We start from the raw sequence: 72,089 nt of genomic DNA, 5'->3' as shown, positions 1-72,089 counted from the left end.
GTAGAAGGCAATCTTTTCTTCTCATCTGCCTATGAGAAAAATGTTGCACGTTAGACAGTGAATAAAACTATGCCAGTTTTTAGCAGTCATGGCAAAAAGTGCAACGTTACATTATGGATAAGCAACAGGGACTAACAATACTGGTTTGTCAATTGTATGCGACACTCATGTGGCCTCAATGGTGTCTTTCTTACTGTGCAACAAGCTGCGAGGTAACATGGGCAAAGCAGTAGACACGGATCTAAAAATGGTTATATGGCTCAGTCTAACTTTCCAAAGACTAGAGTAGGAGTAGATTAGATGACCCTAGGGACCATCTAATAAATGAAAACTAAACTCTGTCTAATGTGACTGATGTACATTAGGACGCAATTTGAACTAGTTACACTGTCACAACGATTTATGTTGTACGTAACTGTTTTTTCAATATTCCTTCCTGGTTAAAAAAGTACAACCAGTAAAATAGGGGGAGGTGTGAAGGCATCTAAAAAGGTGTACTTGCTTTTATAGGTGCACAATCAATACGAACCACCAGTGCCGACGGGGCCAGCGGCGAAGAGATTGCCATCCAGGAGGGGACAGAGGATGCGGCACCTGCAGGAGCATCAGTTTAGGAGGAAAGTTCAGCTGTGGGCGGTGGTAAGTTATATTCATTACTTATTTGCATTACTAGGTGGATGGGGGACATTTTTTCCTCACTCTGCTATGAGACTTATTAAGAAAGTATGAATTTGAAGTTGTACTGGACAATATACAATGGTTGAAGAAGACACCCTTTGTAGCATTACCAGTTTTAGTTGAGTAAACAAGGCCTCTTCCATCAGACTCCAACTCAGTTGTGAAACTTATGGAGAAGACTAAAAGTCAGATCAGATGACCTTGAGGCATGTTTTGAACAAAAAGGGAAAGAAGTGAACTAGGGTGGAAGGAGGAAGGGAGGACTAAGAGATGTGATAATAAGACTAACTACCATAGAAGGATACTTTGGAAGGTTCATTCACATGGCTGATATGAATCGGATGCATGGGTTGTTAAAGGATGGGTAGAACTGTAAGGTCAAAGAAAATGCAGGCCTGGTTGGGCAAAAGAATATGGGTGCATGGATACAGTGGATAGCAAGAATCATGAGCGGAGTTTGTGTCAATGAAACCCAAGGCAAGGAAGGAGTGGACACATGGGTGGTTGGTTTGCCGGTGAAAGTGAAACCAGCTAAGCCGATAATAAAGAATGATAGACATTTACTTTTAATGGGTGGATGCCCCCTAAATGTATTTGCATTCATCATAGGTGAAGACTGTCACTGGAAGCAGAGTCTTACTTTGAAAAAATAAAAGGAGATACAAAAAAGACTTTTGTTCTTATGTGTACTCAAGCCCACCCAGTTCTAGGGCAAGTATAATGTCGGAAAAAACTTCAACAAATGCTACAGGCAGGGGAAGCAGGAGGACAGATTAGATAGATACTAAAAGTTGACACCAATTGTATGGACTGCGCTTGATAGTGCTACAATGCCACTATGTACTGTTGAATTCATTATGAAGAGTTTGCTACAATTCTGTTTCTTTTTTTATAGATACTCATACTCCTTCCTCAAAACTATCACGGAAGGAGTTGGCAGCCAGGGCCCGGCAAAGGAAACTGCAGGCCATTGTGGAGGATTACCGCAAGCTGGTGGCTGAGGCTGAGGAGGAGGAGGAAGAGGCGGCGGCAGCAGCTGCTGCCTCTTCCAATGCGTCTGGCCCCAGCAAGGCTCCACCTGCAGGAGTACGGCGCCACGGCCAGGCAGCCGCTCACCGCTGCCATTTAACATCTGCCACCCCCACAGACAATGGATGCAAATGTAGGTGCCGTGCAATTCGGCAAAAACTTCTCCTCCGGATGGCCAAGCTGGAGGACCAATTAGAGGAGCGGGTAAAGATCATTGTGGACAAACACCTAAAGCCCACCAACTGTAATGGACCCGGACCCTGTTGATTTGCCCTTTTTTAATACTTTTGTTGGTGGATGGGAATTGGGTGTTGGCGATATTTTTGTGGGACATTCTTTGGACTTGGACTATGGTTGGGGTTAGGGTGGGGATAGGGGTGGGATAGGAGGATATTTTTATACATGAATAAATGTTATTTATTTTCAACTTACACAAATATGATATGATGTTATTTTGTGGTGGGGTTACTGTTGTACGTCACAAGGTTTACTCTAGATGCAGGGCAGCGGCCAGTGTTTGATTGAAATACTTTATTAACTGACCACATGTGTAACATGCAAACAGATAGATGCTGTGCCCCTCACTCAAAGTAACATTTGTCCTATTAGTACTACCAGCCTCTCCTCCATTATACCTCCCAGCAAACTGCTCTTCTTACCTGTGATTGAAGATGATTACGTTTGGCACCGCAAGGACTGCATGGTTTCCCAAGACAACAGAGAATATGCCGTGGTTGTGTGATAGTAGTCGAGTAGACTCCTAGACACTGGCACTAGCATTGGAAAACAAAAACAAAGAGAGAGTCATTTGCCTGAGAAAGAATGTGAGAGAAGTAGAAAATTACAGTACATAATACGGACCAAAAATACAAACAATTTTGCTACTGCTAAACGAACTCAAAGAAATCAATGGTGTCGGGGACTGAAAAAGTAAAAGAAGATAACTGTAGTTGCGTTGGAGTCATTAAAACACTATACAAATCGTAAACGTACATGCTCTAAAATTAAATTCAAACAATGCCAGCAATGATTAACATTTATTCGTTGGGTCACTTTGGGAAATTAATTGCCTTGTACACTATTACATAAAGTGAGCTTGGGTGGGCAAGCAGAAGAAGATCCTCGCCCAGCCTCGTTGACATTTGATTTTATTATTGTTGGTTTCACCACATCTGCCCCAGCAAGCGTGTGATCAATTGTTGGTGTATAAATTTAATGTAGTAACATCACACCTCAATATAAAACCACACAGCCCGGGGGAAGAAGGTTAGGGTTTGATGAATGGATGGGAATGGGGGTTTGGGGAAAGGTTTGACAAAGAAAAACAGTACGCATGGAGACAACAAGTAAAACAATGAAGACGATGATTGCTGATCCACAATTCGCCAATAAATGTAAAGACTAAGCATGGGCGAATTTTGCGAATCTGGCGTTCGCGAATTTTGCGAATTTGCGAACTCAAAATCCACAAAATCCGCGAATTCTCGCGAATTAGCAGATTTTTTTGTGTGTTCGCGAGGATTTCTGCCAGTTCGCAAGGATTTCTGCCAGTTCGCGAGGGTTTTGTACCAGTTCGCAATTGCGAACTTACATGTCGGCTCGCAACGGTCACGATTATGTTGTTTCTACGTCTGGTTCATCATCACAGGTTCCCAGCACCCTCTGTTTCACCCCTGCCACCCTCTGTTTCACCCATGCCACCCTCTGGTACATCAATGCCACCCTCTGGTTCATCATCACTGTAGATTATGGGGGGAAAAAGCAAGCACACCTGCCTGCTTCAACTGACATGAATTAATTTGGGGTTGATTTATTAATGTGTCACTGTTTTAAAATTCCAGTCTGGCACCTGCTTCCTTATCTGTAATTTGCTTTCTGTTGCAGTGCAATTTTTTTTTCCAGGACCTTTGTGGCCTACTTGTAGCTATTCTATGAGCCTGCTGTGAGGGTCAGAGCAGGGTCATACAATTGTTGCAACTAGCAACTGATCTCTGGAGGGGCCCTTGTCAGGAAGCAGTACAGGGAATGGTTACTAATGATGAGTTTGAACTTTTGAACCTGCTGAATGCTTTCACTATTGCAAAACTCGTTTTTCTGCAGAACAGCATTACAGCAACTGTAATGCCCCAAACAAGCTTATATGAGAAAGTTGATTTCTAATCCAAAAGTTATCCAAAGAAAAGCAAAAGGCCTCAAATCCAAAAAAGTGCAGGCAAATGTCAACCTGAGGAGTTATTCTGATAAAAATCATCATTTTCAGAAGGTCTATGCTGCTTGCTAGTAGATTTCTTGTGCAGAATTGCAATTTTTGTAATTTCGGGAGTACGAGATTGTTTCTGCCCGCCGCACCTACATGCTCGCAATTGCGAACTTACACCGCATGCCGCAAAATTGTATCACCAAGAAAAAAAAATCCGCTGCGTGCGAATTTGCGGATTTTTGGTAAATTCGCGAGAGTTCGCACATTGCAAATTTACCGAAAATCCGCAAAATCAGCGAGCGGAACGGATTTTCCGCCCATGCTTAGTAAAGACAATTAAGAACAACGAAATTGATGCACGATGAAGGTTTTATTAACTTGATGGTTAATAAGAAGTGGTAATTACTTAACTACTACTACACAATTCAAAGGAAGTACTTCTTATGATATGAATGATATGACTTTTACCTAGGCTGTATGTCCTCTGAGAAACCGTAATACCTGTTGTAGCGGGCTGAAAGTTAGCAAACAAAATTGTGATACTTTAAGTGAACAATCAATTACCAAACACAAGCATAAAATAAATGAAGAGGAAAAAGGAATCAAAGAAAAATATGAAAATAATACTAAAGTTAATGTATTATCCAGGGCCAAATGTGTAGTTGTATCTCTTCATTCATTTTTTCCTCCCTTCCATGGACACTGTTGTGACTGATTGATTGATTATATCATTCTTGGGCGCCTCTGGCAGAATGATGATGATGAGGAGGATTGGTAAGGTAAGTGTGAGTTGTTGCTCCACGTGTAATATAGTAGCGCTGGGTGAATGGCCGGCCTGTAAGTGTTGATGAAAGAAGAAATGGGGTATAACAAAATAAGTTAACAGAATAAAAACATAGAAATCAATTACGGTGTAGTGCGAAAAAGACAAGACTCGTGAGCGAGAACATTTTCAGACTGAGGCTAATTGGATACATTGATTAACTCTACTCTTCTAGTTGCACAGCAGTCATCAGAAAGAACAACAAGATAGGAGCCAGCACAGAACAGTTACAGGGCCACACCACAACACCGGGACGTGAGTCTGTGGCCCAATCTCCATTTACCTACATTTTTTAGAGTTTCAGACAAAAGGCATATACATCAACCTAGTATTTCCAAAACAAGTGATTAATGTAAATGTAAATCAATGCGCCAATGTCAATCATACCACTATTCCATTCCACCACTGCACACACGATGCCTAGGTCTGCTGTGCTTCTTCTTGATTGGTTGTGTGTTTACCTTGTATTCCACTTCCTGAACATATTACATCATTCATCTCTGATCAAACTGACTGACAGCGTGCAAAGATGGTATGGTGGTCATCATCATCACCATCCGGTGTGGCACGTGTACGTGTTCTCCAACTGACCAAAAACAGCAACTAAGTATGTATTGAGTGACTACGATTAAGTCCAGACTGCACCTGCAGTAGTAGGAGTACAATTGGATACATATTATTAAACAACATGGAAACATTGACCATCACTCGAGACACAAGCACTTTGAAACTACTAGTATACTTCGACTTCATGCACATTTGCTCTGAGTCAGCAAGCAGCCAATGCAATGTATGGCATCATTTATTTCATATACCTGTCTTTCTCTTCTTTGTGACTGTCAGATCACAGATGCAGCAGAGCCTTCTGAAAGTGATGACGAGTTTACTTTAATTTTGGAGCCCTGTTCAAGTTCTGACATTGAAGAGTTATGTATGCCTGCAGACAGAGGTGTAGCCTTAAGACAGTGATGCATTTCAGATTGGAAACAAAACAGAAGATGGCTGTAGTCACGTACGTTTCAATTGTTATGGAGGGACTGTTAGAGGCTATATTATTGCACTATTGTCCATCGCCATCCAAAGTATGGCAAGATGGAAATGTATTTAGGGTGAGTCAGGAAGATGGAGCAGGACTCTGATGAGTGGAGTGCACAGTAAATACTCAGATGTGCAACTCCAATAGGTAATTAAAAGAGAAAGGAAGATGGAGTTGGTTTTCAAGTTTGAGTCAGAAAGACAGATACACAGAAATAACTAAGGAAGGGAGAAATAAAGGAAGGGAGAATGTAACAATTTCCAAGCCTAGTTGTCAGGGAAGAGGAGCTCGTCCTCAAACCCTGGGGTTCTTCTGACAGAAGTAGGTCCTGTATTCCAATACTTATTTCTTCGGACTCGCTCTCCTCTTCCAGCTCTGATTCACTGACTTTGTAGTCTGGCGGTATCAAGTGCTGGTTCATTTTTATCATGGTTAACCTCTACACGCTTTTGGGCGAGAGACTGGTCCTTCTCACAGTAACAATGGCACCAGCAGCACTGAACACACGCTCAGAAGAGACACTTGCAACAGGGCAAGCTAGATACTTTATCGCCAGCCTGCTGAACAGTGGCCATTGGCTTCTTGTCCTATACCAATACACCAATGAGCTTTGCTCCATGAACACCTCTGTTGTGTCATCCAGATAGGCCTGGACCATCCGCTCAATGTTCATTGGTGCTCTGGTTTGCTCGTCCTCTTTTTGCTTTGCGACAGCAACGGACTTCCCCAACCCTTTCTGTAGAAACCAAGCAGCTATTTTTTTGCTTGTGTCTGATGAATCAGATCCTGTTGGTGCGGTTGGTGTTATTGTTTGTGTTGATGACTGCTGGGAAGCAAACGCACTGCTCGCATGCTGTGAAGAGGAACTTGACTCAGTAGGATGCTCAGTAGTACTTGCACTGTCCTCGGATGGCACTGGAAGGCCTCTAATTGAGAGTTGTTCGTTTTCTAAATCAGTGGCTTCCTTGGCTAATACAGTTTTGTACTTGGAAGCATCCTCTTCTGAAAAAGGAACTACTGCATTACTGTTCACAAATAATTTGTACTGTGGCAGTAATGTAAAGTTCATGTGACAAAATCTTATTTTGAATCCTTGTATTCTGAGATAAGCGGCTTGCTAAGGACTTCGCAAAATTACATGCTTCACGTTTTCCTACCACACCTTTGTACGTTTCAGACACCTCCTTCATCTCTTGCTCAAGCATGTACAACAATGGGATTGCTTGGCTCATAGTACAGTCCTCCCTGCTGACTGCACGTGTGAAGACCTCAAAAGGAAGTAGCATCTCAGTCAGGCATTTAATGAGGTCCCATTGGCACATCTCAACGGTCATGGCTTTAACAGCATTAACCCCTGATCTTCTTGTCATGACATAAGCATTAAGTGGTATGTACTGCTCACACAGCTGTTCGAGCATGTAATGCGTAGAGTTCCAACGTGTTGGTACCTCTTGAATGAGTGCTTTGACTGGCATGTTACACTCACGTTGAATGACCCATAGCTGCTTCCGGGCTTTAAAAGAATGATTGAAATGCGTGCAGATTCTTCTGCAAATGGTCAGTAAGTTGCTGACTTTGCTTTCACTTTTCAGAAAGTCTTGAACCACAATGTTAATGCAGTGTGCCAAACACGGGACCCTGAAATAGCCGCCATCTTCCATGGCCTTAACTACATTACGGCCATTGTCGGTGGCAACAAAACCAATATTGAGGCCTCTTGGTTGCAGCCATTCAAAGACCTTGCTGTTGCACTCATCCAAAATGTTTGCAGCAGTATGCGATTCCTCCATAGCAAACATGGGCACAGTAGCATGTCTGCGAGTATCATTAAAAATCTCAGTAGTGTCAATGCCTGTAGATATCTTATCTCTAACACCTGAAAAAGACATCCAGTGTGCAGTGATGCACATGCAATCTGTGGCTTGGCTACTGCTCCACATGTCTGTTGTAGGGTGGATACTATGCACAGCACTCTGCTGCAAGGCTTTTCCAAGCAATTCCAGCACGTCGTGGTGTAGTGCTGGAACAACAACTCTGGCAAAATAGTAGCGGCTGGGAACATTCCATCTTGGGCAGAGGGTTGACACAAATTCCAGGAAACCCATCCCTTCAACAAAAGAAAAAGGGAGAAGGTACAGAGCTAACATTTTAGCAAGCTTAGCATTGTAAAAACGTGCTATTGGGTGGTTGCGCTCGTACTTTCCCTCTTGCCTAAAAATGCTAAGAATGGTACGCTGCTTGGTATTTCTTTCAGATATGCCCGATGCAGTACTTCGTGTCGCAGACTTCGCACCCGAACTCCTTGGTGTCTCCGGGTTACTCTTACTCTGGTGCCACAGAGATGTTGCTGATCCGGAGGAGTTGTGAGTTGTGATACCACTGCAGTGCTGGTGTGTGGGACAGGGGTACTTACTAGTGTACCACTACCAGATAGAATGTCTCCCTCTTCATCCTGTCCGGTTACCCATGGATCTTCTACTGATTCCCCACCAACATTAATGGTTCCAGCTTTTATGATATGTAGGTGGTCCTCCCACTGGATTGGGTGGTGTTTTTTCATATGGGTCATTTGGCCTCCGGTACCATAGTTTGTGCCAAGCTTACCACGACTAACAGAGGAATGACAAATGGAGCATATAGCAATGTTGTCCTCATTTGCGCTAACTGTAAAGAAGTCCCACACTGGGGAGCTTAACTTTTGTCTCCTGCTAGAAGTGCCACTTCCAATGCCGGATGAACTGGAGGTTGTGTGGTGAGCTGCACTATGTGGCTGCGCAGTAGAACCACTACCTCCTTCTGCTGAGGTGGAACTTGTGTTGGATGTAGGACGCTGCCGGCTTTGTGCAAATGTAAAAATGGAAGCTGGAGGTAGTTTTGGTGTGGCCTGTGTTGGTGGTATGCGTGCTACTACATCCCTAGTCGCAGCCATTCTTGATAGGGTTAAAATGTTGGTCTCCATGTCCTCAGGGCCAGGAGTAATGCTTGTGATGACTGGGTCTGACTCATCATCACCATCAGTATCATTATCCGGCTGCTGAACATCGCACTCCATAAGTGGTAGGCTTCCTGGAACCTTCCTTTTCCCTAGCCTGCTTTTCATGGGATGTCTCTCCCTCTCATGCTCAGATCGTTCTGGCTCCCAAGTTAAATCAAGATCATCAGAAGGGATGCTTGGCGAAGAACTCAATGGACTAACCCTCCTTTTCCTTGGTGGGGAATCTTCTTGCTCTGCATCAGGCTCAATTTCCTGAACTGCCCCGACTTCGGGAGGAACAACAACTACTATTGCCAGTGGTGGTTTATTTATTTATTTATTTATTTATTAATGCCATTTGTAGAGCGCGTACAATTACCCTTGGGCGTCTCGGCGCTGGTTCTTGAACAACTATTGCAGGCGGTGGTTGTGGTAGTTGTTTTTGTTGAACATCTACTATTGCGGGCGGTGGTTGTGGAACAACTACTATTACAGGTGGTGGTTGTGGTTGTTCTTTTCGTTGAGCATCTACTATTGCGGGCGGTGGTTGTTGAACATCTACTATTGCGGGCGCTGGTTGTTGTTCACCACTTTTCTGCTGTGTTCCCTCTTGCGTGGGATGTGTACTACTTTGAGATTGAGATAAATTCAGGTCATGCTCAGTATCACTGCTTTCCACCATTAGGCTGGCTACCTCTTCCCCACTCATCTGCTTGGGTCTGGGGTGGTGGCTTGGGCCCACTGATGCGGAGGTGCCGGCCCCAGCTTGGACCCCGGTCACTGCTGCTGCAGGCGTACTTATTTTTCTCCCAAAAAAGGTTTTCGGGTCAACACCAGACTTAAGTGTCACTTCCTTCTTCTGCTCTTCCTTCTTCTCAGCAACTTTCTTGGTCTTGGAGGACCTGGTACCTGCTTTCTTTGGGCCCATCTTCTTCAGATGTCAGCAGCAGCACTCAGTTGCACAAGTTGCTGAGAACGATGTCTGGTCAGGTTAGTCACTCACACCACACGTGACGTAGTACAGAAGGACGTCCGTCTGCAGTTGAACAGGCGATGAATGATGACAGACACCTCCTCTTCAGTCTTTTGTGTGCACCTACAAGCAAAGAAGGCAGAACAACATCAGTCGAATATGGATTTATTTTAGCTTTAATTACTACTAGAAGTATTAGTACATCCAGTAAGAGTAAGAATAGCAAAGAATTAAAATGCAAATGTAGTGGAAGTGGAACTTGTTTATCCATAATTTGTGCATCATGGATGCAGCATCAGTGGCCTGCAGTAGATAGCAATGGGGATGTGAACAGTATTAAGCCAACAGGAACAATGGCAAGACACAGGCCAATTTGTCAAAAACAAAACGGCACACTACTACTACCCCCACAGCTCCACATGGGCACTCATCACAGGTACATTGGTAAAGGGCAAAGGCCAGAAAAAATAAACTCAACCAGGCCTATATCCCTCCCTATATGGCTAGAAAAAGGAGGATGCATACATCACAGCTTAATGCAAAAAAGAAAATCCCCATGGCTACAAGGTTTGAAAGTTACACAACAACACAAACAACAAAGGCATTTGGAGTTTTCCCCCAAACAGTTAACTACACCCCAAACACCACATTTGAAAATTCAATGCATTGCCACCCATGCCCTAAATGATGTTAAATTCAACAGACAAAATGGAAACCGCTACATCAAGCATCCCCGCTGACTATCTCTGGGACTCTAGGCCTACTGGCAGAAAAAAATCACACAACTTTGTAGGCCTGCGGCAACCAGGATGGAAGGTTACACAAAATGGCCGCCCCCACATGGCCTGGCCAGTGCCACCCCCAAAAACATGAAAAGACAGACAATACATTCCTATGGCAAAAGGACAACGCTTGGCTTGACAAAATGGCCGCCACCAAGCCGCCCACATGGTCAGGCCATCGTCTAACAACAAGGTACATAGAGGACAGAAACAGTAAGTGGTCCATGCTCCAAAAACTACAAGCAAATGACAAACTGAGGAGTTTCTATTAGCAAAATGAACAGCATCTACATTTTCGGGAACGTTTTAGGCAACTCGAGAGATATTGCTTGCGAGAATGCAAATTGGGCGTGTTCGGCGGCGCGAACTGAACAAAACGTCGTGATCGCGTGCCCGAGCACGCACATTGAGCGCGCGAAGACGACAAAAACTGTTAGGTCTCGTTGTAGCACTGTGCAAACTTACCAAAACTACGCGAGCTGAATTCTAGGGTTACCTAGTGCGCAAGAAAAAGCCATATTATTCAACACACACCCAAAACCTGCAATTCAACACCAAAAACACATTTTTCTAATAAATCCAAAGCCATCCATGACCCACATGATGTTACACTTACAACTTAAACACCCCTATAACAGTTAAACAACTTTCATGCACCCATGATGAGGAGGACTCTAGTAGTACCCTTGGGCCTACATACCTGCACAGTAGGCCACAAGCTTGGAGGCCTATGGCAAAAACACAGAGGCTGCTACTAGTACCAGGAATTAAAATGGCCGCCCCCACATGGCTTGGCCAGTGCCACCCCCAAAAACATAAAAAGAAAGAAAAGACAGACAATTCATTCCTATGGCAAAAGGACAATGCTTGGCTTGCCAAAATGATTGCCACCAAGTCGCCCACATGGTCAGGCCACCGTCTAACAACAAGGTACATAGAGGACAGAAGCAGTAAGTGGTCCATGCTCCAAAAACTACAAGCAAATGACAACCTGAGGAGTTTCTTTTAGCAAAATGAACAGCATCTACATTTTCGGCAACGTTTTAGGCAACTCGAGAGATATTGCTCGCGAGAATGCAAATTCGGCGTGTTCGGCGGCGCGAACTGAACAAAACGTCGTGATCGCGGACCCGAGCACACACATTGAGCGCGGGAAGACGACAAAAACTGTAAGGTCGGGTTGCAGCTCTGTGCAAACTTACCAAAACTACGCGAGCTGAATTCTAGGGTTACCTAGTGAGCAGGAAAAAACCATATTATTCAACACAACCAAAACCTGCAATTCAACACCAAAGACACATTTTGCTAATTAATCCAAAGCCATCCATGACCTACATGCTGATACGCTTACAACTTAAACACCCCTATAACAATTGAACAACTTTCATGCACCCATGATGAGGAGGACTCTAGTAGCTTGGAGGCCTATGGCAAAAACACAGAGGCTGCTACTAGTACCAGGAATTAAAATGGCCGCCCTCCACATGGAAAATGGCCGCCCCCACATGGCCTGGCCACCCCCAAAAACATGAAAAGAAAGAGAAGACAGACAAATAGACAATACATTCCTATGGGAAAAGGACAATGCTTGGCTTGACAAAATGGCTGCCACCAAGCCGCCCACATGGTCAGGCCACCCTCAAACAACAAGGTACATAGAGGACAGAAACAGTAAATGGTCCATGCTCCAAAAACTACAAGCAAATGACAACCTGAGGAGTTTCTTTTAGCCAAAAAAACAGCATCTACATTTTTGGCAACGTTTTAGGCAACTCAAGAGATATTGCTCGCGAGAATGCAAATTCGGCGTATTCGGCGGTGCGAACTGTACAAAACGTCGTGATCGCGCGCCCGAGCACGCACATTGAGCGTGCGAAGAAGACAAAAACTGTAAGGTCGCGTTGTAGCACTGTGCAAACATACCAAAACAGTACAGGCCTCCCCCAATAATAATATTTAGAAAAGATTAAGTTGTAGTTAAAAAAAAAAAAAACATTTATACAGCACACCAATTCTCAATTCTCAAACTTACTTGTGAAAGAAAAGTTCAAATCCAAAATTCCTCAATAAATCCAATAAAATGCTATGATGCAGCAGACAAACACAAAGAGTGATCCTTCCAGCTCCAATTCCAAATGAAAGTGAACACCACATGGACAAAGCACTGGGAGGAGCATGGTGGACAGGAACAGGAAGTTGGAGACTCAGGGGCACTTCCTTTCTCTTGAAAAAAAGAGTAGAAACAAAAAGAGGACTCCTGGCCCAAAAAAATACAGCCAAATCACAATCTGAGGGGTTAAATGAACATTTTAGAGGAAATGTTAACATGCTCGAGAGATATTCTGTGCCAGATTGCAGTTTCTGCGTGTTCGGAAACGCGATCTTACCTACATAGCGCTGTAAGGAAGATTGCGCATCCTAATGACGTGTTTGCGCATCCGAATGACGTTATCGCATTCTCACAGTCGGGTTGGATTGTGAGGCCGGATTCCAAACATTGTAGCGAACGCGACCGGGAGAGAAAAGCGAGAAAGCAAAAGCAGAACCATGGTAAGTCATTACCGCGCAAGCGAGAATGCTATTGAGCGCGCGAGAAAGAAAAACTACTACGCTACGCTGTAGATTGCCAAGTAGGCGACAGCTTCGCGCTCTCCTCGAAGTGCGAAAATGCCGAAACTTCGCAAACTCTGCGAACGGAGCGTAGTTTGCCGCCCAGGCTTAGAGTAGTCTTTGGAGGTTACCCCGGCTGGGAAGACTCTACAATTGTGATGCTAAAGAGATACTATTTTACAAAGCTTTTGAAACTTTACCATTAATAAACACTGTATGGTCTTTTTTATAGCTTTGGCATTATATTTAGTGTGTTCCATTCTAGTTACTGTATCTGAGTCTCTACCCCACATCACCTCTAATTCTAATGGGGTCATTCATACCCTGCCAGGTGGTCCACTGGCCCAGAAGGTCAGTGGAGTTTATGGCTTCTTCTCTGTAATGGCTGACCTTTTCTGGCTCCTTTAAGAGGGAGAATGATGGAGAGTGACTCCAGTCTATCACCCTTATAGCATAGGGATTAGGACTATAGATAGGATCTCTGTCTTTTATATAGTAGAGTATTTTCGTGTCCCTTTCTTTAGAGTAGGGCTTATGAATTCAAGCTAGGGGATAGATATATAAGTATTAATCATGATTTGCCCTTTTGCTAACGTGTTAGGATATTTTCCACGGAGTTATGCATATTGTGGGTCCTGTAGGCCTTAAACGAGACAGACTCCATCTTGCCCTCTGCCTGGTAGCTCGAGAGGCCTTCTAGGTCAAGTGTAATGTTTTAGTTTCAAGCTGCTGTTCGCTTGGAGAGAACCGGCTCAGGCTGGCCCTTATCGAAGGAATGTATTTTTCTCCACTCTGAAGACACAACTTCAGGCCGGCCGGCTGGGAACGTGTCCTTGGTACGGGGAGGTACAAGAATTTGATGGGCGGCAGGTTACTGGCCGTAGCTTTCCATGGAGGAACAGGTTTTGGTATTAGCGAAGGTGTTAGTCAGTCGAGAGTTAGTTCGTAGGCGGCATCTAGCCGTTAGCATCTCTGCCATTAATTATCTCATGGCGGACAGTCGCCATCTTTGAAGTCCGAGAAAGATTTAAGACCGAGACTCTCTGAGAAAAACTGAAGGAGAATTAGCACGGAGCGCACTGAAACAGAGAGAGAGAGAGATACGGTAGCTAATAACCATCAAGGTTCCAGTGGCCTGGAGGGAAGCAGACGAGGTTGAGCCTAGCGGTGCAGACGTGTACTTGTAACGGCTGGGGTGTGACTGCGAGACAAGCCAGGACACAGAGACGAGAAGGGAACCTAGATGACTGCCGAGTCCCGACTTCACATTAATAAGGTGACATCCGCCCTTTCCATAATAAGCGCGCATTCTAATCTGTGCCTTTTCTTTGCATAATCTGTGTTGCATAGTATTGTGTTATATGTTTAATGACAATAAATACCCTAGTTCTTAGTGAACTAATATGTGCCGTGTATTCTTGTTCAATCTTGGTAAACGTGGTTCCTAGGTGGTTGTTGTTTATATGAATGGATGAGTAACCCCAATCAGGTAAGTGGTGATCACATAAATAGGGAGCGAAGTGGACCTTTGATGCCAAGGATAAGAGGCACATTATACTATTTGGAAATCGTACTAAATTCTATTATTATAGTTTTATCCCAAGTAGACAAAGGAGAAATTGTTCCAATAGGTGCTCATAGGAATGTGGTTGTCGTTGATATACAGCGTTAGTGAGAGCGCTGGGGTGGATTACCAGCGTGTATACCCACAGGATTGTGGCTTGTGTAAGTGAGAGCGTTGGGGGGATTACCAGCGTTTAGGTTTGCCGGATTGTAAACCGTTTGGAAAAGAGAGCATTGGGTTCTGCAGGCCCATGTGTAGACACACCGGATTGTGTGTCATATCTGCCCTGGGGTAGATCAGTCTGGGTCGGAGTGGCCGCGAGACTAACTGATGTGAATAAGATATGGTAGAAAACCTATGCATGTTTATTGCTATTCCCCATCCTTAGGTATATATATATATATCTATATCCCTTGTGAATACGTTCTAAGGAGGGGGGTGAGTACGTTCTGGCTGGGTTAGAGGGGCCCCTAGGGGCTGATCCCATCTAAACGGAAAATCCGGCCATTACATCTGGCGTCAAGAACTGTTTACGAAGCCTGTGTGCGCTGTATAGTTTTGATCTTGTTGGTTTGCGCTCGGCTTGTACGTATAATATTTTGTGTATATTTGTGTATATAATTTTTGTGTGTCAATATGTTTGCGAAAAAATCACCGTCGGTTTTTAAGTTACCTATTCAGATTCCCGGCTGGGAGTCTACGCCTAACGAGGCTTTGGCCCGTGAGTGGGCAGATTCTACTGGTTTGAGTGAAAATTGGTCTTCTTGTTTGGAGCAGGCGGAGCCTGCTGATGTGGTATTATGCTTACAGAAAGCGCCAGTGGTGAAAGGTGATGAGCTTCCTATTTTAGGACGCAGAGGTTGGATTGTTCTTAATGCATACAGAATTCTTCATGAGAAGTTTGTTCAGCTGCAGAAGCAATTTAAGGACATGGAAGGACAGTGTGTTGAGTTGCAAAATGCGCATACTCTTTTGCGCTGTCAAAATAAATTGCTTGCTGATAAACTTGAAACATATCAGACCATAGCCGAAAGAGCTGCGGTCCGCATTGCTCGATATAAGTACAAACATCGTCGTGGTCGTGTGTCTACACGGAAAGTGCGTCTGGTCGTAGCAAAGGCCGGAATGGATTGGAACCCTGATGAGTGGGATTGTAATATCTGGGATTCAAATGCTTCAGACTCCTCGGCTGAGGAGGGTGATAAGCGCGAATCTTCTCGCTCCGGACGTGATTGTAAATCTGCTTCTTATACTGATACTGTCGCTCACAGCGACCGTGCTCGCTCTTCCCATTCAGGTGACGTATCTTGCCCCGATTGTTCTGCTAAATCTAAGATGCGGGCTTCCTCGGAGGCCCTTCCTGAGGTTTCTGCTCATCCCGTGTTTCGTCGCAAATTACAACAAGCTCCTGGTAATCCGGGTGGTGTTGCTCTGGATAGTATTGAAGATTTTACTCAACAGGAGGTTAGTGACATTTTACAACGATTTCGTCAACGGCCTGGTGAGGCCTTGCTTACATGGATGGTGCGCCTTTATGAGCTCGGTGCTGCCGGTATTATGCTTGATGCTGTTGATTGCTTGCGGTTTTGCTCTTTGAGTTCTGATTCCACTATTCAAGATCATTTTCGGAACTATAATGGTGCTGGTCAAATTACTTTGCTCCAGCTTGCGTCTGACGGCTGTAACCATAAATATCCTACTGAATCTGATTGGCCTGTTAATGACAAGCCATGGTACACTTTGCGCGACGCGTCGCAACGTTTGAAGGAGGAAGTTATGAAAACTGCTATCTTTCTCAGTACTTCTGACAGATTGCTGGATGGTCTTTTAACATCTTCTGTGCGTAATCGCATTATCCGTTCTTCGCCTGTTGCTTACAAGCAGGTTATGATGACTTTGTTGATTAATCAAACTGGCAATCCTTTGTCTATTGTGCTTGAATCTGTTCGTCAGCTTGGTGAGCTGGGTGAGTGGTTTAAACCTGAAAGACAGTCTCGACCTGAGGGTCGTACTGCTGGGGACTATAAGTTCTCTAGACGTGACATGTTTCTTGCTCTTATTGCTGATGGTGTCAAAAGGGAGGACATTGACGGTGAGCCTAATAATCGCTTATGGGATATGTTTCGTAAGCGTGGTTTAGATCGGAAAGAGGGTGCCCGTCGTGTGCGGAAGAATGAGTATGACCGTGGTTCTGACGACAGTGGTGATGAGAGACGACGTGTGGATTCTGATCGCCGTGATGATCGGCGTTATGAACGTGATGTGTCCCCTCATCGTGATTACGAGAGAGGGAGAGAGGGGGAAAAGAAAGGGGGAGAGAGGATCGTGCTTCCAACCGACATAGAGAGGAGAGGAGTTATTCCCCTGAAATGAAAAGAAGGGAGGATCGTAACAGACTTTCTGACCGTAATTGACAGTATTTTGAAAATGATAAAAATCCGTTTCGTAATGGAGATGGATATGAACAAGACATTTTGATACCAAAGAAAACAGAGAGCATTTACCCTGATTTGTCCTGGTTGACAAAACGCAGGAAAAATGACTAGGAAATAGGTCAAGCTCCAGTACACAAGTGGGCTCACAGAGACAACAGACCCTATGTAGATATTGAGATTTTTTGGAAACATCGAAATATCCAAAGGGCCCGAGCACTAGTTGATACAGGAGCGGAGGCCACTTTAATTCACGGAAAGTCAAAGAAATGTAAAGGTCAGTTTTTCACAATTACTGGTTTAGGTGGAAAAGAAACCCCTGCAGTACAAACTACACTTGAAATTAAAATTGGTAGGATTCCTCATAGAGAATACTCTGTGTTAGTTGTACTACTTTTGGAGTATATAATTGGAATTGATATTTTGAAAGGAATGACTTTGCATCTGGATGATGGTTGTTATCAATTTGGAACTAGACAATACATTTCGACCAGACCCGTACGGGTTGGCCGTTTACGGATGCCCCCTATTAAAATTCCTTTAGCCACGAAAGTGGTTTCTCAGAAGCAGTATCGTATCCCAGGTGGTCATGAAGAAATTAATGCTACAATTCAGGATTTGGTTGACGCGGGAGTTATTACTCCGGTCACGTCTGCTTGGAATAACCCTGTTTGGCCTGTGCGCAAAAGTGATAATTCTTGGCGCATGACTGTTGATTATCGAGAATTGAATAAACACACACCTAAATTGGCTGTTGCAGTACCAGACACTGTCACTTTGATTCAGAGAATTCAAAAGCATCCAGGTACATGGTATGCGTCTATTGATATTGCTAATGCTTTCTTTTCAATTCCGATTGCCCCCGAGTGTCAGGAACAATTCAGTTTTACATGGAATGGACGTCAAATGACGTTCCGGAGTCTTCCTCAAGGTTATGTACACAGTCCCACAATCTGTCACCGGCTGGTGGCAGAGCATTTGTCTGAAGTGTCCGCTACTCCACAGATACAGGTGTGTCATTATATTGATGACATTTTGATTCAAGGTGAGACGCAAGATCAGGTACAGTCCCATTTAGATCAGATCCTTGATTGTTTGCGAGCAAAAGGTTGGGAAATTAATCCTGATAAATTACAAGGTCCATCCCAAAATGTAAAATTTTTAGGAATTAATTGGCATGAAGGTCACAGAGAAGTGATCCCACAGGTGAAGCGAAAAATCCTAGATTTTGCAGTTCCAAAGAATAGGAAAGAGGCTCAGAGTTTCATTGGTTTGTTTGGCTTTTGGCGTCAGCATATTCCCCATTTGGGTCAGATTTTAGCCCCGTTATATCGAGTCACTTGTAAGAAGAATGCGTTTGAATGGGGTGAATCACAACAGAATGCTTTTAATTTGGCGAAAGAAGCAATTCAGTATGCTTTGGATTTGTGGCCGGTGGGTGAAGGTGATGTGGACTTGAATGTGTCCGTGGAAGGTCTGTATGCCAATTGGAGTCTGTGGCAAAAGCAGGGCAGACAAAAAGTGCCATTAGGTTTTTGGACTAAAAAGTTACCTGAGGCTGGTGAGCGTTATTCACCTTTTGAAAAACAATTACTTGCATGTTACTGGGCTCTGGTGGATACCGAGCAATTGACCCTAGGCCATGCTGTGGTTTTGAGACCCGAAATTCCTATTATGCAGTGGGTTTTGAGTTCGCCGAAATCTGCCTGGGACCGTCATGAACCATATGGAAGTTCAGGACAGGAAAATCTAGTGGCGATCACCGTACCCTAAACCCCACCCTGATTTGAATCAATAATAAAAGGGTCATCAGTGGGGTCATGCCCATGCTTCAGAATAGAGTCAAGGAATTTCAAGTTTGGCAGGAATGGGGCACTACTGATTTGGGGCATTGCTCTTGCTCTGCTAAACTCTACATTAGGTCTTAATTGCTTTTCTTCAGTGCTCCCTGAGAGGTGATGCACGAAAATGAGAATCTTCTTTCTTAATAATTAGTTTTCTTGTCATTTCATAGAAGCTAATGACTCATTTAAAATACAAAAGCAATGACAGCACCGAAAATACATTCTGCCTTTTGGCATCAAAAGAAACCCAGGTGCTAATGTACCATCCCTCCCCAACTAAGCTTTTCAAAAGATTTGACTGTTTACTAATCTTCACCAGAATTTCCCTTGGATATGATCTTCAGTAAAATGGAATACTGAAATGTCTCTTTGAAGGACCACACATTTCTATATGCTTCCAGGGGCAAACCCTGTTCAGATACATAGCTACCTCTAGCAGCATTCATCTGTCCATACTACTAATCCACTCCCCATCTACCAATACCCATGTACTCCTCTAATTATTAGAGATGTTGCTTTTCGTCAGTAGAAAGACTTATTGCCTCTGATTACCATCAAAGCCTCTGCAAGAACAAGGAGTGTATCCTGCACAATACATATGGTAAGCCCTTAAGGACTTCCATTAAATAGCCCCGGATCATTTCACACCCACCCCAGACCGTACAAAAAACTGCTCCTTGCTTGAGTCTGCAGTCTAGTAAGTATCCCAGTTTTATCTACCAGAGTTATTCACATTTGATTAGGGTAATTACATTGGATCAGATGTAGTCCGGCCAATTTGACAAACGTTCTCTGTACCATTCAGTGTCTCTCTACTCATCTTCTGTAAACTACTGTAGAACCATGATCAAGTGGACAAAGAGGTATTGTTGCTTAAGCATTACAGTATTCTTGACCTGGGGCACTCTGTTATTAAGTAACCTGTACTCTGTGCGTTTTGCCCTCCAAGTGCTCAATTTAGATATGCTTTAGGGGCCTCTGTGAACTGAACCAATGCATCGCAGAGCATGAATGCTTGTAAATTGTGACTCAATCTCAGCACTGACCTCATCAAACAAATGATGTATTCACCCTTCCCACCCAGCACTTCACCCAATTTTGAGATTCCAGTAAGTTCTCATCATCCAAAACCAAATACAGCTGCTACCCAATGCCCCACTTACTCTTCAAAAGGGTGTCTCTCAGTGCAATATTCCTTCCAAACTTTCATCTTTAGGTCATTGCTCGCACTAAAAATCATCACTCAAGTTGTGGGGGGAATGCCTGCTGGGACCCACCCAAGTTACAGAACATTCATTCTCATTCGCGATGAAGAGGTGTGCCCTCTTGCTGCTCAAACAGCTAGTCATTCACAAATTAAGGGCGCAGCCCAGAAGAACAATTGAATATTAGTAATCCTCTGTCTCCCTAATATACTAAATAGTAGCATTTGTCAAAAGCAACCTTAAGAACACTGTAAGAACACTGAAAAGTGTGCATTATTTCCATGACCCAGTACCAGATCAGGAGCCCAAACATCTCTTTGCCCTGAAGTAACTATAACTTACCCTCTTGTAACGCACTGCTAATTATTCCATATATTACATCACTCATGACATCTTGTAGGACATCGTTAATAATATCACATCAACATTTGCAATGAATTTATTGAGGAGAAAACTGTGCATGGTGGGGGCGCTGATCACACAGTTAGAGCACAAGTTATAGTTACTTGAGATAACTTTAACTGGTGAATATCAGGGTTTTGTACATTTTAAACATTAGATTGTCACTGAAATTCTACTTAACTATGACATTACTTAAACCTTTGATTTTTCCAATGAATTCCAAGTTTTTTTTAATGTAAAGTAATATTTTATCAAAATATGTAAAACCAGCGCCTGCTGCACACAGCCTTCAGTTTTGTGCGGTGGTGGTTGGCTGCAGAGCCCGTGATCAACCCCCTACAGGCAGCCAACTCCATACAACCTTCTCCCATGAATGCCTTGGGGTTGGCAGCAAGGCTAGGCCAACGTCCAGGTCTTGAACCCAACCCATTGTCGCACCAACTACCCAAGCAACTTCAGGCTCTAGAGACCCCATCCCCTGGGGTCCTTTTTTAATGGGAGGGGGAACAAACACACGCTCCCCAAGACACAACTATCTATTTGTTATATTCAGATTCCTTCTCCAATGGTCCAATCTAACACCTTGAATTGAGCTTATGAGGGAGTCCATATGTTATAAATGGGGTTTCCGGTTGGCTCGGGTATGCACCTAAGCCAGGCGGATCCCCCCACTCTAGTCAGGGTAAGGGAGTTGCACACCGAAGATAACTCCTGCTCACCCCTTTGGTAGCTTGGCAGAACAGTCAGGCATATCCGCGTTTGTGCAACACAAACCCAACTAGTGACACACTAGGCACACCAGAATAAGAGATTCCACACAAGGGTATATAAACATATCACTGTATTATATATATGACACATCGACAATAAATCAATTGGTAGTATGAAAAGCAAATTATACCACAATCACAAAAATCACTTTGCCTACTAGGCAATTGTAAGGACATTACAAAAATCATAAATCACTCTTCCATAAGGCCATGGTCATAGCATCAAATTTAGTGCACTGAGGTAAATACCCACAACTTGCACATGGCATAATATCATGAAAACCACCATCATTGTGCAGTCTCTGATAACAGTACGTGGTAGTAAAACCAGTAGGGCCAAAGTGACATGTATAAACCAATCAGGTTCTAAGATCACTCCCATGAATCAGGACAATGTGCCAAAAAATCATGCCAGGAGCGTAGGCTGCAGGAACACCTGCACGTCTTCTACTAGTGGTGGGGCACTTTTCATTAATGCCTCCAAGGAAAAGCAATGCTGGGTTATATCAAACAAAGCTGCCCCCGTTAGCGGGAAGACCTTCCTTGGTCCCCCCCCCCCCCCCGAATACATAAATTGAGCAGAAATGCTGCTGCCCACGAACGCGCAGTGCAGCAGCTGTTGATCCTAGTCGATCCTATGATCAGCCCAGCTCTCCTACGCTGTGGTCCCCCGCACCAGAGAAACCAAATCGGGAGGCCACTCCTTCTCCTTCCTCGCGATCAAAGCCTGGAATGCCCTTCAGCTCCACCTCAGACAGACAACGTCGCTTCCCATCTTTGCTAGAAACCTCAAAACTTGGCTCTTCGACACACCTACTCCTTAATGGACTAGAACCTGCCCCCCCCCAACCCCAGCGCCTTGAGACTCCTACGGGTGAGTAGTTGCGCTTAAAAAAACGCTTGATTGATTAATTGATCAGGGATATTTGATGATCCCAAAGAAGGGCCCCCAAGGTATGGGTCAGAGCGGGGTGGACATGCCCTGCTGCCGCCACCATCCTAGGTCCCCCAAACATGAAACACACACCAAGCAGCTGCCCGCGACTGCACAGTGCAGCTGCAACTTATGCTGTGAATCTCAGCCCCCTTTCACAAGCACCGGGTGCTGAGAGGGAGCCCACGTACCTTTTCTCCTCTCCCCGGGTCACCAAATTTAGCGAGCTACAGGGTTCATCCCCGGGAGCCTGTGCCACCTCCCTTGGCCTCTCACCGGTAAGGCCACACGCAGATTTCTTCCCGCGGCCTCTGGGGCTGGAGGCACTGGTCCTCTATGTGTGCACGCCCCATCTACTTCCAGGCTGTGACATCAGAAACTCTGGGCAGCTGAGTTGGCTGCCTGCCAACACTGTTGACTTTTCTTGCTTCCGGACAGTGCGGCCTCGCACTCCAGGAATTTAGTGGGCTGCCCTCTGCTTAGGCCAGTTGTTAGGCAGTGCCTGGCTTCCCCAGGGTCCTGGCTTCATGTAGGAGCAGCCTCTCCCTGCTTTCTCGGGCACAGCCCAGAACTCGGTCCTGGGGGTGCAATCACTGAAACACCCACAGAGCTCCCAGTAGAACACAGGGCTCTCAGCAATGAACAGCCCATGGGAACAGCAGTCGAAAGCCTCCAGGGAGAACGCAAAGCCTAAGGGAGATCCAACATGCACAAGGAACTCCCAGTAAGGCAAAAGCCCAGAAGTTTCAATAAAGTGAAGTACCAGGAAGTTTCAAGTAAGCACAGCATAAGGAAACTTGCCACACCTAATTTACCAAGAAGACGTTTATGTCCCTTTGTTCTTCCATCACAGACAGAAGCAGCCACTGGAGGCCAACCCACCCCTCACTCAGAAAAGGCAGCACTCCCACACAGTCCTTCCACTCTTCTTATTGGCAGGGTCCTCTTGTTCCTAGAAGTAATCTAAAGTCCTGGGGTTTTAAGTGTAATACTTATACCCCAAAATGTAATTGTTCTCTTTGTGGCAGGGTCGCTGAACAGAGTCCAAACCTGTTCTGTCTTCCCTAGTGCAGCATATCCACAGGGGACAGAGACAGCATTGTGAACAAGCATTTGCAATGCAATAGGTCTCGCATTAGGAAAGTTTGAGCTATTGGTCTTGTAAATGACAATTTTTTTTATTTATGTGTTGGTTTTGAAAATAGCTAAATTAATAGTTTTGTCATTTACAATGCCAATCAGCGACGGCTCGTGGAGGGAGTTACGGTGGGGCAGGAGGGTGGGGAGGGGGAGGGGCAGGGTGGAGGTTGCTAAAAACCGGCATATGGATAATTGCAGGTAAGTAAACAATTTAATTAATAAAACGAATTTCGTAGCTCGCACTGCATTGCATTTTGCGATGCAAGGCGCACTACGAAATTTGTTTTATTAATTAAATTGTTTACTTACCTGCAATTATCCATATGCCGGTTTTTAGCAACCTCCACCCTGCCCCTCCCCCTCCCCACCCTCCTGCCCCACCGTAACTCCCTCCACGAGCCGTCGCTGATGCCAATAGTTATAACTTTCGCAAATGTGACACCTATAGCATTTGTAATGCAACATGTTTTGTATTTACGTGACTTAGATGTATGCTGCGCTTTATACATTTTTTAAATAAATAAATAAATGTATTGATATTACAAATTACAATGGCTTTTAATTTTTTTAAATAATTAATACTTAAATAGAAGTGATTTTAATTTATAATGGCAATAGCTTAAACTTTTGTAAATAACTTTTGTGAAGATTATGTTCAGTGTATTTTATTGTGACGAAAATCCAAAAACAGAAATGAAATATTACATCTTTTTGTGACATTTGTAATAAAGCTTGAAATATTGAGAGAACATATTCGAACCAGTTGTTGTTGAATGGTTGCGCAGATTGATGCTAGGGTGGCGCTGAGTGGTGCTGTGGTGGTGCTAAGTGGTGCTGTGGTGATGGTGAGTGGTGCTGTGGTGGTGCTGAGTGATACTGGGATGGTGCTGAGTGATGCTGGGGTGGTGTTGAGTGGTGCTGTGGTGGTGCTGAGTGATGCTGTAGTGGTGCTGAGTGATGCTGTGGTGGTGCTGAGGGGTGCTGTGGTGGTGCTGAGTGATAATGTGGTGGTGCAGAGTGATGCTGTGGTGGTGCTGAGTGATGCTGTGGTGGTGCTGAGTGATGCTGTGGTGGTGCTGAGTGGTGCTGTGGTGGTGCTGAGTGATAATGTGGTGGTGCTGACTGATGCTGTGGTGGCGCTGAGTGATGCTGTAGTGGTGCTGAGTGATGCTGTGGTGGCACTGAGTGGTGCTGTGGTGGTGCTCAGTGGTGCTGAGGGATGCTGTGGTGGTGCTGAGTGATGCTGTGGTGGTGCTGAGTGGTGCTGTGGTGGTGCTGAGTGATAATGTGGTGATGCTAAGTGATGCTGTGGTGGCGCTGAGTGATGCTGTGGTGGCGCTGAGTGATGCTGTGGTGGCGCTGAGTGGTGCTGTGGTGGCGCTCAGTGGTGCTGAGTGATGCTGTGGTGGTGCTGAGTGATGCTGTGGTGGTGCTGAGTGGTGCTGTGGTGGTGCTGAGTGATAATGTGGTGGTGCTGAGTGATGCTGTGGTAGCAGTGAGTGGTGTTGAGTGGTGCTGGGATAGCGCTGAGTGATGATGTGATGATGCAGAGGGCAGAAAGGCACAAAAAGCAGTGTCACAAAGGGCAGAAGGGCAGAAAAACAAGGGAAAAACGAGTCTAACAGAGGGCAGAAGGCCACAAAAAATGAGTCTAACAGGGGGCAGAAAGGCACAACAAGAACAATTGGTCCTAATAATATTGAGTGAAGGGGCGGCTCGGGGCAGGATGTGGCAGTTGCTCACCTGGTCGGCCCTGAAAGTCCCCACCTCCTTGCCTGGTTCTTCAGCCTGGCCTCGCCTTTTACATTGCGCTGCAACATGTTATTCCAGCAATGCAGTAGCGTGGGAGACTGTTCTATAGTCGTTCCGCCCACTCTAGGTCACAACAATAACCATTACACATATACAGCTTGCACAAGGATTCTTCTTTTTCCCTGGTCTGGCTCCTTCTGGTTTGTGTTTAAAATGTCACACGCTCCATGGAAAATATGCAAAAATAAATGTAGCCCACAAAGTACAGTTACAAAGTTACAAGCATGTGTGTTGCACGACCATGTCTGAACTGATGGATATTTGTATAACGGACCTAAATTATAAATATAATTTTAATAATAATAATAATGTGCGCATGTGTTGGGAAAACCTGCCTGTTGAATGCTGCTTCATCCGGTATTACTCTGTTAATCATTTTAGCAGTGTAAATGGTTTTATTTCCACGTTTACCACTATACTACAGAAGCAATAGGTCTACCACCATTTGACCCAGGGTACTGAAGTGATATATCAAGAAGAAAATGTAAAAAAAAACACGTACTGAAAGGTAGAATGTCTGTATTTAAATACGATGCATGGCAATTACACCAATTACTCTGGCTTGATGAACTATTTTAACATCACTATAAAACGGTATTAACTTAACTATAAAAAGTTAAGCGTTCCCGTTTACGGCCAAGACACCTCTGTCAAATCTGCACGAGATGCAAATTCGACGGTTTCAGAATTGTGGGCAGGGCTATAGTGCTCAGCCTGCATCATGCTTACGTTGTTCAAAAGCATGGGTAACAGAGATGTACAGAGAATACAATTGCCCTGTGCATTCAAGGAAAACAAGTTTATATCCCGATGTAAAAAAATTAACTGAGCAAACAAGTTACTGCCACCTGTGGTGAAAAACGAATAACAGATAGACAGCTAAAACTGAAAAAGATACCACCCACTTCAAAGGGAGAGAAAGGATGCTGATGCCCAGGGGGTGAATAGGGTAAGAAGTGAGACAGTGTAACGTGTACTCAAGAGAGCATTTGAAATACCAACTTACTACTGCACACAACCCGAATCTTGCCCAGAAACCCCCATTCAGAACGTGAGTGAACCTGCGGATGAATAAAATTTCCGGGGTCCAAATATAAACAATGTATGTAATAAGAAAAGATAGTAGAGAGCAGAATACCCAAGCTTAAAGATGTGCATGTGAATGTTACCTGGCTCGGTCCAAAATACGGGACGAATCAAAACAAGCTTATAAAACGACTCTCCGTATCTGAAAGCACAATTTAACAAGGGACGCCCAGCACGGGTTTAGCCAAAGCGAAAGCGCACGACCTCACAGGAACACACACGCAGTCCTTACGCACTTCGCATGCGTGCGGCCAACTTTGCCTGGGGCGTGGAGCGCTCTGCAGTGTCCGGGACTCCCGTGAGCTGAGGGAGCTGTGCGTTTTCAGAACCTGTAGCAGTGTCCGGGGCTCCTGTGAGCTGAGGGAGCCCTGCATTTTCGGAGCTTGTACCAGAAAGAGCCTGGTGAGTGGTGAAGGGAGGGGTGCATGTTTGTGTGTGTGCGCGTGTGTCTGCATATGTCTGTGCGTGTGTGTGTGTGCGCGTGTGTCTGCGTGTATTTGTGCGCGTGTCTGTAAACTCAACTTTTCTTTCTTGTCCCCACTGCGAATTACACATGCAAAATTGTTACAGTCAAACCCCAATAATAAGCCTACGGGACAGATAGCCTTTCAATAGTGAGAAATGAAATACACAGTATTTCACCATCAGGACATGTCACACACACCGGTAGATGTCCTACCTTTCACAAACACTGCACCCTGCGCATGGGGGTACCTTGGGCCTTCACTAGGGGTGTTTTACATGTAAGGAAAAGAATGGTTTGGGCCTGTCCAAGTGGGTGCACTTGCCAGAACAACAAGGCAGTTTACATCTGCGCGTGCAGACACTACAGTGGTAGGTCTGAGACATTTAAAGGCCTACTCATGTGGGTGGCACAACCAGTACTGCATGCCGACTAGTAGCATTTGAATTACAGGCCCTGGTACGCAACATACACTTTACTAAGGACTTATCAGTAAATGTGCCAATCATGGATAACCAATCATTGTCATAATTTATTCAGAGAGCATATGCTTTTTAGCACCGATCAGCAGTGGTAAAGTGCCTAGAATCCTATAGCCAACAAAAACAGGGTCAGAGAAATAGGAGGCACAATGCAGAAAGTTTGTGGATGACCCTGATGAAAGGACCAATTCCAACACCATAGTTCTCAGAGTCCTAGGTTGAACATTTCCTGTTTTTGAATTTGGTGATTAATTTGCAGTAAGAAAGATTTTTCAGTGCTTTCACTTTTAATATAACTTCAAATGACCTCCACTATGTCAGTGCTCCCTTTCATATATTAAGATGAATTTCAGATATTTGAGGGCAATCTTCACTTCCAGTGTGTGTCAATAGTTTTGCCTAGTTGAGTATATAACTAATTCATCTTATCTAGTTTCTTTTCAGAATGCAACTTTCTGAGAATACATATTCTGAAAAACAATTTAACATTAAACATGTGAAGGAAATGAAAAGCACATGTTACACACACTTCTTTTAACATTTTCACTGAGCAGCAGTCTATCCTAAAGAGATTCCTCAAGCAGAAGAGGGCATCCAAAATACTCACATTTCTGGTAGTCACTCTATGTGGTGGAGCATCCTATACAACAAACTCTAAATAAGGTCTTTAGAAATCATTGGAAAAGGACACCTACAGCTTTTACTTAGCATTAAATGTACTTTCTTGTAACTATGTGTAAAATACATCAGTTTAGGATAGTGAGGGAGTGTTTTATGAAGTCTAGAAAAATAGGACAACAGTTTGCAGAATTAACATGTAGATTTAATTAAAATAAATGTATTTAAATGCAAAAATTGTAGTAGGCAACCATATTTATTCTCTGAGCCTTAAAAGACAACATAGCCTTGCTTGACCAAAAGCTGACATGACTAAACAATGCTGAAATAACCTAAAATGTATATTTTTCTGGCCTTCCCATAGACTTATTTTCATAATAAATAACAGTTGAATAAATCTTTTTAGCTAACACTGAAAACGTTTCTAGGTATACAACAATCACTGAATAGGGATTCATGATTTAGGGGCTAATGGTGATTTCGGGGACAATGTATCATTTTGGAACATCAGAATTAGGATGCAACTGTCCTATGGACAGTCGGAAGCATCCATTTTATAATGGCAGCTTGTGCATAGGGTGGAAAAGTCCCGCAGCACAAGCTGCCACTGTAAAATTGATGTTTTTAAACATCAGTGCACTGTGTGGCAGGCTACTTATAGTGCCTGCCACATGGTTCAGGGATGTTTAGAACCCTAGAGAAGAGCCAGGGGGAAGGAGGCCCTGATAAGGACCCCTCAAGTCATTTTCCGTCATCCTTTCCATGTCAGAAAGGTCAACATGGAAGGCTGTCAAAAATTTAACATCATAATCCTGACAGCAGAGCGGAGTCTGGCTCTGCCGTCATTAAGGGATCATGAGCATTTCTGATGCTCTGACAGGCACAAGGAACCCATTGGAAGAACAGCGGGTGGTCCCTCTGCCTGATGCCTCGGCCCGCCACATCATATTGCACATAATGGACCGCACGGGCACATGTCGGGCGGACCGCATCGATGGCTGGTCGGTTGCAGTCCCCCGACATAATAATCAGCCCCTTAGTGAGGTAATTAAGAAGTTAACATTTGTAGATTTATCATTTAAACTTGATCTTGATCTTTTTAACTGACTTGAATTTTCTTTTCAATGAATGGTTGTTGCTTAAAATGTTTGTTTTTTTGTTACACAGATGTTTCAACATCTACAAGAAGAGTGGCTCAGGGGTTAGAGGCGGCAGACCCAGAAGCTGAGATCGGCCATGGACCAGGGTTCAATTCCCCGCCTCAGCGGGTCTTGGGCTCAAAAATTCCACGGACTCGACAATTCTTGCTCCGGTGCCTACTCGACTCACGGGTTCACACTCTGCGACTCTGGGCAATAGCTTGCTTAATCTCCACAGTGGCTCCTCGCGGTGGGATGCCTGGCTTTCACCTTGTGGATACCCTGCCGGGGCTATCTCACAGGGGAATACCAGGACGGGTTCCCTAAGCAAGCGCTTCGATACCGGGTCAGTGATTTGCGCTATATAAATACATGTACATTTACATTTACATTTACAAAGAAAAATGTTAGCGAATGGAGAATTTGCAATTTGAAAGGTTAGAAAGTAGTCTTGAATGGGAGAATGATTCATAGAAATGTTTAGAAGTAATAAAACATAGTTGCCAACTTCGAAATTGCTGTCTGACGAGTATTGTATTCTTGGTGAGAAGACGAGGAGTGATCCTGTTCCCATGAAAGCTGATTGGCTGACGGGAGACGGAAAAAGCAACATGTGGCAGAAGCTTCAGACTGTGATGTCTATAATAGTGCATGTTCCTAGAGCAGGCCCTGCCTTATGCTGCTTCTTCATTTTCATCCTTAGTCCACTATCTTTAGGGAAGTTCTGCTTTGGATGATTACTGAACTATTCATATGACTTTAATGCTGAAGCTTTATGCTTTTTGATTTATCTTGAACTTAGAACTCTTTATGGGTACTACTGACTGACACCCTTTCTCTCCCCCATTTCTTAGAAAAGGGATTCTTTCTTTTATGTAAAGCCCTAATGTATTTTTATTGTCATTTATTGATTGTTTATTGATTACTGATTTAGAATTAGATTCTCTAACAACTGAGATTGATGAAAGTAACAAGTGACTCTAATAAAGATAAATTACTAAAATAATTGATTAATACAATCCTTTAACTCATACGAAATTCTCATTAATGACTGAAAATATAGAGTATCAAATTGTGTTATAATGAATATGATACACGGATCCTAGTTAATCTCAGCCTATATTGAAGATTCATTGGCCTATTGAGAAGTAGAGATACAGAGGGGATTTCTCTTTGATGAGTCGTAAATTCTTCTCTTGGTAAACGAATGTATTTAAATGAGATCCATGCTCCACCAATAGTTAATTACAAACATTTTCAAATTAATTTTCGAAATCTTTTCTTCTCTCAGTTAAAGTTATTTTTACTACTTTGTTCTTTTTTTGTGATACCGGAAGTGAATACTCAGGTAATTAGTGCTCCAAAAACACACTGTTGCTAACATTTACCGCCTTGACGCATTCACATTTTCACTTGTGTTACACTAAAATTAATTGTGTTAACTTTGGTCAACCAATCTCAGAGCACCTGTCCTGAATCCAGATTCATTGTCCAGAATAATTTGTCAATGCCTTTTAGAAACGCCTTTAGTTGCTGTTATGTCAATTATTTTTCCAAATTCATTTTTTCAATGCAAAATACTTGCCTTAATTCTTCACCTTCTCAACATCTATAGTATATTACTCCTTTAGTTCATTTCTTCATATTTTATGGTCCATGAGGCACAGTTTTTCTGACATTTCTCTTTATTGTGACTTTCTCGTCTATGGAAAGGCAGAGAGGAAGTGAAGAACCAACAAATGTAACTATAAAGTCTTATGAGCTGAGAACAATCCTAGTGTCTGAAAAAAGAAATAGAAGAACTTAGATTAATCACAGTCAAATGAGTTTCAAAGGAATTAACAAACGGATGATTGCATGTAGTCAAGTCAAGTCAAAAAATGTATATAGCGCGCTACATACCCAGAGGGTCTCAAGGCGCTTGAAGGAGGGTGGGGAATTACTTGTCAAATATCCACGTTTTAAGTTGCTTTCTGAATGCTAGGTGGTTCTGAGTAAGGCGAAGGTGAGTGGGAAGTGAGTTCCAGGTTTTAGCTGCCAGGTAGGAGAAGGATCTACCTCCCATGGTGGTTTTGTTGATGCGAGGTACAGTGGCAAGGGCTTGGTTGGAGGATCGTAGCTGGCGGGAGGGGGTGTAGAAGGACAGTCGTGTGTTGAGGCATTCGGGTCCGATTTCGTAGAGTGCTTTGTGTGCGTGGGTTAGGAGTCGGAAAGTAATCCTCTTATTGACGGGGAGCCAGTGGAGGTTTTTCAGGTGACCAGAGATGTGTTCTTTACGCGGGATGTCTAATATGTGTGTGTAATTGATTTTATATAGCGCACAAATCACCCGAAGGTCTCAGGGCGCTTGCTTAGGGAACCCGTCCTGGTATTCCCCTGTGAGATACCCCGGCAGGGTATCCACAAGGTGAAAGCCAGGCATCCCGCCGCGAGGGGGCGTAGTGGAGATTAAGCAAGCTATTGCCCAGAGTCGCAGAGTGTGACCCCGTGAGTTGAGTAGGCACCGGCGCGAGAATTATCGAGTCCATGGAATTTTTGAGCCCAAGACCCTGCCGCGTCGGGAATCGAACCCTGGTCCACGGCCGCGGCTGGCTGAAGCGTTCTGGATGCGTTGGAGTTTTTTCTGGAGTTTTGCGGTGGTACCGGCGTAGAGAGTGTTTCCGTAGTCCAGTCGGCTCGTGACCAGAGCGTGGGTGACCGTTTTTCTAGTTTCGGTGGGGATCCGACTAAATGTTTTTTTGAGCATGCGAAGAATGCTGAAGCAAGATGAAGAAACGGCGTTGACTTGTCTATTCATCGAGAGTGAGGAATCCAGGATGACGCCTAGGTTCCGTGCGTGGTCCGTCGGGATGGGTGCTTTTCCAAGGGCCTCTGGCCACCAAGAGTCATCCCAGGCGGAGGGGGAAGTGCCTAGGATGAGGACTTCTGTTTTGTCTGAGTTCAGTTTTAGACAGCTGTGCTTCATCCAGTCGGCTACTTCTTTCATTCCTTCATGCAGGTTGGCTTTGGCAGTGTTGGGGTCTCTGGTGAGAGAAAGGATCAGTTTATTAATTTATTTATTTATTTATTGACATTTGTAGAGCGCGGCGAATACCCGTGGGCGTCTCGGCGCTAGTTAAGGGATGGATCAGCAACTGGGGTAAGTGTCATCGGCGTAGGAGATGATGTTGAGGTTGTGTTGGCGTGCGATGACCGCGAGGGGGCTCATGTATACGTTGAAGAGGGTGGGGCTAAGTGAAGATCCTTGTGGTACGCCGCAGATTACTTCAGTGGCCTCAGACTTGAATGGTGGGAGGCGGACTCTCTGGGTTCTTCCGGTGAGGAACGAGGTGATCCATTCCAGTGCTTTTCCTTGGATTCCGACGTTTCTGAGGCGTTGTAAAAGGGTGCTATGACAGACCGTGTCGAAGGCTGCGGAGAGGTCGAGGAGGATGAGGGCGACTGAGTCTCCATTGCCCAGTAGAGTTCGAATGTCGTCTGTTGCTGCTATGAGGGCGGTTTCAGTGCTGTGCTTGGCTCGGAAGCCGGATTGTGAGGAGTCGAGGGATTTGTTGGTTTCGAGGAATGCGGCGAGCTGGTTGTTAACCGCTTTCTCGATGACTTTGGCCGGGAATGGAAGGAGTGAGATAGGGCGGTAGTTTTTGAGTTCGGTGGGGTCAGCTGTAGGTTTCTTCAGGAGGGCGCTGAGTTCTGCGTGTTTCCAGCTTTCCGGGAAGGTTGCGGAGTTGAGGGAGCAGTTGATGACGTCTCGGAGGTGCGGTGCTATAATGGAGTCTGCTTTGTTGAAGATGTGGTGAGGGCATGGGTCTGTGGGGGATCCTGAGTGGATAGAGTTCATCAGACGGATGGTGTCCTCAGTGAAGATTGGCTTCCAGTCATTGAGGATGTTCAAGGGGGGTGGGGGTCCTGCAGGGGGTTGGGTGGGTTGGTCTTCGGGTCGGTTGTCGAAGCTGTTGTGGATGTCTGCGATTTTGTTGTGGAAGAATGAGGCTAGGGAGTCGCAGAGGGCTTGAGAGGGGGTGATGTCGTTGGAGTTGGCTGAGGGGTTGGTAAATTCCTTGACGATGTTGAATAATTCCTTGCTGTTGTGGGCGTTGTTATCTAGTCGGTCCTTGAAAGCGGCTTTCTTGGCATTCCGGATCAGTTGGTGGTGTATGCGGGTGGCGTTTTTGAAGGCGTCCTTGGTGCTGGTGGTTGGGTCTTTTTTCCAGACCTTCTCAAGAGAGCGACAGAGTTTCTTGGATTTCTTAAGATCATCGTTGAACCAGGAGTCCTTCTTGCTGCTTAGTTTGATTTGTCGTTTTTTCAGTGGTGCTAGGATGTCGGCGCTGTTGGATAACCATTGGGTGAGGTTGGTGGCTGCTTGGTCGGAGTTTGAGGAGTGGGCTGGGGGGTTTAGAAGAAGCGATGAGGAGATCTGGTCGATGGTGATTTTGTTCCAGTTTCTTTGCAGAGTGGGTTGGGGGTGGTTGTTGGATGTGGGCTTGTTGTAGGTAAAGTGAACGCAGCTGTGGTCAGTCCAAAGGAGAGCTGTGGTGTGGCTGAAGGAGACATGTTTGCTGGAGATGAAGATAGGGTCGAGTGTGTGACCTGCGATGTGGGTGGGGGTAGTGACAAGTTGTTTAAGTCCGAGGTTGGCGAGGTTGTCCAAAAGGGTGGTGGTGTTGCGGTCGTTGTTCTTTTCAAGGTGAAAGTTGAGGTCTCCCAAAAGGATGTAATCCTCGGAGGGGAGCGCGTGTGGAGTGATGAAGTCCATGATGTCTTCACTAAATTGTGCGCGGGGTCCTGGTGGCCTGTAAAGGAAGGTGCCTCTGAGTGTGGTCTTGGGGTCGGTGTGGATCTGGAAGTGAAGGTGTTCAGTGTTGGCGAGATTGACCTCTGAGCTGGTTGAGATGCGGAGGGATTTCTTATGGACGATAGCAATGCCTCCTCCTGTGTGGCCGGTACGGTCCTTGCAAATGATTTTATAGCCTTCCGGGATGGCAATGGTGATGTCTGGGGCTGATGTGGCGTTCATCCATGTTTCTGTTAGGAAGGCGACGTCTGGAGAGATGGTGTCTAGTAGATTCCAGAGGTCGATGGCGTGCCTGTGGACTGAGCGGGTGTTGAGCAGGATGCATTGTAGGTGGTTGGGGTCGGATATCTGTTGTGTGTTCGTAGATGAGGAGTTGATCTTGGTGCCGTCGAACTTGCAGGAGTTGCAGGAGAAGGGTCCATGGGTGTGTCCAGGAGCGGCTTGGACGCAGTTGGGGGAACGGCCGGGGTTAAGGGCTAGGAGGGTGGTGGCATCGTAAGTAATGCGGGAGGGGTGGGCATTAAGAGGACCAGGGGGTATGGCGCTGGGCGCGGTCCAGGCGCGGACGGGCGTAGACGGGCTTACCTTTGGCGCCCCTTCGGCGCGGCCGTAGCGCGTGGACGCTGCGCGTGGGACCATCAGACATAAATGGACAGTGGAGGGGGCCATACTTGCACCCAGGAATCAAGAATCAAGAAAGAGTCGCTGACAAGTAATTTGGTGACTGGTGCCCTTCAAATACTCTCTGTAATATTTATGTCGAGATCTTTCAGATGTATGTTCAGATAAGTGTACAAATAGTACTTACATGGTTTGAAAATCGTAAAAAAGTTTCTTCTGATTGGGTGTGCATCTCATTTTGCATATGATTTCCTTAACTACTCCCCTGACACAGCCCTGGGCAACAATCACTTAACCTGAAACTTTTTAAGGTTTGTATACATGTGTATCACTTTGTTAATTCACTGACTTTCCAGTTTGTTTAACTTTTGTAAATACAATTTAATTTACACAAACACATATTGGTTCCATTTGCATCGTAATCTTGTTGTAAATCTGCAGCTTTTCTTTGTAAATCAGGCCCTATGTAACTGCGTAGCAGGTTAAAGTACGCCTAACTTTTTAGATAACCAATAGTTTTGTATGAAATACATTCTATAAACATTTATGCTGCTAGAAGTATATCACCTATAGGGTGATGAATGTACCGTGACAATATGTCTCTGTAATTCGTAAAACAGAATTTCAGCAACAAGCATTTCTCACTTACACATACACAACACTAGACCCTTTTAATTTACAGTCAAGGCAGCTTCTATTACGGTCCTCAAAGTGCTAAACGAATTCACACCTCCATGTCTGGCATCTCTCCTCAGCACAACTACTGTGCGACAATGTACTCCTGCAAACTGAGCGGGCAAGTGGGTTAGGCGAAAATAGCAAAGATGGGTTACTGATTCAATAAATGCGAAGAAATGAAGGCAGCTAGCAAGGGGTGTTATTCTCAAGCGCCCAGTATCCTGAAAATAACCTGGCAGGTAAATTTCAGACCGTGCTATTTCCATACGAAGGCGGTTCTTAACACATTAAATTGATTTCGAAACGTGTGTGCAAATGCTTCACTGTCAGCTCTTCTCCAAAAAGATGTGCTCCTGGGGGGAAATGAGAGGGGATGAGGAGTAGCTAGGAATAATAATGAAAAATGAAACTGGAAGCAATCGTGCACACCCGGGAGGCTGAGAGGAAATCATGTGAAAATTCTCGGGGCAATGTCTGATAAATCCAGCTGAGCTACTTCGGTCGCCAGCATCACATTTTCCTACTGATTCAGTGAAGGGGGTGGGGGGGGGGGGGGGGGGGCTTAGGTGAAAGCGCCTCTCGGTGCATTAGGCGTTTTCGGAGTAAATTGCCTTTGACGCAGCTGCTTTGTGTTGGTGCAGGCCTGTTTCAAAGCCAGGCCGCCATATCTCATCAAAGGCGGTGCAGATGCACCCAGAGCGATTCCGACGTGTGCTGCGCGTTACCAGCAGTCAACAAAGCCACACAGAGGCGGCCAGATGTGCAGGTATTAATTATTCAAACAGCATGTCTAAATGCTGTGCGCCTGTTCTTCACGTCTGGCACCGTAAAAAGCAACTCGGTGCTCGGTGTAATATATGTGACAAAAAAAGGGGCGCACGTTTTTTTTCTTTCTTTTGGTGATTAATATGGCACTGAAGGCACCTTTCTTTAACTAATATTAAAACAGCATTATTGTCGAGCCAGTGTGCTTTTACAATTTTGAGACTATATTTTGGAAGAATCGGAATGCCGCCAAAATTCTTACACGCTTACTGCAGCGCGTGGACAATGCTGGATTGCTTCAGACATATGGCGACTCTTACACCACAGGCTATCGCTGCATCTGCTTTCTACCGGAGACAGAAACATTGTGAAGGATCCCATGAGGAAATACCTCCTCCGCGTCTCGAGGAAGGCTTTCCTTCTAGGAGCATCTAATGAAGGAGGGCTGAAGGCCTTCCTGCATCTGGAAGGGTTCGTTTTAATAATGGCCCCTCTGGGAAATGTTTTTCTTTAAAGGTAGGCCCTGTTGGAGAGGAATTTAAAAGTTTCAGTTGGCCCTTGGATTTATCTGCAACTGTTCAATTTGAGTTACAATTCTACTGATCATAGGACGTCACTTCATCAAAATATGCGTGAGTCCAAACTCGGCAGATTTATGCCTATGACTTATGTTGGTTTACTCAAAAACATAAAGAATATGCAGAAACATCTTTTAAAATACACATTTACACACGCACTCATAGTCCCTGATGACTCTCCTTGGGATGCGAATGTGGCATGCGTTCCACATAAATATGTCAGAGGAAACTGTTCAAAAGCAAATTTATTTCTTGAAACTTTTTCTCCATATTAGGAAATCATGTTTCTTCACGGAGAAATCACTTCCCTTATAAACCAATACATTAGTGGACGTATCTTTTCATTTCAGTATCTGAAAGCCCACTTACACCTGCCTGCAGGACAGTTTTTCATGTGCATTTCTTGGGTGGCAGCTGACCTGTGAATCGTTTAGCACGCACTTGAAGATATGGCTTTATGTGAAGACCCCACTGTCAGGACCCTTAAGCACCTGCCGCACCCTGCTCCTAGTCGTCAACTGCATTCTTCATGTGCTCCAGCGTTGATATTCAAGTTTCTTCCATTTGGCAAGGCAACCGTCTGCAAAAGGAAACAGTGTGACCACAAATACTTCTACACCTCTTATTCTGGGGTCAAGTGTTGTCCTACCCATCAAGAAAAAGCCATCTTGGGTTGGTCTTGTCTCTAAAGGGAAGACACCCGTTCCCAACTTCCAAAGGGAGGCACCTCCCATTCCCAAAATTGAGCAGCAGCAAGCTCAGATGAGGCCTGTCTAGGTAGAGAGTCCCCTCTGTTCCCAACTTCCACTTATTGAGACTCCCAGCCAGCGGTGGGATCTCTGTTTTGATGCTCTAGTGTTTTCTGGATTTTCACACATCTACAGAGAAAGTCTTCAGTCCGCCACACACATTAAGGGACATGTTCTAGACCAAGTGTGGACCTCCAACTTGGAAATTACCCAACCCCGGATTTCCCCATGCCCCTTGTCAGACCACCATATTATTACATTCTCACTGGTCTGCGTCTCCCACACAAAATTGTCCCTCACAGGGAACCATATGGCGAGGAACTGGAGCTGGGCCAATATCAACGAGTTCTGTACCCTACTCAATGCTTCATCTCCCAGCGAACAGGACTGCTTAGATAATCAGGCTACCAGCATTAAGCGTTGGCTTGAATCAACTAGCAACATCGTTGCACCTTTTAGGAGAACCATACTTAAGCGTCCCCATGATGCCCAGCGTTGGTTCTCTGACGAGCTGAAAAATAAGAAACTAACACTCAGGAAAGCTGAGCGTAGCTGGAGACGAGACTACGCCACAGGAAAAAAAGATTCTCATATCACTTTGTTAAAAGACTACAAAAAATCAATTCTCAAGGCTAAGACAACATACTTTTTCCCTGAAAATCACCAACTCTGCTACTAAGACCAAAGACATATCCTCCATAGTTGAGGTCCTGTCACACCCGGACAGAGTAATAGTCAAACCGGTCCCCTCACAAACATTATGTGGTTCCCTTAACCTATATTTAACGCAGAAGGTTTCTTCAACTAAAAGCAGTATTCCTTCTCCCACACCCTCAACAACCTCTCCTATTACTTAAAAAAACTCCCAGGTGGTGGATCAAATACCCCTGATATCTTGGGATGAGTTTTTCGCCCTACTAAAAAAGGTTGGATCAGGTTCCCCTACAGATTACTGCCCATCCCACATCCTACAAGAAGCTTTTGCCATCTGCCCTGACCCCCCGCTCATGCTCCTTCACAGCTCTCTTAGACTAGGCTCCCTCCCCGACACCTTCAAGATAGCCGAAGTCGTTCCCATTTTGAAAAAAAACAACACAGCACAGGTCACGCATCAAAAAGAAGGGCGATGGATAAGAAATATACCCAAACACTAACATAGAATTGCATTCTCTCTCTTTTTTTTACATATATCTGACATAGAAATAAAAGAGACAGAGCCCTGATGAGAACCCATAAAGGGGCAGGAATGGGTTTGAAACGCGTCGGCTTTTGAATCAGGAATGCATTAATTTGCAGTACATTGATTGATTTCGAATGACTTTGACAAATAATAATGCATTAATTTGCTGCTTGCTGAGTAATAGTATTTAAATGTTTTCTTTGTCCTTTGTTCAGTAAATGATCATTTATGTGAGTTTATTTGTTGATCAAAATTAATATGGAGTCTATATATGTAATGTCAATTCATGTGGTGTTTATATATACAATGTGGAATGTAATTTGATTTTGAATATTTAAATTGTTGAATGTATTGAAAAGTGTCTTTTTTGTACCTTAACTATTTGAACATAATGAAATAAAAAAAGTATAAAGGTATTAAGTAAATATACCAAAAAGACCATATAGTAATTTTGGTTTGTTTTTCCTCAATTGAGAGGAGCTGAGTAAGGTGAAGTCGGCAATTACTTTTGTATACAACTCGCTTTATGTTGGCATCCCTGCCTACCAGTTCCGTCGCCTGCAATTGGTACAAAACCAGGAAGCTAGGCTCATCTTTCACCAACCTAGACACCACCATGTTTGTCCCCTGATGAAGAGCCTCCACTGGCTTCCGGTGGCCAAACGTGCGTATTCAAATTGGGCTGGAAGAGCCTCCACTGGCTTCCGGTGGCCAAACGTGCGTATTCAAATTGGGCTGTACCATCTTTAAAGCCTTGGCCAGTCTTGGTCCAGCTTTCATCTCCTCTTTGATCCATCGCTATCTCCCCTCTCGTGATCTTCACTCCTCCCATTTGTCCTTGCTTACTACCCCCACCTTCAAACAAAAGAAACACAGTGGTCTCAGATTCTCTTTTCTTGCACCTTACTTCTGGAACTCGCTCCCCTAGGAATTCAGATGAGTAACATCTTATACCCACTTCAGATCCCTTCTGAAACCCCTGTTCTCTCAGGCATATGAGTAAGGCTCTGCACACCATTCATCTGCTGCCCCCCGTTCACAGCGCCATGAAACCGCCTGGTGAAAGTGCGCTCTATAAATCATTTTAACATAACATAACATAACATAACAAGAGACCGTACAAAGATTTGTTTCACTCACATAAGGAGAGTGGTATAGTTCATCCTTTAGTTTGTTATTGAGGTCAAATTAAGCAAAACTACTGGCAGGCAGGCCATTCCCTGTAATCAGACAATTGTGCACAATTTGAAGTTATGTTTTTGGGGATATCATCAGGATTTTGGACCAAGTAACTTTTATCAGAAATTGGTGTTAGAGACCATTTTTAACTGCCTGAAGTTGAAACCTCATTTGAGATATCCTCTGGAATTTGAGACTGAACAGCCCTTGTCAGCATTTAGTATTTACGCTATCTTCAGTAGTTGGCCATGGATAAACAATAACTGTATACCCAGCTGTGCTTCAGTGAAGGAAGTGTTAATTCCAAGCTGTAGTTACAGTTTTATGACTGTAATCAAAAGTGTGTATTCCAAAGTCACCAGGATACACACTAACCCTCTTTGAGGTGGACCCTTTTGATTACAGTTACTTTCGCAAGAGGAGGACGTGCCCACCTCGGTGCCACGCAGCACTACCTCTTCCTCCCCCCTCTTGATTTCCCTACAGTTTTATGACAACATTCCGCTAAATTGAACTTTTCAGAGACAAACATAGTCTTGTTACTTGTTACGTGCTCTAAGGTGGAACAAACATTTGTTTACAGAATTGAGATATTTTTTTTAAATTACATATCTGAACATTGAGGCACTAACTCTGCCCTTCCTTAACAAAGTCTCAGCCCAGAACACTTTTTTCCTATTCCACCTCTTTACCCTGAACCTTGCTCTAAGGACAAAGCATACCCAATCTCATTGATAGGCTTAGAAATCTCAAAATCTGAGGAAGGAGATTTTTCTTACCTTATTCCAAGTACTATTCGTATATTCTGTAACCATGTTTTAAAATTTACAGGTTCTACTTACTGGAGTTCCATTCCTAACCCCATCCCCCTTCACATTGTCGTGGTTTGCCACTGTTCTTGTTCAAGGCTACTGCATTAAGATAAGGGTGGTGTAGGCTACGATTCCGTTCCTGCATAAGTATCCCAGGTGACTGACAGGTTATAGACGTTCACCTCATTTTTTTTCGAAGACATTTTATTGATTTTTAAGTTCAGATAGCTCGTACCTTAGTCCTGTTCACCTCATCTTGAATGACTAACCTTTACTTCACACTTGCCTATGAACACTGATAGACTTTACTCCGTCATGTTGAGGGTACCCAGCCCACCACATTTAGAGATGTGTGCTGGCCCTGTGAATATCTCTTGTATTTACAGGAATCACCGTCATGACAGTTCCTGTAAATAGATTGAAAGTTTGGTGGACGGTTCTGACAACATGACCGAGCCATATATTAAACTTTCAATTTGTTTTTATTTTCAAAAAGAAAATTCAAAAGCTGAATTTGATATTTTGTTATATGGCAATTTCATGTTACTCCTAATATCTGGTTTTTCCCTTTCACACCTTTCCTCTTGCTTCCCCTCCTGAAATGCAATGGGACAGTTTATTTTATCAGGCTATATTTCTTTCCATTGTTTTTATTGCAAATATGTTCAGTTTACAGAGTGGAGCTTGAAAATGTTATGGATCACAAAGACCATACAATAGATTTGACCTGTATTATAAATAAAGTAAGGGTTTTATACTGGCCTATTCAACCATTTGGATCATCTGTTTGGTTTACATTAAATTAATACATGCTTTTTCCCTCTTGAGGTTGATTTTCGCTAGTATAGTTTTGCTCAATCAGTGACAAATATGGATTGTAAATTTGAACTTTAGCATAATTAGAAATGTATGATTTGCATTTTAGGAGAATTGAAAATTAAACCTGACATGGACTGTGGCATCGATCTATTGTTCAATCAATCAATCAAAGACATTTATAGAGCGCACTACTTACCCGTAGGGTCTCAAGGCGCTAAGTGGGGGGGGGTGCCGTTACTGCTCGAACAGCCAGGTCTTGAGCTTCTTCCTGAAGGAGAGGTGGTCTTGGGTCAGGCGCAGGTCGGTCGGGAGGGAGTTCCAGGTCTTGGCGGCCAGGTAGGAGAAGGACCTTCCTCCTGTTGTCGCTCTACGGATGCGTGGGACGGCGGCGAGGGCGTGGCTGGCTGATCGGAGGTGGCGTTTGGGAGCGTAGAAGTTGATTCGGTTGTTGAGGTAGCTCGGGCCTTGATCGTGAAGGGCTTTGTGTGCGTGGGTGAGGAGACGAAAGGTGATTCTTTTGTTGACGGGGAGCCAGTGCAGGTCTCTCAGGTGTCCGGAGATGTGGCTGTTGCGTGGGATGTCGAGGATGAGTCTGGCTGAGGCATTCTGGATCCGTTGAAGTCTCTTCTGGAGCTTGGCGGTGGTTCCGGCGTAGAGGGCGTTGCCGTAGTCCAGTCGGCTGGTGACGGTGGCCTGGGTGACGGTCTTCCTGGTCTCCGTGGGGATCCACCAGAAGATCTTCCGTAGCATGCGCAGGATGTTGAAGCACGCCGAGGAGACGGCGTTGACTTGCTTCGTCATGGAGAGGGAGGAGTCCAGGATGAAGCCCAGGTTGCGTGCGTGGTTAGTCAGTTTGGGTGCAGTGCCCAGGGCGGGGGGCCACCAGGAGTCGTCCCAGGCGGTGGGCGTGGAGCCCAGGATGAGGACCTCCGTCTTGTCTGAGTTCAGTTTCAGGCGGCTGGTCGTCATCCACTCGGCTACCTCCTTCATCCCTTCGTGCAGGTTGGCTCTGGCGCCGGCGGGGTTGTTGGTCAGGGAGAGGATCAGCTGGGTGTTGTCGGCGTAGGAGATTATGTTGAGGTTGTGTTGGCGTGCGATGGCCGCGAGGGGGCTCATGTAGACGTTGAAGAGGGTAGGGCTCAGCGAGGATCCTTGAGGGACGCCGCAGATGACTTCGGTGGCTTCTGACTTGTACGGTGGTAGGCGGACTCTCTGTTTCTTCCGTCGAGGAAGGAGACGATCCATTCCAGCGCCTTCTCCTGGATATGCTGACAGGTTTATTTTCATTATACCCATAATTTCAATGTGATATTACAAAGTTGTGAAGAAATAAAGAAATCTGTTGGACCTGGCCTTCTCTACGGGGTCACCCCAATTCACTTTGCCTTTTTCCCTCGATTTGTTTTGCTTAATTAGTTTTTGTTGGCTTTAGAACTCTGCACATTACCACTGCTAACACATGCTAAAGTGCTTGTGCTCTCTCCTTTAAACATGGTAATTTTGGCTTACACCTGATTGGCATGTTATATTTGTTTATTAGTCCCTTGGAAAATGGTATACCATATATCCAAGGCTGGTAAATTAAATGATACTAGTGGGCCTGCAACACTTATTGTGCCATACTCTTAAGTTGCCCCTAAAACATGTCCTAGGCATGCCATTGAAGCTAAATGCAGTTTTAAACTGCCAGTTCGACTTGGTACTATAACCCACTTGCCAAGCCTTAAACACCCCTTTTATTATGTATAGGTTGCCCTTAAGGTAAGCCATAAGTAACACATAGCGTAGGGTGCATTGTGATTAAAAGGTTGGACATGTACGTTGAAGTTTTATATGTGCTGATAGTGAAAAACTCCTAAATTAGTTTTTTACTACTTTGAGGCCTACCTCTATCATAGGATAACATTGGGTTGCTTTATGACATTTAGTAAGTGCTAACTTTTGATTGGATATAGATAAGCCTTTCACGTCTAGTATATATGAAATTGTAATTGATAGAGCAGATGCTACAACATAATCAAAAATTCTCTTTATTGGTAAATGTGAATTTTAAATTACAATTTTGAAAACGCCACTTTTAGAAAGTTAAACCAAAGGGGATGATGGACGGAGTGTTGAACATTGCAAGCACTCACCCCCAGTCAACTGATCTGTGTTTAACATATTATCATTCTTTAGCTCACTCCGCCACCCCAGTTCAGACATGGCCATATGCAAATCAGTCTGATCATGTGCCTCATGGGAACAGTCCAGCCCGAACTGCCAAGCCATGTCTTCCCTGGACCGGAAACAAGCATCCTGGGACCAGTTTCTGGCTAATCAGCCGTCATCAGCCAGGCCAGCTTGAATCCAGTGGCAAAGTGAGCAAGGGACCCACATATGGGCATACCCTGCCAACTTAGGGTGAACAAAGCAAAACCAAAGGGGATGATGGACGGAGTGTTGAATATTGCAAGCACTCACCCCCATGTTAAAAGGGGTTCAAAGACAACCAGTAACCAAAGACCCCTTTATGTTGCCCGGCGGTGTCGCCTCTATGACCCACCAATATTAATCAATGAAGAAGCAGGCGCTGGAGACTGGAAGGCAGGAAACGAGGATTTTATTTTCTCCGGAGGAGAACACATCAATTCAGACAGCAAGTATCGTCACGAGGTGCTCTAACCACATCTCTGAGGCCTGGCCTCTTATACTAGGGTTTATGACCTTTATTGCACGTAACACATTCTCGCAACACTTTGATATTTGAAAGAACATCCTCGGAATCTCCCCTTCAGACCCGTTCCCACATACATTTACAGTTGAATTCCCCACCCCGGTCACAACAGGTGATGATTGTCGCGCAGCAGGGCATTCCGCCGATTCACGGAATGCGTGGAGTTGATCGGATCTCATAGGGTGGGGGCTTTGATCGGCTCGAGGGTCTTTTGATGGGGAGGGGAAGCTTCCTACTGTACGGGGTAATAAACAGTATCCGTAGGGCCAGGTGGCGGCCTGGGAACAAGGAAGGCAAACGGGGACACAGGGAAAGGGGGTTTGCATAAAGGAATGAGGGGAGGTGTCGCGCTGGGAACAGGATGGGATTCTGTGGTGAAGCTGCGCTGAAGAGGGGTTTATGACCCAAGGCATGAGAGAGCGGGGGTTGTCAGCGTGCGGGGGATGCTTGCGAGGTTAGGAGAGAGAGAGAGAGACGCGCTGGCTATCAGCGAGGGGCAGGGAGGCCATGGTGTTTAAAATGGCTGCCGCTTATGCGCAAGGCATGTGAGAGTGGGAATGACCGGTGCGTGGGGGTCTTTCGTGAGGGTGATTCTGATCGTAACGGCTAAAATATGGCGGATGTGCATGACGAAAAGTGTGGCATCGGGAAAAAGGCAAGATGGCGTAGATAATGTTCACCAAACTGTATTAATTTTCCACACCCAGTCAACTGTTCTGGGTGGTAAACAGCCTTTAGTGCGCGGCTGCTACTGCGCATACCATTACGTAGTAACGCTTGCGATGTTACAATGCGTACCATTAGTACGCAAGTTGTTACATCGCAAGCACTGTTACTACGCATACAAAGTAATGTTATGCTTTAAAAGAAAACCATCCATGTCGTTTTAAGGAAACGGAGACTGTTTCCTCACACCAACGTGCACCACCCATCGGAGACGACGTGAGGAAGGTCCCATTAGGAGAGAGGAACCACGAGGTAAGGGGGATTTAGTGTGCTTTTGTAGTGTAGGGGGTCATGCTGGGAGTAGTGTTAGGGTTCAGGGTAGTGTTGTGTTTTTGTAGTGTAGGGGGTTGTGCTGGGAGTAGTGTTAGGGTTCAGGGTAGTGTTGTGTATGTGTAGTGTAAATGTAAATGTACAGGAATTTATATAGCGCAAATCACCAACCGGTCTCTAAGCGCTTGCTTAGGGAACCCGTCGTGGTATTCCCCTGTGAGATAACCCCGGCAGGGTATCCGCAAGGTGAATGCCAGGCATCCCGCCGCGAGGGGCCGTTGTGGAGATTAAGCAAGCAATTGCCCAGAGTCGCAGAGTGTGAACCCGTGAATCGAGTAGGCACCGGAGCGAGAATTGTCAAGTCCTTGGACAATTTAGGACTCAAGACCCCGCCGAGCCGGGAATTGAACCCTGGTCCCGGGCTGACCTCTGCTTCCAGGTCTGCCTCCTCTAACCAGTGAGCCACACTTCTCCAGGGGATGTGCTGGGATAATGAGTTAGGGTTTAGGGTAGAGTAGGGGTTGTGCTGGGAATAGTGTATTAGGGTTCAGAGTAGTGTTGTGTTTTTGTAGTGTAGGGGGTTGTGCTGGGAGTGGTGTTAGGGTTTAGGGCAGTGTTGTGTTTTTGTAGTGTAGGGGGGTGTGCTGGGGGTAGTGAGTTAGGGTTTAGGGTAGAGTAGGGGTCGTGCTGGGAGTAGTGTATTAGGGTTCAGGGTAGTGTTGTGTTTTTGTAGTGTAGGGGGTTGTGCTGAGAGTGGTGTTAGGGTTCAGGGTAGTGTTGTGTTTTTGTAGCGTAGGGGGTTGTGCTGGGGGTAGTGAGTTAGGGTTTAGGGTAGAATAGGCGTCATGCTGGGAGTAGTGTATTAGGGTTCAGGGTAGTGTTGTGTTTTTGTAGTGTAGGGGGTTGTGCTTGGAATAGTGTTAGGGTTCAGGGTAGTGTTGAGTTTTACTAGTGTAGGGGGTTGTGCTGGGGTAGTGAGCTAGGGTTTAGGGTAGAGTAGTGGTGTGTAGTCTTAATGCTTTCAATATAGTGATCTCATGTATGTGTAGTGTAGGGGCATGTACGTGTAGTAGTGCTTTGCGAAGTAATGGTCTGCGCATTAAAATACATTCCTTCTATTTTTAATGTTTTTGCGAAGTAATGGTAAGCGTAGTAATAATATGTGTACTAATGCCATTTGCAATGTCAAAACATCGCACTAAAAGCATGCACATTAAGGGCATGCTATGTATCGTCATACATTCTATCTGGGTTTAATCCATCATCATTCTTTAGCTCACTCCACCACCCCAGTTCAGACATGGCCATATGGAAATCAGTCTGACCCTGTGGCTCATGGGAACAGTCCAGCCCGAACTGCCAAGCAATGTCTTCCCTGGTCTGGAAACAAGCATCCTGGGACCGGCTTCTGGCTAATCAGCCGTCATCAGCCAGGCTAGCTTGAATCCAGTGGCAAAGTGAGCAAGGAACCCACGTCTGGGCATATCCTGCCAACTTAGGGCAAACAAAGCAAAACCAAGGGGGATGATGGACGGAGTGTTGAACATTGCAAGCACTCACCCCCAGTCAACTGATCTGGGTTTAATCCATTATCATGCTTTAGCTCACTCCGCCACCCCAGTTCAGATATGGCCATATGCAAATCCGTCTGACCCTGTGCATCATGGGAACAGTCCAGCCCTAACTGACAAGCCATGTCTTCCCTGGAACGGAAACAAGCATTCTGGGACTGGCTTCTGGCTAAACAGCCTTCATCAGCCAGGCTAGCTTGTATCCAGTGGCAAAGTGAGCAAGGGATCCACGTTTGGGCATACCCTGCCAACTTAGGGCGAACAAAGCAAAACCAAAGGGGATGATGGACGGATTGTTGAACATTGCAAGCACTCACCTCCAGTCAACTGATCTGGGTTTAATCCATCCTCCTGGCTGTTCCTAATAATGCATTGGATCTGCGAGTTTAGACAACATAAACTAAGGCATTGGTGTCCAGACTGATTCTGGGCACCCCGAAGGATATGTCAGCCTTTACACCAGCTAGTTCACATTGCCACCTTAAGCCCCCTAACCTTATCAAGGAGCAAATAGTTTCTGGCAACTATTGAGCACGAATATCATTGATCCTTCAGGGATCGTGGAAACAGTACAGTACTTGTCACTCAGTCACTCATGCTCCGTTGGTCTCAGATTGAAACACAGAATAAACAATGGGGACGTTTTCAATAAGTATTTATTGAACCAGCGTCTTTCTAGTTTAAAACATGTGTGCTGCGACAACTATTAGACAGAAACAGATGTATAAGATTACAAACACCAACAGAGTAAACAGTAGAACTCTACCATGATGAAAAGACAGTTAATATATATAGGCATATAGATACATGACAGAAATCAAGCATACTCCTAAGATGCAAACCCTACCTAAGTGTTCTTAAGTGTACCTTGAATGTATGTGGTTGTAAAGCCAAGAATCCCCTAGGGAAGAGCCAACCCCATTACCTGATGGGAGAGAACGAAGGGCACCGTCTTGGTCTCGAGTTGGACACCCCGCAAGGGATGTCAGACCACTGCGTGCTGGAGCTTTTGCAGGCCGGGACCTCAGCATCTAGTGTCAGCGTGAAGCTTCTCCCCTTTCTATCAAGTGTTGGCATGGGTCATTTATACCATAAAGATAGCCTCAGGTTTCCTTACATAATTGAAGTGTTGTAAGTATGATAATGCAAATGAACCTACATTAATACCTGCGATGACCATGACATTTTACACAGAATATGTTCATGCAGTTACATACGTCATGTGCAGGGACTTTTCTAAGAACCCTCATGCATAATAAATGAGGCTAATTTCCAAGAAACGGATCGACATCTATTCAGGACATAACTAGGTAAAAGGTCAGTGCTAGAACCGTTATGCATAGCAAGTTAGGACAAATGTAGGTAAAAGGTTGTGTAGCTACCTAGGCCTAGATTGGGGTACATTGGGGAACATAACAGTACCTGCAGCCTGTCCTAGGTCACATGACTGGGTGTAGTTGGCAGCTGAACTTTGTGAATTCCCTCTAGTCACACAATAGAGGGATTAGGAGTGCCTGAATGGGCCATCTGCTAGCAGGATGGGGCAGCGCTGGGCACACAGCCCCACTTGTGACTGGGTAGGCTGTGCCCTGCCTTCACACAAATAGCATTGTCCCTGCAGCCCATTTGGAGCCAGGACAAGGAAGACAGGAAATGATAAACACCTCAAAGAGATACCTTTAGAAACTTCTCCTTCTTCAAAGAAGGTACCAGAGATAAAAAAGGTCGGTCCTCAGAACCACTCTTCAGTTCAATTTCTGGACCTGTGGAAGGACTCTAAGAGGACTGCCTGCTACTGTGGCCTGCTAAGCAGTCAAAAAGACTGATTTGCGGTACCTGGAAGGGCTGCTTTGCTGCCTCTAGCCGACCTTGAATCCTCAGAGGCCTGCCCTGATGCTTGAGCCCTGCTTCATCACTTAAACCCAGGGCTACCAGAGTAACTTTAAGGGTTAGTTTGCTAGCGTCCTGTTCAGAGCCTTAGGGACATTAAATGCTCCCATCATCTTGAACCCACACCTGGGACTAGCCTGTGTGAGTTCTAAACCCCCAAGTGGTGCCCCTCCAGTTCGGGACCCTTGGTTGTAGTACTAAAGATGTCCAGATAGCCAAAATCCAACACTTGGGATTAAAACATTTTTGGATAATAACAGCTCTGAGAACTGAGAGGAGACTGTGGACCAACCTGCTTATCTACCCACCCAAGGTGCATCGCCAATTGGTCTGACTTCATGGCTGCTCCATCTACATTCTTCTACAGAGAGCAGCAAATCCTGTTCAGTGGTCTTTCGCCAAAGGGGTATCTGGCCTCCTGGAACTCTTGTCGGATACAGTTTCCAGCCTCATCCCGCTGGAGGTTTTCAATTTGTAAAAATGTTCAATCACAGAAATCTTCACTGCAACTTTGTCCAGTGTCTCCTCGACAATTACACTTCGTCTTCCTCCGACGCTGTCAGCAGCCTTACCACACTGAACCCAATCTTGCCTAACTAGATGTCCTGAGTTCTTTAAAAAATCATAACTCTGGTTCTACTGATTGAGCTTTTTGTCATTTTGGTGTCAAATAATTAATTAAGAATTACTCTATTTTTGTAAATTGGTGTTGGATTTTTCTTGTGTTGTTTTCACTTTGTTACTGTTTTTGTGCTGCATACATACTTTACACGTTGCATCTTAATTAATCCTGACTGTTTTTTTCCAATACACCCAGGATTAAGTACAGGTTAATGTAGTGACTTTTTGTGCTTCACTCTGCCGGGGATTGTGGCAGTTGTTTGACCAAGTCTCACATCCCAGTCAACCAACAACCTAATTTCCCACAAGATCACTCAAAAAGTAATTTGTTTATGTCTTTATTGTGAGGAGTCTCTCATTTTCTATCACATGTGAAGCACAAAAACAAATAATGGACTACACTGTCTTCTTTGGTGCAAGGTTCCCCATAGGAACCAAAACATATCAACTTGTGTATGCCCATTATATGACAAATTAAGGACTTCCTCTAACACTACAAATGCACACCTCCACAGATTTGCATTGGTGATTTTGGTTTAGATATACCTATCTATATGTGTATCTATGTTCATTTACCTTTAATTAGGCAACTAGATATCTATATTGTAAAGTGTTCACATTCCATAAGGCCACATTCATGTTATATGAAAATGCAAATAAATACATGTATACGTAAATAATGTATTCTAGGTGTAGATCTTTTTTCTTTACAACAACATACAAAAAGCATTGAATGGACATTTATTATCTCATGCACTATTTCTAAAACGTCTTCTGAAGCATGTGACTTAACCAATATGTTCTCCAATTTCTTGTCTAGTTTGATACATGATTATTCAACTTCGGCTTAATGCCCTGCATAGACCTTGAATTCCAATCCCAAATTATTAATAAAAAACCTTAAATTAACTGTCCTAGTTACAATTAGCTTGCTTTTTTGAGTTACTCTGCATCCTATAGTTGAAAGTGAACGTTTCTAATAATGACTGATTATTTATCTTTGCCTATTTCATTGGGCAGCCAAAAATAATTTTCCCCATTTCTTTTTTACTGTTTCGTGAGTTTGTAGTGCTTTAGGCGAAAGCTATGACAACATATAAAATGTGCATTGTCTCATCATAGAGAAAAGATTAAGTATTGCTTGCTAGATGTGAAAATATGAATTTGGACATATTTTCCCTCCTTTATATACTTTAAATATTACAGCATTCTCACGAGAATTGAACTTTGAATCACCCTGCTGGACCAAGTTAGGGGCATATTAGCAAGAACCACATTAAAATTATCGCTGTTTTAGCGGCAGGAAACTGCCACTAAAATGGCGATAATGGGCTTGCTAATATGCGTTATAGAATTCCAATAGAAGCCCAGGTTAGATATGCAGAGCCCATTAGGGCAGTTCAAGTTACGTGCCTACTGAATACACATTCAGGGTGTAACGTGATATATCCTGGACAATTGTAGCAAAACCACACACACTGTGCGGCACAACACATCCACAGCTCATCTTACAGGGGGGGGGGGGTACTGGATACACAATCCCGCTTAGCCAACTTGGGGGGCAGGCAGAGCCAACAGCACACATTGACCCATGGCACCAGGCCACTCCACCAGACCCCTAAACATAGCATGAGCAGCACAGGAGTTTACACCACCCATTCTGAAGCTGCTCCACTTATCACAACATCGCCTTCCCAGTGCAATCAGACTCAGTATTCTCTGTCTGAACCAGGTATGCCTGATAGGGTCTAAAGAGGTGCTTCAGATGGCTTCAGAATGAGTGTTACAATAGGCCATGTTCAAATGCCACTCCTGCAACGTCGGGAGTGGTCCCTTTACCAATCACATTGCTATTTTGTGCTTCACCAGTCAGAGCCTCAATTCCACCAGACGCCGTACAGAATTTGGGATGTCCCTGTTGTAACCCAGCAGCTCCAACAGAGGAAATGGCTCAATGCATCCACTCAATATCTCATCAACGTTCGCATTATTGCATCCCAGTAGCACTGTGTCCCCAAGCAGAATCATGCCAATGGAGCAAAGCCTGCCCCTTCTTCTCTGCAACCAAGGCTGCACAAACTGTTCCTCAACCCAGAGTGGAATAGGTGGGCTGGAGTTTAATAGTCTATTAAGATAATTTTAGTGTATTAGCCATTTTCGGCTATTCAGGGATATTGGTTTGACAAAAGAACAGCAATAGGTCCAATGTTTATCACTGATAATTATACCTAACACCTCTTGCCAATCCAGCCTAACATTAGTGATCCAAGCCACTGTGCATCTTGGGACCATGCGTACTGTTTTGCAATAAAGTGATGCACATACACTATTCCATCAGCAACAGTGGATAGTAAATGAGAGTTCTAGACTGGAGCTCAGCTATCCTCTTCCAAGAGTAGGCAATGGTATTCAGCAAGTCGAAGGTGTTATAGTGTCGTTTTGGGCTCTCGTAGAGATTTTTGGGTAGCGAATGTGAGGAGGCGGCATAACTCTCAAGCCACAAATGAGGAAGTTCTTCCAAGCTGTGCAGCCAGTAATGGACAAACCTACACTGTGCAGCTCTGTAATAGACCTCTTGACCTGGGACGGTCAGTCCTCCCATATCATAGAGGAGAGTTAGCTTGTCCCAGCTCATGCAAGGCTATTTCCTAGCCCTTGCCAAGCATACTAAAAGTGTATGCAAGTTGTGGACAACTGCTCGCAGGAGAAGGACAAGGGCAACACCACAATCTTTATTATAATAATGGGCCCACTGACCGACAGAAGTAGTCTGGTCCCTCGGTCAACAGCCTCCATAAGCCACTGAATGGCTCAGCCATAATTGTTCAGCAGCACCACTGATGGGTCTGTGTGAACCTGAATGCCTGAGTATTCCACTGAGTCCGTCATCCACTGCAATGGGTACTCTAATTCCCTTGCACAGTGGCTGCAGTGAGTGGGAATATTAGAGATTTTTCCCAATTAATATGCAAGCTGGAGGGTCTGCTAAACAGCATGATGTCACGGAGAATGGGTGATAAATTAGGCTCTAGATTCTGCACATAGAGAAGTGTATCATTTACAAATGCAGATATAACCAGATTGTAAAACAAATCCCCCAATGTGCATGGTAGACTCTCAATACTCTGGCCAGCGGTTCGTCCACTAGGGTATACAACAGCAGTGATAAGGGACAACCCTGCCTGTTGCCACTTGTGATTTCAATGGCATCATGCAGAGCAGTTTTATGAGTTGTAAAAACACATCTTCCACCACCTCGTCGTAACAGTTCCAGCATGAACCTCGCCTCACCAGAGTCAAAAGTTTTTTCAGCATCCAAAAATACTCTAGTAGCATGCATTTTTGGGTCAATCTGAGAAATCGTGCTGATAAGGGTTCTGAGGCTGTAAATTACCAACCGACCCAGTATGAACCCAACATTCTCAGGCTCAACAATAACTGGTAGTAGAGGCGCCAACCTGTTGGCAAGCACTTTCACAAACATTCTAGTTTCATTATTTAACAGCGACACAGGTCTGTAAGACAGGCAACAGTCAGTGGGTTTGCCCGACTTCCGTAGTCAATAGAAGTGCTTCATGGACAGCATGCAGCCTTCCTTGGCCTTCCTTGGTCATTTGATTATAAAGGGTTGTTATTGTTATTGTTATTGTGGATTTGTATAGCGCCGGGTCACCTACAGGTCTCAGGGCGCTTTGACCACAGAACATAACATCCGGGATATCGAAAAGGGGGAGTACTTAAGCTGAGCTGAGTGCTGTTCTGAACAAGTTTGTTTTCAAGGCTTTCCTGAAACGGAGTAGATTCCCCTCCTTTCGGAGTGTCTCAGGCAGGGCGTTCCAAAGGTTCGGTAGTAAAACCGAAAAGGATCTCCCTCCCATTGTGGCCAGTTTAAAGCGAGGACATACAAGGAGTTTGGCATCAGAGGACCTGAGATTTCTTTCCGGTCTATATATCTCAATCCGTTCATTGATGTAGGTCGGGGCCTTCCCATAGATGGCTTTGTGGGCTATACAAAGGCTTTTAAAAACGGACCTCTGTCCAATTGGCAGCCAGTGTAGACTTTTTAGTAGTGGAGAGGCATGTGTTCTCTGCGGAAGGTTAAAAATAAGTCTAGCGGCGTCGTTTAGGACTGCCTGAAGCCTGTTTGTTAGCATTTTTGGCAGGCCTAAGTAGAGCGCCTTGCCATAGTCAAGTCTAGATACCATGGTGGCTGAGACCACAGTGCGTAGCATCGACTGGGAGAGGAGAGGGACTAGTTTGCGCACCTGTGCTTAGAAGACCTAAACAAGTGCCAACCACGGTGGAAACCTGGTTGGTCATTGAGAGGGCACTGTCCAATTTAATGCCCAGACTTTTTACCGTGGCTGCTGGCTGTGGGGTTGGGCCCAGTTCCTGGGGCCAGTACACATCACTCCAGGAGGAGCACTTGGATGGTACTACCAGCACCTCTGTCTTTTCGGGGTTAATTTTAAGCTGGTTGGTGGACATCCAGTGGAACCGTGTATCTAAGTATGTCCTGAGCGTGTGACTGGGCTTGTGCTGTGTCATCTATGCCCAGCAGCAACTGTGTGTCGTCGGCATAGTTGAACACCCGACAGCCCATCCCCGCTAGTGTATGAATCAGGGGCTGTAGATATATGTTAAACAGGAGTGGGGATAGAGCTGAGCCCTGGGGGACGCCACAAGTCAGACTTCCCACTCCTGATACATTATCTCCCATCTGGATTCTCTGGGTTCTCCCAGATAGAAATGATTCCAGCCACCGAAGGGCTAAGTCCTGAATACCAAACCCAGCCAGCCTATTCAACAGAATGGAATGGCTGACAGTATCGAACGCCGCTGATAGGTCTAACAAAATCAGGGCCCTCGGTCTTTTACTGTCAGCCATCCTTCTGAGTTCGTCCAGCACCGAGAGCATGACCAACTCGGTGCTGTGATGTGCACGGAAGCCTGCCTGCCTCTCATGGAGTAGATGGTTAGACTCCAGATAGCTTGACATATATTTTAGTACATGTTGCTCGAGTACTTTGGACAGGAAGGGCAGCTGGGATATGGGTCGATAGTTTTTTAAGACATTGGGGTCTGCCCCCACTTTTTTTAGTAGCGTTCTTACACGAGCTTCCTTGAAGCTAGTGGGGAGCCTGCCAGTACTCAGCGATTTATTCAATGTAGCTAGGATATGGTCCTCTAGGATTGGACCTGCCAAGCAGAAAATACTTGGAGGGCATGGATCTGCTGGGGAGCCAGATTTTGTCTTTCTCATCAATGATTCGAGGGTTAGTGAATCTATGGGGGGAAATGATGATAAGCAGCTGGTAGTTGGATTTAGAGCGATATGCTGCTCAATTGGGTTGCACCCCATGCTTTTTATTTCGCGCATGATAGTATCGACCTTATCCAGAAAAAAATTCTGGAAAGTATCACAGTCTATGCTACTTTCTGCATCCTGGGCTCTTTTTGTTAGTTCCTTCAGGATTTTAAATGTTTCCTTTTGAACATTGTTCGCCCTATTTATACGGACCTCATAGAATGCGGCTTTAGTTGTCCGAATAGATTTTTTGTAGCTACGAAACGCCATCTTGTATTGTTCACAAGTAGCTGTGTCCTTATTCTTCCTCCAGTTTCTCTCTATATTACGCAGGGCCTTCCTTTGGTCCCTCAAGGCAGGTGTGAACCAAGGGGCTCCCTTTTTCCCACTGTTTTTTGTTTGAGGTTTCTCAGGGGCTATCTGATCAATGGCCTTTACCAAATAGTCCATCATGTATTTACAATCCTGATCTACATCTTTATTAAGTATTATTGGCTGGACAGTTCCTCTAAGTGATGTAGTCAGTGTGTGTTGGTCTACGTTTTTCCACTGGCGGGTCAGTCTGGTTTTCGGTTCTGGGCGTGGGAGTATGGTATCTAGAGGGATATCACAGTAGATCAGGTGGTGGTCTGACCACATACAAGGGAGGATTGCAGCTAGTACCACCCTAAGATCTGTGGTCCATATTAGATCTAGGGTGTGGCCTTTTATATGGGTGGGAGCATTTACAAGCTGCCTGAAACCTAGAGAGGACATGGTTGTCTCTAGGGTGCTGGCCCCTGGCTGTTTCCTATCTTTGTCCCAGTGAAAGTTGAAGTCTCCTGTAACTATGACATTTCTATATCTAGAACACATGTCGGAGACATAGGTCATAAAGGAGTCATTAAACCCTGGGGTGGCGTTGGGAGGGCGATAGACTGTGAGAACTGTAACACACATGTTATCAAACATGATTTTTATCGCCAGCAAGTCGGCCAAATCAGCCGACTCCGCCAGTATTTTAGTCACTGCTAGATGTTTCTTAAAAATTATAGCCACCCCTCCCCCTCGGGTGTTCCCTATGCGATTCTGCCAGTGAATGTCGTAGTTTTCAGGGTGACCAGGTGCAGCACCATTCTCGCCTGGTAGGCATTATAAAAGGCCACCATTAGCCCATCAGTGCCCGGCTCTTTCCTACCCAGCATATCTTCAAGTGCTGACACAATCTATGCTGAGTGGAGTGGGGCCATGAGATGGTCTCTGTGGCCCACTTTCAGCCACTTCATCATGATGTGAGGTAGTCTGCCGTAGCATGTTCATCGTGGGGAAGACGCATCGGATATATATCCACATGGTAACGGCAAAAACATTCCGACACCTGCTCTGACATGTGCAAGGGCACACTTGACTCATCTTTGACAAATAAAATAATTTCATCCTCCTGCCAAGGTCTCAGGAGCACTGCCAGCATTGAGCTAGGACGTTCGCCCTCACCATAAACATTTGCAGTTGCATATTTCCCTAGATGTGTAATTTCACCATGCTACACTTCATCATACTCCTCTAACTTGAGCTTAATGTCACCCAGCCCACTTTGCTCAGCTGTCTCTCTACGCACACGCTCTAAGTCAGATTTTTTGGTCTCCAGCCTGGCCAGCCTGCCCTGTAGTGATCTGAGTATGCCAGCATGTTTAGAAATTGTGAACCCCCTGGATATAAACTTTTAAAGGTTCCTAGACAGTCTAAAATGTCTCCATTGAACCTATGTTAATATTGAACCAGTCACCTGCACAAGCTCCTCCAGGAATACTACATCTAGGAGAGAGGAAGGTGGAAACCTCAAGGTGAACGCAAGCAGCCTTGGACTGCTCAGCGTTAGCTCCATCCACATCGGTGAGTGGTCTGAGCACGTGTGCAGTAAATGTTTGCACCTCCGGACACACTGTACCAAACTCCGAGTCATAAGCCAATAATCTATGAGTGTGTGAGTGTCATGCATGTGGAGTAATGCAGGTATCCCGCCACTATGGGGAACCTATGTCACCTAACAATTACTAGTCCTCACTGGTGAGCTCTTTAATTAAGAGTGAGGCCGCAGCCAAGGGCTGCCCCGGCTGGCCTCTGGAATGATCTTGGTCAGGGCACAAATCACACTGAAAATGTATGCCCCATATTTGAGGCATATCCCCGTGCTGAGAAAGCCGGGTATGTAGCTTATGATAAAACTGCAGATTATCATAATTAGGGCCATAAACCCCAACCAGCAAAGCTACCAAATCATCTTTACAGCAGTGCACCACCAAATACATGCCACCTGGATCCACACATACTTCCCACAGTTGAATATCAGAAACCTTCCACACCCAGATTAACACACCCCACCTATGTAGTAAGCCTGCCATGCAGTAGTACCTCCCAATCAACACTGTATAAGTAGTCTGCTGTTGGTAACACCATCAGCTTGACCAGGTTCCAATGGAATATCCTTTTTGGTAAGGGAGCCCGTCAGAAATAAAACTGGACTTGTAGTAGCATTGTCTTTTTTTGGAGAAAACATTGAAAAAGAGGCCAGACTAAAAGCTTCATCTCAAAAGGAAAATGTAATCGTCTCCAACCTCCAGTCCTGATTTCTGTGGATGTTTATTGCTTTAGATTGAGTGCTTCACAAGCTATCTACCTTAATTCAAAGGCTTTTTCAATAGTTCAATCCAATAAAGTGCCATGTATACATTCGGTTTTCCTAGTTCACCTGGTAAGCAAATGATATATTTTCATTAAAAGTAATTCAAAATAACATCTTGCTATTAATTGTAATGCACTGTTATTAAGCTTCTCAGTAAAATGTACTTTCCTTTTACTCTTTCCAAAGCTCCTTGCTGTTGATTTACCAGTGTTGATGAATTACATTATTGAGAAAAGGTTTCTGAGCCATGTTGTAAACTAGTAAGATTCAGATAAAAAATAATCATAATGTCTGTATTGTAGTGTGGTTCCTATATTCCAAATAGGCTCTGCGCATTGGAATAATATATCCTATAGATTTAACGTAGGACTTATGTCGACTAGGTCTCTATCGAATATATTAAACTTAATTGTGAGTGCCAGCTAGCTCAGAGGTCACTAGAAATGTTCTCGAATACATAAGAAGGGATTCGTTTCTGACAACCGCATAAACATGACAACTTTGTTTCCCCAAGAATAAACGTATCTTCAGAGTCGTGGAAACAATAGATAGATATTTTACTCAGTTAATCGTGCATGCTTCGTTTCATCAGAGGTGCAGAGAAAATAGAGAGACAGGCGTTTTCAATAAAAAGATTTATTGAACAGTCTTCTTTCTCATACAAGTAAAGTGAACTGCTACAATCGTAATGCAGGCTGCAAAGTATAATGCGTACAGCAAGAAGAGTATTATAAACTAAACCATAGATAAATATATACATAAATAATGAAGGCTAAGAGTACTCAACTGGTGCTTCTAAAATACACCTACCCCAAATGTACCTAACCTAAGTCTTAGTACTAGGGAGGAAGTAAGTGCGGTGTAGCATAGGTTTAGTTTATTTGCCAAGAATCTATCCAAGATTTCTCTTAGGGTCTAATCAGCTCCATACCTTAGTTTAGAATGAAGGAGGTCTGGTATCTCTGTCTCAGAACTCGATTTCCCAACACCCCGCGAGGTGGGCTTGGAAACACTGGAGCTGGATTCTCAGCAAGAGAAAGGACAGCTTCTCGATCAGTGCATCAGATGGAGGGTCGGCTTCCTTCGGCACTTGCTGTAGTGAGCTGCGTCAGGCAAGTAGATAGTTGAACTGCTCCGAACCACTGTGTCTTGCTAGAGCAAGTGAAGGCATATTTATACCTTGAAGGTGCCTAGTTTGACGTAAAATCGGGCATAATAACGTCAGTAAAGAACCCCAAGGGAATGGTAGTTCTTTGTAAAGTTCATGAGTTCTTGGACAAATCAATATTCACAAAGATAATGGGTGGGATTTGCACTGCTCAGTTCACGAAATGTGATCCTGTGTGATGGTCTGTGGCGTGAGGAAGAGGTATCGCTGTCTGTTCCTTACAGCGTGTGTTACGTTAAATTCTATTACTATGCTGTCCCCACCGTGGGGAAGACTCCTCCTCGCACTGCACAAAAGACTGAACCAGTCTTATTCAATTGTCTGTTTTTAATAACGTTTTTTCAACAACTGTTTGTTAGCTGCGTTTTTGCAAGTTCATTTTCAATCTCAACACATTGCTTTCATGGTTGTCAAAGTCTTTAACATCTCTATCCAATGCCTATAAAATCAAGTTATTTATCCCAATGCATTTCGGGCTATCCTTCATCCCTTCATCAGGGAACAACTCTACAAAAAAGAAAGAAAGAAGTGGCTATCAGCCTGGGTACTACGAGTGTTGTGCATACATGCTTATGGTGTGGTAATAACACATGGTTACGGCTCAACTGTAATATCTATGGGTGATGGTGCACATAAACGAGTCCGGTGCCCGAAGTCAAAACTATGGTGACTATAAAGAACGTGACTGATTGTGCCGATAGTGCAAATTTATGGCGTTTCTCACAGTGCCGAACTGGTGGAAGAATGTGTGTATCAAAGAAGAAAACTATAGTGCTTAGATTTATGCCGAAATGTGTGTAAAAAGTGGCCACTTCCCCAAGAGTATAACAGACGGTGTGCTGTGTACTGGAAGACTCACTGTTTACTTTAGCATGATCCTTCTGTGAGCCTAAAAAATATAACAACAGTGCGTGCGGCTGGTTAGCGCTAAAACGTGAATGTCACAAAATGACATGTCCCCAAATAGAGGTACTTACAGAAGCGTAGACGAAAACTCAGCGTAGTGAACCTGCCGAGTGTCGGTTAGAGTGAACGTCGTCAACCCGGAGTTCTGACTGATATGAACATAAAGGGTGGACACACCCGCGGTAACGGGAGCCATCTTGAAGTGGTAAACTGGCTAATGTTAGGGAGACGGATAATATTTAGACACACTCCTCTGTGAACAATATTAATGAAGTGCACCCTGTGATATAAAAAAATGGTATGTTGTACAGGTGCTATGAAAATGTGAACCAGAAAGGAGTGTTATACAAAAAATTCTAAGATGGTATCATACATTATATACACATGTGATGCATTAATAAGGATGAGACAGTCCCAATGTGTTTCATCACCATGGTGGATTATTACAGATAACATAGGAATTCCATCCTATCATTCAACCCATGCGGTTGCATCGTCGCCATGTAGCGGATCCAGTAATTTTCACTTTTCAGTAGTGTATTTTTGTCATGTCTGGTGGGTTTGATTTGTTCCAGAATCAAATATTTCAGTTGTGCGACTGTGTGATTGTTCTCCATAAAGTGTGCTGCTACTGTAGACTTGGTGTTTTTAGTCCGGATATTGCTTTTGTGCTCCAAGATATGTGTTCGAATTTTTCTTTCCGTGTGGCCTATGTAACAAGAGCCACAAGGACATTTGAGCATATAGATTATGTTGTAAGAGTTGCATGTGGCACCTTCAATTTTACTTTGTTTCCTTTCATGGGGTGATTGGTGTAATTTCCTGTTATTACGTTGTTGCAGTTGCTGCAATTATGACATGGCCTGAGTCCTTTGTATGTTTGAGCATCCACTTGATCCCTTGGCTTTGTGAGTATTTCTTTAAGATTGCGTCCTCTAGTGTAAGCAAAGATAGGGATTTGAGCAAAGATGTTTTGAAAGTCAGGTTCTGTGCTTAACAGTGGCCAATGTTTCAGAATCATTTTGCGAAATTGATTGCTAGTTACCGTGTATTTGGACACAACTACCATGCGCTTGTTTTCCACTTTAGGTTTAATCTGTAGGAGTTCGTTGCGGCTCACCTTCTCACATCGGGTGGCTGCCTTGTCTAAAACTTCTTGTGGGCATCCCCGAGCTTTGAATCTTTCCAATGTCAATCTTTGTTGGTTTTCACTCTCTCCTGTGGTGGACACAATGAGTTTCACTCTTAGTAGTTGTGAATATGGTAAATTGAGTTTGAGGCCAGGTCAGTGAAAACTCTTGAAATGTAATATTGAGTTGCGAAATGTAGGTTTTCGAAAAATAGTGGTAGAGATTTTGCTATCCTGTCTATGCACTGCTACATCCAAAAAGTGGATGGTTTTGTCGTCATAGTCCCAAGTGAATTGGATCTGCGGTCTTTGATATGATTCCAGTTTTCCAAAAAGTCTGTGAGGCTATCTCTGGTGCCTGCCCAAAGTATAAACATATCGTCAATGAATCTGAGATATAATTTGCCATGACTCTTCCAAGATTGACTGTCTAGAATATGTGTCTCTTCGAATGTTTTCATGAATGTATTGGCATAGCTTGGAGCCGCACAATTTCCCATGGAAGTTCCGCATAATTGATTAAACCAATTCCCATCTACAGTGAAATAACTGTGATAGAGTGTGAATCCAAGTAGTTCCATTAGAAATACTTGGAGATCAGCGTCCAGTGTAGATCCTGACAGGACTTTTTCTACTGCTTCTATACCCAGATCATGAGGTATAGATGTGTACAATGAACGTACATCTACTGTACATAATAGCAATTTCTGATCTTCCAGTTGATCCGTACAGGTGTTCAGTTTCACCAAAAAATTGGTGGTATCACGTATGTATGATCCTGAGTCAAGACAAAAGGCTGAAGATATTTATCGATAAATTTCCCAGTGGTTTCGTGTATACTTCCTTTTGTGGACACTATGGGCCGGAGTGGAGGTTTAGTTGGGTGCTTATGTATTTTTGGCACCATGTACATTACGGTGCTGTGGGATTGTTGGAACCAGATATCTTCTGACTATGTCGTTGATGGTGCCATTATCAAATGCATGTTGTATGATTTGATTTAAAATGTCAGCATACTCGTTAGTAGGATCCTTTTGCATAGGGGCATAGGTGTTAATATCGGATGTGTGTTCTCCGATTTGTTTGTGGTAGTAGGTGGCATCCATGATTACTAACGCTCCCCCTTTATCGGCCATTTGGCACACTATGGAAGTGCTATTCGCCAGTTTTTGTAGAATGTTCTTCTCTTTTTGGAAAGGTTGCTTCGTTTGATGGGAGATTGGAACGGCAGTGTCGATATCTCATGTTTGATAAGGTTTTCAAATGTGTCTATGATTTTATGGCTCTGGTGAGCCAAAAATGTACTTTTGGGGAGAAGTCCTCTCAAGCTATCTTCTTCTGCTGTGGGCATAGACACGATGTTTTGAAAATGTTATGTTATGTTATGTTATGTTATGGAATCTTGTATAGCGCATGGCTACCCCAGCAACGGGGTGTCCCAGTGCTTGCGGACATGCCAGAGGATAGTACGACAGAGAGTGTGTTAAATAGACGCAAACAGCCAGATTTTTATAAGTTTTCGAAATTGCAGGTGGTTTGAAGTAGCCCGAGCTTTTGGGGGAATAGAATTCCAAAGTTTAGGGGCCAGATACTTGAAGGAGCGACCGCCGGCTCTACTCCTCCGAATCCTGACCGTGCGGGCTCGAAAAAGGTCAGCTGAGCGGAGAGCGCGCATGGGAGTATAAAAGGTACAAAGTCCCTGCAGAATTTGGGGGCCAGCGCTATACAAGATTTTATGAGTAAGGCAGAGGGTCTTGAATTGAATGCGCTGTTGTATCGGCAGCCAGTGTAGTCGTCGGAGAAGGGGGGACGTGTGGCAGGTTTTGGGTAGGGCGAACAGAACGCGAGCAGCAGCGTTCTGTGCTCTTTGCATCCTTTTTATCACTGTCATATTGGAGCCTAACATGAGGGCATTACAATAATCCAGGTGAGACAAGACTGATGCCTGAACTATAATCTGGCAGACAGGGGGCTCAAAGAACCCCAAAATGAGCTTAACCCCTTCGATGCTTGTGACAAGGTCAACTCGTCATGGGTGTTACCTGCGCTGTGCGTTTGACGAGTTGACCTTGTCACATAACATGGGATTTTAAAAATTGCAGCGTAGCACGGGAATGTGCTGTAGCAATGATGCGGTTAAGAGAGCGAAGACGACCATAGCAAGTACCTGCCACTTTTTTGCATGGGATTCCAGGTTAAGTGAGCTATCAAGCATCACCCACAAATTTTTTACTGCCTCCTTTGGTATAGGAGCTGGTCCCAGCGCAGGAGGCCACCAGTGCTCGTCCCATGTCTGCGTGCCATTGCCAATTAGGAGTACCTCTGTTTTGGAGGAGTTAAGCTGAAGACAGTTGTTAGATAATCACCTTTATATGGCCAGGATATCTTCTTAGAATTTGCTTTGGTCAACCACATTGTTATTTGAAAAGTTGAAAAAAAGTTGCGTGTCGTCCGCATATGATATTAACTGGATCTTACGTTCCCGTGCCATCAAGGCCAGGGGGCGGACGTACACATTAAACAGTGTGGGACTGAGCGCAGACCCCTGAGGCACCCCACATTCAAGAGGGAGCCTGCTGGATGAGTACGGCGGGGCGTGCACCTGGAAGGAACGGTCAGATAGAAATGACACGAACCAATCCAGGTCCGTTTCCCTGACTCCGATCTTCCACAGTCTCTTAAGTAGTATCTTGTGGGAGACAGTGTCAAAAGCCGCACTCAAATCCAGCAGAACCAAAATAGAGGTTGCGCCCATATCCAAAGAGGCCCTTAGATATTCTGTGACTGTTAGCAAGGCAGACTCCGTGCTATGATTAGCCCGGAAGCCATTCTGGGACTCATCTAGAATCCCATTAGACTCCAGGTAGGCAGTCAGAGTGGAGTTGACATGTGCTTCAGCCTCTTTCGCAAGATAGGGAAGCAGTGGAACAGGTCGGAAACTATCTGGCCTAGAGGGATCCAGTGATGGTTTCTTCAAGAGGGGCACTACTTTGGCATGTTTCCACGATTTAGGAATAGATGCTTGCTGTAAAGATCGATTAATCAGCTCTCGGCCTTCCTGCAAGACAGATTCACAGAGTGATCTGAACAATTCCAGTTTGATGGGATCATCCGGAGATCCAGATTTTACTCTTAAAGCCAAGTGTTCCATCCCTATCTGCTCTAAAGGTGGAAAGGTTAAGAGGGAGTAGGGAGGATCAGATTTGTCTCTAACAGGGTCGGAGAACCCCAGGGGGCCATCCGGTTGTAATATATCATATATCCCTTTGACTTTATTAATGAAGAAGCAGGATAGTTCTTCACACTGTGCATCTGACACTGTCAGGTTTCCTGTGCCTTCCGAAGCCTTAGTCATATCTTTCACCAAGGAAAAGATCGTTTTGGAATGGTTAGTGCTTGAGGAAATCAAGTCTGAGTAGTAGGTAGCTTTAGTTTTTTTTATAAGTTTGTGGTATGCTTTGGTGGCCAGTCGGAACTTGATCTTGGCCTGAGAATCATAGGATCGTCTCCAGATACGCTCTAGGAGTTTGCATTGTTTTTTAGTGTTAGCGAGCGTCTCTGAGTACCAGCGATGGGATTGATCTCGCTTAGGCCTAGAGCGTTTCAAGGGGATGAAGTTGTCCAGTGAGTTCTTTATCCATTCCCTATAGGCGTAACCGTATGTTACGTATCAATTTGAAAGCGCTGACTTCTAGTTCCAAACTGTTTGTACTTGTGGTGGGAACGAAGGATTGACCTTTCTGAAGGGTGAGAGTCTCCTTCTGAGTTAGCTGATATGAGGAGATATTGATGACGAGATTGTTCTGGTCCTTTATTTCCTGCGTGGACCTTTCTTCTTCTCTGGTTCCACTGGTATTTTTTCCACCTCTGGTGTTTTTTCCACCTTTGCGGGTTTTGACCCGCCTGGGTCGGCTTGTTGTCCTTTGCCTTGTTCCAAAAAATGAACCGCAGCATTAGATGGACCCGCTTGTTGTTGATCTGGACGGTTTGTCTTTTGTTTTGACTGGGTTCTGGTGTCTCCTTCCGATGATGAGGTCTCATTTTCGGAATATGGATTGTATGATCTATTTAGGCGTCGGCGGGCATACACTTCAGCCCACGTGTACACCTCCCCAAGCTTATAGTCTATGGTATCGCACTTAAATTTTCGAATTTGCGCTCTTGTGTTTCTCGGGTGTGCTTGTCAAGTTGTGCGTTGATGTCTTCTAACATTCAATATTCAAGCAAGAGGAGGTCCCTGACTTCTTCAGCCGATTTGCCAAGAAATCGTTGTGACATTTTGGTACGGGTGAAAGTAGCCATGCCTGTATTTGGACTGCATGGGCTACGTCTAAATATGGGTATGATTTCTATGCCTATATTAGGGCAATGTGAATTGTATACCTATATAAGGGCATGAATCAGGAAAATTCGCTTGGATCCTAAAATGCAACACAACAGTAGAAAATAGTCTTTGGATTGCCGCATGATGAAGTGTTGGGTAAATATTATGGGCCTGATTACAAAGGGCCTCTGCACTCAAGGTGGTGACCCTCACAGATGTGGAAGGGTCTCCGCACTCGGGCAGAATCTCAACAATGAGAATTCTCATGTCCTTTGTGAATCAAGCCTCATAGTTGTGGAATGATGTTTTGAACGAATCATCGATGCCTATGTTCTTGAGTCTGATTTGTATTTGACCAGTTAGTTATTTTCAGTAGAGCAGACTATGTGGGTGGGGTGGCAGCCAGTTTAGCTTTGCCTTAGAGGCATTTGGGTGCACATTCTTCTAGCAATTTGTATGTGGGGCACGCTTTCTTAAATGAGGAAGCCAGTGTATGATTTTCATGTGAATTATTATTGGCTGCTATTTTTGTAGTCCACAACGAAGCATTTTGCAGGTTTGTGGGCATTTGAAATACTTTTACTTTGGTATGCAGGTTGTCTATAATATATATGCTGCTATCTAATCAAGGTGTAAATTCAGCAGCTCTCTGTCATCTGGATTTCTCTGGTATTATGAGTGGCAGGATATTATTTGTCAAGTCATCTAGACAAATGCTACTTTTATAAATGCTAGAATTTTGTGTTGAGGCTGAAGTCTGCATCATACTTGAAACTGGTTTCTCACCTCTATTCGTACTGGAATTGTTTTGCCTTAGATGGTTTGGGTTGGTGGAGGTTGTCAGAGCGATGTAATTTTACTGAGGACGTGGTTTGGTATTACTACTAGAAATTCCAGTTTGTAAGCTGTTCAAATTGTGGCTGTTATGTTCCATCCAAGTGTTCACATCCTCAATGGCTTTGGACAGAATTATGCATTTTACATTTTTTACTGATACATGAAGGTGTATTTTCATGTTAAAGAAGGAGTAGTAGAGTTGGAAATAATGCAAGCAATGGAGATCCATCGGAGGTTTGAAAAAAATGAATGAAACACAGAGCTGAATGATACGAGTTTTGATGTACTCCAGAGGTGGTTAAGCTGGGCAGGGTTGATAAGAACCGAGAGCTCCCTTTAAGGCATCGGCCACTATTGTAGGACTTTGCAGTTCTCCTTGTTGTAAGTGGTGGAGATATGTTTCAGAATAAACAGACTGAAGGATTCCTTTGTCTGCTATTTTTCTTATGCCACCCCAGAGGTTGGTAGGACCATAAGTGTACCATGTAGTAGCTGGAAGCTGCATTGTTGGGAGGTTTGACTTTTCATGGGGTTTAAAGTGTAATTTGAGTTGGGTTTTAACAACGTCTTCTACAACTTTAAAATGTCATTGGGCATGGGTCACCTATGTCTTTGCTTGGAGTGAAATGTCCTAGTAATTGCTGTAATTTTGTGAGGTTGACTGGTGTGAATGGAAAGCTTTTGGTAGGTGGTGGCTCTGGCAGATTAGTGGAGGTAACGGGATAGGTGGCATTGGCTTATCAGTTTCTGGAAATTTTCATTCAAGAAGCCACAATGTATGGCACATATTTCTTGCAAAGTATTGTCAACACTAGTGTACCAAATTTAACATTTCAGTGGCACAATTTATGGCTTCCATTTACTCTACAGATAAGTATTCCTTTCAGGAATGATAGTTTATTTGGTGGCAGGTCATACATGAATATATAGCCTGAAAAAAGGTTTGCAGCAGTTCAAAACGTCAGCCTTCTCCTTAATGAGTTTTTAGTGTTATACTAAAAGAGGGATTGACATGAACTCTAGTTTCTTTTTGTTATAGAACGGGTGACCATTTGTATACTGTTCTGACCAATTTCATGCTTCCTTCTAAAGAGGTTAAGGTTGAGTGTCAAGTTTAACTTAGGTGAGGTTGTCTGCTAATGTTTTCAATTAACAGGATGCATTTCATATTGCATGTGTAGAGGGTGGGTTTTCTTTCCTTTTCTGCCTAAGGTTGTGTTCTAGGGGCTCCTTATCATTAGTATGATGCTATCACATTGGTCAAGAAAATCTTTGAAGGTGGGGATGTGTTAGACCTGGCATCTTTTGCCGTGTTTCTCCTGTCTTTTTGCTTTCTGGGCTCCTGTTTTTAGTGGTGCATTGGACTTTGTTTTGCTGGTTTAATGCCTCTGCACACTTTCTCACTGATGTTCAGTGCAAGTGCTCCAACTGTAAATTGTGTTTATGAATTGATGTTTCCATGTTTGGTTTATTTGATTTACTACTAAGTCCCTAGTATAGTGCACTGTGCATGGCCAGGGTCTGGAAATCAAATGCTGCTTGTGGGCCTGCAGCACTGATTGTGCCACCCACTCAAGCAGCCTTTCAAAGGTGTCTCAGACCTGCCACTGCTATGTCTATGCACAGTCTTTACTAGCATGTTGACCTGGCAAGTGCCCCACTTGCCATGCCCAACCTTCCCTTTGCTTGCATGTAGGGCACCCATCAGGTAGGCCCAATCTATCCACCTGGGCAGGGTGCAGTGGATGTGAAAGGTACTTGCACAATAGTTTGAGGGCACTGCTTGTAAGTTACACAATGCACAGTCCTGTCCCACACCACACCCTTGGCCTACCGACACCAGTTTATCAGCCAACGACAAAGCTTCAGCAATGAGAATGCCGCTGCATGCACAGTGACCTGCCAACACCACGACAAGCACAGAAGCACATTGCACCGCAGCCCTGGTCTCACCGATGCTGCTGGATGACCATTAATGAGCCTCTGCCTGCACCGCGACCTGAAGGGACTGCACGCCGCACCTCTGCACTTTGCACCACAACCCCAATGTCTGATAATGCCAGCACCCTTGACTTCAACCAGGTGGAATTCAATCTGCAATGAGTGTGACTTCAACGGCCCAATGACTCCTGCACTGAACTCTGGAACTGACGCCTGCCGACGCTGGCTCTTCGAGGGTCATCGTGAGGTTACCCATGACCTGCATTTCTAAATTGCTGTTTGCTGGTCTTCCTGACACCATGGCTGGCCCATGATGTCGCAGTTAGCCAGAACTGTTTGGATTTGTTGTTCAGGACACAGTGAAAGCCCCGACAGAGCTTTTGATATTTTAAGTCTATTTTTCCTTATTGATATTTCTTCGAAACTGTATGGTGGATTTTATTATCGTTTCAGTCTTATTTTTCACAGATAAAATATTGGATAATTCTCTAAAACGAATGTGGTGTCCTTTTGTGGTGTTTTCACTGTATTACTGCTGGTTATGTGCAAATGCTTTACACATTGCCTCTGATATAAGCCTGGCTGCTCGTGCCAAGCTACCAAGGTGGTGAACAGGGGTTATTTTAGAAGTCTATCCCCATTATCCTGACTAGGAAGAAGAGTCCCTACTTGGACAAGGTAGCATCCTACCAACTAGAGATCCTCATTTCTAACAGGATGCAATTGTTTCCAATCAAGAATTTTTAATTTCCAGCCATTGGTAGCCCACTGTAGAAACTGTTCATATAGCAAGGTTGAAAGGTCTTACAGGAAAGCTTCAATTGAGCTTGATAGGAGAGGTAATGGATTTTGTAATGCTGCAGGATGACTTAACGCTTCCACTTATTTTATATGTGTTGCTCAGGAATAATGATGTGAGAGGTTGGGAGGTTGTCTTTATTGATTATTGATAACTCGCCCTAGACTAGATTATCTTTTCCATGAGCAAAAATGTTGTTATTGGGGGCATATGGTCAACTCTGTGACCCAACATCTGGGTATACCTGGGAATGGCCAACATTGAGGCTGGTAATTTAATTGTTCTCTTAGTGTATGGATGTTGTGGCCTGCAGTGCTCCTCTTTGTCATTAATGCTTCCTTATGCCCATTAATAAAAAGGGGATATCTTTAGTCTGGTTACTGAGTTTTGGAAACATTTTGATTTCAGAAGTTTGAAACAGAGAATGAGTAATTAGTCATGTTTTGGTCTTTATGCTGCATATTCTGGTATTGCTTGTTGCATTTGACACAGATCAGAAAACTCCCACATCTGAATGAAAGAACAGACAATACATGTTCTTGTACCCACCTGACATATTTTGCCTCTTTGATTTGACATTTATTTTACTGCATTTACTTTAATGACTTCTTTACTTCGCAATTACTGAATTACACTGTTTCTTTGCTCAAAGTATCAGACAAACAACTTTCCTTTTAAGTACAGTGGGGATTTTATTAGCTTTAGTACAGAGGAATTCAAAGATTTCATTAAAGACAACAAGGTGGGAGTATTATAATCCTTCAATGCAATTGAGCTGCAGAATTTAAAGAAGTACTAATATATCTCATTTAAGAAATCTAATTAATGTGCATCTGTTTTAGCATATAGGGCCTGATTTACAGAGGTAACTTACACTTTTGAGTAGATTTCCACCTTTGAGGAAGTGAACTACTTTCCGGTATTCACAAAGTGCCCTTTTTTGTAACATACACTTTTTTAGTAATTGTATACTTTTGAAGGTAGTCTAGTACTGGACATAGTCAACTACTGGTACTGTAACACCTTCCCAAAGAAAATAATGGGGGTAGGGACTTAAAATACCCCCTGCCCCCGGAAGTCATGTGGTATTAAATAAGATTATTTAAAATAGTTACCAGTATGAATAAATACCTTTTTCTTTCTTAGTAAATGCACTGTGACCTATCGACTTAACTCACCCAACTAATAAATCCTAAATCCTATCAACTAGAACATTCGTACCATTAATAGACCTAGATGACACAGAGTTAGTAACAGATGAGCGTGTTAAGAAAATCAAAGTCCAATCACCTCATTACCGAACAACAAGTTCCTCTGAAAAATTGCCAGTTAATTTGGGCCCTCATAAATTTCAGATATGTCAAAGTCAAAGTCAAATATTTGCTTTATTCGATTCAGTGATTCAAAATCATAAAAGCGTACATGTTAAAAACACTTATTACAAAATACATCTTATAATAAAACCAGTCCAATTTGAGACAATTAATTTTACCAGTATGTCTAACCATACAACTCTCTCTTTTATCCTCCAAGAAAGAGATCTGGATATTCTTGTTCCAAGGAGGGATAGTACTATCTCAGCCTTGGATAGACACATTCTGCTGGATTGGATAAAACATCCTATACAAAGACAGATCATTGGTAATTGGTGGATGTATCACTAACATCTCAATTCAATCCATTTAGTCTTTATTTCGACATCATGTCATAAAAGATAAACATATTAAAAACAAGAGTTTAAAAAGAATTTAAAGGGACAAGTAAACATCATCATGCCCAAATAGTACAATAAACAGGAATAATTCATTAACAGCTGTAACAATAGAACTTCCAAACAATTCTGGCTATTCCTTATCTTTGATTAAATAAAATTTCCATTTGAGATCATAAATATATTAAAATGCATTAAAAAACATTATACTATGTGGTGACTTAAATATAAATGGCCTTAATGGGTTGTGGAAAGATGATCCTGCAAGGTTTACTGGTAAAAAGAAAAAAACTCATAGAGCTCTGATTCAACTCATGCAGGACAATGGGTTGATCGATATTTGGGAACATACAAATGGAGGGGGAGGCAGCACATACTATTCTGCCCCCCATAAAACTTTAGCTCGGTTAGATTACTTTCTGATCTCCCCCTCGTTGATACCGATGGTGAAAGTTAAAAAAATGCCCAGATTGATGTCGGATCATAATCCGCTCTCTATGGAGATCTCTATACCAAATTTTCAGAAAAATATAACTAGCTGGACTTTTGAGAGAGAATTGTTACAGGATACAAATTATATTACCTACATGGAAACTTGGTTAAAAGAATTCCTGGAAAACAATAGAGGTACAGCGTCACCCCAAATAGTATGGGATGCTATGAAGGCAGGTATTAGGGGGGAAACGCTAAGCTACTCTCTTAGACGGAATAAGCAGGAAAAAGAAGATCTTGAGAAGAAGATAAGCTTAGTAGCAAAGTTAGAGGAAGAATTGATAAGAAATATAAGAGAGAAAGAGGAGGTGACAAAAGTAATGCAAAAATTGGCAATGGCTAAAGCTAGAGTGGGGGAAGCATATGCCGCAAAATCAGCTGGTAAATATCTAGCAAGGAGGGAAGAGCAACATGAATACAGCGAACAGGTAGGACGAATCCTAGCGATCAGAACTCGGCAGGCGGCTACTCAGGGGCAGATAACAGAAATGACTACGGAGGCAGGGGTGATAGTGAAAACACCAAAAGAAATTTGCTCTGTATTCCAGAAGTTTTATAAAAAATTATATAGTCAGGATAATGGGGAAGCAGATACAGCAGAAATTGAGCAATATTTAGAGTCGGCCTCACTAGATAAGCTAACAAAAGAGGACAACGAATCCCTTGAGAATAACTTTACCTTAGAAGAAGTACAAAGAGCCTTTAAAGATCTTCCGTCAGGGAAAGCAGTTGGACCTGATTTAATACCCCTAGAGTTTTACAAGAAGTTCTTTCTGATCTTAGAAGCAGACATTAATAGACTTATGGTTCTTATACAAAACGGTGCTGCCCCTCCGGGGTCTTGGGGAGAAGCTTCAATGGTGGTGTTTCTAAAAAAGAATAAAAGCTCTACGGATCCCGGGTCATACAGACCAATCAGCTTAATGAATAGTGATTGTAAAGCCTATTCTAAAATCTTGTCAAATAGGCTGCGCTTGATAATTGGGAAGATAGTTTCACCGTGGCAGCACGGGTTTATACCGGGGAGGAGTACCGCCGATCATATTAGAAGGGTGTTTGCGCTGCTGGATGGTACAACTGCCTCACGAGACCCTATGTCTTTAATATTGCTGGACGCCGAAAAGGCTTTTGATAGGGTCTCGTGGGGTTTCCTGTGGGCAACAATGATTAAGTGCAATTTCGGGAAAAAATGCATAGGAGCATTAAAGGCCCTTTATAAAAATCCGAGTATCAGACTGAGAGTAGGGGGAGAACTGAGCGAGGTAATAAAAATCGAACGTGGGACCAGGCAAGGATGCCCATGTTCCCCTCTACTCTTCGCCTGTTATATTGATTCATTTATCAGATATATAGAAAAAAATAAAAATATCAGCCCAATTATGCTGAATGGATACGAGACCAAAATATTGGGATACGCGGACGATTTAGCAATCACATCATCAACACCAGTAATAGCAATTAGAGAGATCGAGGATGAAGCTAAAAAATATGGTCTTCTATCAGGGTATAAATTGAACCAAGGGAAAACGCAAATAGTTGTAAATCAATTTGTTAATATTCAGGACGAAAGAGTTATAGAGTCTGCGGTTTATTTGGGCGTTAATATAACATCCGACTTATCGAAGGTTGTGGAGAAAAATCTGACCCCAGTAATTAAAAAGGCAAAATTAGACCTAGACAGGATGGACAATTTACATTTAACGATTATAGGTCGCTGTAATGTTATAAAAATGCTGTTCCTGCCCAAAATTTTATATTTATTCCGCACGATTCCTTTAATATTTACTAATAAGTGGTTTAAAGAAATAGAGGGGATTTGTAATCGCTTTATATGGGCAAAGGGCAG

Source organism: Lissotriton vulgaris, chromosome 8, assembly GCF_964263255.1.
Source record: "Lissotriton vulgaris chromosome 8, aLisVul1.2, whole genome shotgun sequence".
Taxonomy (NCBI): Eukaryota; Metazoa; Chordata; class Amphibia; order Caudata; family Salamandridae; genus Lissotriton; species Lissotriton vulgaris.
This window is presented reverse-complemented; position numbering follows the sequence as displayed.